The 72,089-nt window shown below is 43.5% G+C and overlaps 1 long non-coding RNA gene and 1 other non-coding gene across 2 annotated transcripts; both read right to left on the minus strand.

Moving 5' to 3' along the window:
• Positions 1-11,652: 11,652 nt before the first annotated feature.
• Positions 11,653-11,806, minus strand: LOC146801684 (5.8S ribosomal RNA). The gene has a single exon (XR_014968351.1). It is a non-coding gene; the product is annotated as a 5.8S ribosomal RNA (ribosomal RNA).
• Positions 11,807-25,562: 13,756 nt separating this feature from the next.
• Positions 25,563-50,003, minus strand: LOC146801685 (uncharacterized). Its single transcript, XR_014967643.1, has 5 exons — positions 49,863-50,003; positions 36,634-36,680; positions 36,010-36,045; positions 30,703-30,781; positions 25,563-25,657 (listed from the first exon to the last, which is right to left on the minus strand). It is a non-coding gene; the product is annotated as an uncharacterized LOC146801685 (long non-coding RNA).
• Positions 50,004-72,089: the final 22,086 nt, after the last annotated feature.

The raw sequence follows: 72,089 nt of genomic DNA on the forward strand, positions 1-72,089 counted from the left end.
TGTATCACCCAGGTAGTATTCACGCACTCATCCAATCACTACCCATGCACTCATCCAATCACCCTGGTACTACCCATATACTCATCCAATCACCCAGGCACTAGCCATGTACTTATCCAATCATCCAGGCACTACCCATGCAGTCATACACTCAATTACCCAGGCAGTACCCATACACTCATCCAATCACCCTGGTACTACCGGTACACTCTTCGAATTATCCTGGCCTTACCTATACCCTCATCCAATCACCCAGGCATCCTTTCATCCAGACACTGCCTATACAGTCATCAAATCAACCAGGCACTACTCATGCACTCACCTAATCACCCTGGCACTACCAACACACTCATCCAGTCTCCCAGACACTTCCCATGTACTTATCCAATCACCAAGGCACTACACATACAGACATACAATTACCCAGGCACTGCCCATGCACCCATCCAATCATCCAGGTACTATTCACGTTCTCATCCAATCACTCTATAAAACATATACACTCATCCAATCATGGAGGCACTATCCATACAGCCATGCAATCACTAGGCACTACTTATACACTCATCCAATCAACCAGGCAGTACCTACCACTCATACAATTAACCTGGCACTACCCATACACTTGTCCAATCACCCAAGCAATAGCCATGCAATCATGCAATCATCCAGGCACTAGTCATGCTCTCATACAATCAGCCAGGTACTACCGATGCTTTCTTCCAAACACGCAGGGACTACCCAGACACTCATCCAATCATCTAGGTACTACCCATCCCCTTACCCAATCACCCAGGCACTACCCATGCACTCATTCAATCATCTGAGTCCTGCACATACACTCATCTAGATACTGCCCAGTCATCCAATCAACCAGGGAGTACCCATGCTCTCATCCAGTCAACCAGGCACTACTTATGCACTCATTGAATCACCCTCACACTACCCATATACTCATCCAATCAAGGAGACACTACCCATGCAGTCATTCAATCATCCAGGCAGTACCCATGCACTCATCCAATCACTAGGGATTAGGATTTTGTCTTAATTTAGGATTTTGTCTTAAATTAAACTTAAGTTTGTCTTAAGTTTTGGTCTTAAGACAAAGCCCTAACTTGTGATAAAATCCTTTAACTTAAGACAAAATCCCAACTTTACTACTACGAAATGCCTTCTGTAAATACCAAAAGTAGTATGTTTAGGATTTTGTCTCAGATTAGTTCTGTGAATCAGCCCCAGTGTCATCTAATTACCCAAGCAGTACCAATGTGCTCATCCAATCAATCAAGTACAATCCATGCAGACATACATTAACCCATGCACTACCCATAGACTGACAGAATCACACAGACACTACTCTTGCACTCATTCTTTCCTCCAATCACCACTTATGCATTCATTCAATCATCCATGCATTACTCATGTACTCATTCTAACATCCATGCAGCACTCTGCACTCATCCATTCATTCATTCATTCAACTTATCTTTTTTTTTAACCAGTAAAGGCATTTCTGAAAAGAACCTTTTTTTCCTTTTTCAGGACTGCTTTTTTATTTTTTTGGATTTTTTCAAAAAAATGGCCACCAAAAGAACATAATTAAGACCTGTGATTAAAAAATTGTGATTGAAGTGCTGCAATGAAAAATTTAAAAAAATTAAAAGTATGGTTTTTCACATTTTGCAAAATTATATCTGGAGAGTGTCACTCCAGCTGCTACAATGGTTTTACAGTTCATGCAGAAGGTAGCAAAACAAAACAGCATCTCTTTTCCACTTCAGGTGGAACGTTGTCGCCAACAGCAAGGGCTTGAGGTCTGGAGGCTGATGATCCCTCTCCTACCCTCTCTCTCTCGCTCTCTCTCTCTCTCTCTCTCTCTCTCTCTGTGTCTCTCTCTCTCTCTCTCTCTGTGCAATTTTAAAGGGCCTCTTGTGAAATGTCTTGAAATGATACAACATGTTTGTTGTACCACATGAATATGTATTTGCTGTGCCTCCAGATAATATCTTGTCACACAAGCTGCACCTCTACAATTTAGCTATGGTCTTTGATTCAACTCATGGAATTGTGAAAAAATCCAAGCTATGCTTTGTTTTTTCATTGGTGGTTTTTCATCTGAAGATTCTTCTTGTGCAGCTTGGACCTTTGGCTCTTTAACAACTTAAACCACCTGAAGATCTTCGTTTAGTTTTTCAAATGCCATTTTATTTTTCTGAAAATTGCCAAAAACAGGAAAAAAACAGCACAATTAGTAATAACAATTTGAGGCAGCTCCTAAAATGAAACAGCCGGTACCTGGAAAATTCAAGAAGAGAAAATGGGTGTGTACTTCCTTTCATAAAGGAAACTCTGTATACCAATGAAATATATTTATTTCTAAATCATGTGCTATTTGCGAGTGTTGTCGCAACGTTAAGGTTCACAGCAAAAACAAAAAGTTATTTTTTTAAAGTGCTCTTTTTGAAAAACTGCCTAGACAAAATAAAGTTAAAACAATATATTACTGAACAGATACAGTCAAACTTTATATTAATATGCTTATATATGTGTTTCCCACTTTGTCGAACACACGTGGTAGTCGCGACTATCGAAGTCCCCACAACTTCCTGTGTCACCACGAATGACGATGATGTATTTAAAAACTACTTTTTATACATAAATATCTCACTAAACAGCTAGAGTCAAACTTAATAAAAACATGTCTATATATGTGTTTTGCACTTTGTCAAAAGTATGCAGTAGTCGCTACTAACGAAGTCATTGCAACTTACGGTGTCATTGCAAAGGAGAAAATTGCATTTCAAATCTACTTTTTTTGACAAATACATACAAAAGAGAAACTTTAATCAATAAGCTATTAAACAACTAGTAGTAAACTTATTAAAAACTGTGTCTATAAAAGTATTTTGCACTCTGTCAAAAACACGTGGTAGTTGTGACTAACAAAGTCACTGCGTCTTCCGGTATCAACATGAACAAGGGAGATGTATTTAAGGACTACTTTTTTGGACAAATACATACAAAACAGAATATTAAATAAATCTCTTACTAGACAGCTAGAGTCAAACTTAGTAAAATATATGTCTATATCTGTTTTTTGCACTGTGTCACGAGCACGCGGTAGTCGCGAATAACAACGTTATTGCGACTCCCAGTGTCATCCCAACTGAGGAAAATGCATTTCAAATCTACTTCTTTAGACAGATACATACAAATGACAAACTTAAAACAATATCTTACTACACAGCTAAAGTCAAACTTAATGTAAAATATGTCTATGTATGTGTTTTACACTCTGTCAAAAACATGCTGTAGTCGTGTCTACCAACGTCATTGCGATGTCCGGAGTAGCCGCGAACAAGAAAAATACATTTCAGATGTACTTTTTTCGAGAAATATATACAAAAGGGAAAGTTAAATCAATATCTCACTAAACAGCTAGACTCAAAGTTTATATAAAATATATTTATATATGTGTTCTACATTTTGTCAAAAACACGCGGTATATACACTATGTCCAAGATGATTGCAACATCATCGCAAACACCACTAATATCTTGAATAAATATGGTACTTTTTAAAAAACAGATGACAAATACAACAATACGTGGTGCACTCATACTGATGTTATACTTTATCTAATTATGGAGAAAAAATATGACGTTATATGTCAATGTCAATGTCAGATATTTTTATATAGCGCGCATATCACCAAACGGTCTCAGGGCGCTTTGCAGCCAAAGACAGAGGAAAGTATATCAACTGTAAGCTCCGCCTAAATTAAAGTGCAAAAAGCCAGGTCTTAAGCTTTCTACAGAAGAGTAGATGGTTAGTTATAGAAGTTAGTTCCACAGGGAGTTGATTCCACAGAAAAGGAGCAAGATAGGAAAAGGATCGACCTCCATTACGTACCGTACGGATACGTGGCTGGACAAGAGAAAATCTAGAACTAGATCGCAGAGAGTGTCCGGGGACATACCATCGGAGCTTCATAGCAAGATACAGTGGACCAGTTCCATACATTACCTTGTGGGCAAGACTAAGAATTTTAAAATGCCCTCTTTGGCGAACAGGTAACCAATGCAGAGTTTTGAGAGTAGGGGCAGAGGGGGACCGAGGAGGAAGATCAAGAACCAGTCTGGCGGCCGTGTTTTGAAGTATCTGAAGTTTACTAAGCAGATCATGGTTAAGCCCAGTGAATAGGGCATTGCCATAGTCCAAGCGGCTAATTATGAGACCCTGAACCAGAGGTTTCCTTGCTTCCGGGGGTAGCCACTTGAAAATCTTCAGCAGCATTCGCATAATCCCGAAGCAGGTCCCAAGCACCTGATTTATATGGGTCCTCAAGGACAAAGACTTGTCAATCATGATGCCGAGATTACGCACTGATTGCTTAGGTTGCGGACAGATGCCCAGCTCTTCCGGCCACCAATCACTGGACCAGAGCTGTTCTGCTTTTCCGAATAGAATAACCTCTGTCTTGCTACCATTTAGTTGAAGCTTATTCTCATTCATCCAGTCCTTAATATGGATCAGACAGTTATAGATATGAAATAGAATACAAATTAAACCTGAGAAATTCACTGAAAAAAGCAAAGGTTACAGTGACGTAATGGTTAGGAAATAGATTTTGAAAAACCAAAGAAATTCACTGGAAAAAAACAAAGGTTACAGGGATGTTATAGTTAGGGAATAGATTTTTTTAAACTAGTAATTCACTGAAAAAAACAAAGATTACAGGGACATTATAGTTAGGCTTACATTTCATTGTAAAAACCCAGAGCAATGCAGTTGATATAGTTAGCTAAGCTAACTATAACTCATGCCCGCCTGCAATGCACTGCTTATGACCCCACATTTTATATCACTCATGACATGGTCAGTGACATCACTAATGACATCACTGATGATATCTCAAATTACATCACTGGTGACAACATCCACAGATTCATGGCCACTCCCACTCACACACCCATAGAACCTTTTATGCACCCACTCACACGCTACTATTCACAAATCCATTCATACAGCTATACCAGTACTTATAAACCCACTCACTGATTCATAGACCAACACACACATCCTCTCACTCACCCAGACAGTTATGCATACGCACACTCAGTAACCACTACAGCCGCTGACATATCCACTCATACACCCATACAGGCACTCACAGTCTGAGCCAGACATGCATACAGTCAATCACAGAGCCACTTAATCACCCATAGAGCTGCACACTCACTTACTTACTAATACAAAAACTAACACATGCCACTCACCCATACAGCTCCTCCTACATTCACTTGCCCACACAGTCATTCGTTTACCACATCATTCGCCAATACTGCTTTTCACAAACCCAGGTACTCATCCATATACCACTGATGCATTCACTTACCCATACAGCAATACACACACTCACCCATACAGCTCCTCACACACACATTCACTAACCCAAACAGCCACTTACTCACCCACTCACTCAACCATACTGGCAGTCACAAATCATCTTACAAACCCACATGGACTCTCATACATCCATACAGGTATTCAGACAACCAATCACTTATCCATACAGCCATTCTAATACCTTCTCACACACCATACAGCCACTTAGACACAACTAACAGACTGATACAAACATTCACATAACCAGTCACATACCCCTACATTCACTGAGACAACTAATCACTCACTTATACAGTCAGCCATGCCCTCAGTGAATTATTCATACAGGCACTCATGCACACACTGATTCACCAATACACCTTGGTATAAATACTTTACACTCATAAACATTTTACAAACACTCACAGTCACTGGATGATGTCATCAGTGATGTTATCAGTGATGTCATCAATGATGTCACTGACCATGTCATGAGTGATGTAATATGTGAGGTCATAAACAGTGCTTTGAGGGGGCAGAAGTTATAGTTAGCTAAGCTAACTATAACTGCTGAATTTGCTGGTTTTGTATGTGTGAAATGTCAGCCTTGCTATAAAGCCCCTGCAACATTTTTTTCAGTCAATTTGTAAGGTTTTTTAAATGCAAATTCCCAATTATAACATCCCTGTAACCTTTGATTTTTTCAGTCTGGATTAAACGCTGCATAGCAGCCTAGCAACCAATGCCCAGCTGTTCTTGTGTCTGTCCTGACTGCGTCACTACGTTTCATTTGCTGTTTTTAACCTGGCAACCTCCAGCTGTAAGTCTGTGAGTCCGGTGCTAGTTTCTTCTCACTTTCCAGCCGTTCCACCAATGCTTTCTAAACATCTCCCTCTACTCCCAGGTTGCCACATTATGGTAATGACAACGTTCTACTCAAACTAGGTTTGCGCCTGTCTTTGTTTATTCGGCGTATCGGTGATACGCAAATCCTTTTTGTTGCATATTCACAACGAGGTGCACCTTCTTCACACAGTATGTACTGGTGATAAACACACCACAATGAATAGTTGGATAATAATTCCCGCACCTTGTGCAGGTCGGTGACGCGCACACCATGTTTACTCGTGTCACACGTTTTCTGGTAACTTTATCTTTTTCACTACAACTATGCCAGCATGTTGCGTGCAACTTCAGTGACACTCTCACTGTGTTGATCTTTTATTGAGATTTACAGCTGTTCACTCTCTGTATAAGTGTTACTACACACATTAATTCTGGTTTATATCGTTGTAGTCCTTTAATCCCGCCAATATGCAATAGTCAGTTTTATCCCCTTCTCCATTTCTATTGGCTCCCGGGAATCCCCCTCTAGAGTGGGAATTATGGTTAGAAGGATTGAGGCTTACCTTGAAGCCATTGAAGCAGAAGTTTTCATTCATAAGAAAACATTTGCTTTATTGAGCCATTCTTTGGGCACTGAAGGGAGGTAAGTTTTAAAGCACTTATCTCCAGCTGTAGTTATGGGTGAGGGCGATGCAGTGGATGAATATGCCTCTACCATAAAAATGATGGATGCCAGGTTTACAGAGAAGCTTAACATCTTTATGAAGAGTCACAGGTTCTACATGAGGAAGCACTTGCCGGGCGAACCAGTAGAAGCTTTCATGAGTGATCTTAGAGTCCTAGCAGTGACATGTGACTATAGAACTTTTGAGGATGAATTGTTAATGGACCAATTAGCTGAGAAAACTAATAGCAAAAAGTATTCAAGAAAAGCTTTTGTTGACTGAGAACTTAACCTTGGGCAAAGCATTAGAAATAGCTAAAAATGTAGAGACTACAGAAATGTACATGGACCAGATGGCCTTAGAAACTAAAGTGCACGCAGTTACGGTGAAGAATGTAGTGAAAAAAAGGGAAAGGAAAAGTGAGACACAGGGAACATTACAGTATTACAGATGTGGCAGCAGAAGTCATTTGGGAAATGCTTCTTTCTGTCCCAAATCTGATAAGCATTGCGAGAAATGCAAAAAGAGGGGTAATTTTGCTAAGGTGTGCAAATGTAAGCCAGTACAACCTACAACTAAAAAGGTTCTATCAGTTGATAGCATATCTGAGGTGGATTCTGATCCTGACAGTGAGGAAGGAAATCTGGTCATGATGGTGTTGAATGCTTGTGAATCGAGTTTTGTGGGGAAGTTGAATGATTTGAGTGATTCTCACAAAACCACTGATTTCATAAATAAGGCTGATAATCCAGAGGTCTTGAAGCTTGTTTGCACAAGTGTCAGGCGACCATTTTTTTCATATCGGTGCAGATGGTAAAATATTTCCATGATGGCCGACTCTAGTTCATTTTTCACTCTCTTTGGTACCAAAAAGTGGACTAGGTTAGTCAACATTCCCTTGAAAAAATCCCTGATTAAACCCGTAGCTTATGGGGGTAAACCCATTTAGGTATTCCAGAATTTGAATGTGTGTTAACGTTTAAGGGACATTCCACTCCTGCCACTGTGAATGTGGCAAACAATAGATCTTCTCTTCTGGGATGGTTGGAGCAGAAAATCTGGGCATCATTTTTGACCCAAACAGTTCAGAGCAGGTTCTGCTCAAAGAGGACAAAAAATCTGTCCAGAAGTCTTTAGGAAGAATCTTGGAAAAATTAAGGGATTTCCATATCTTATAATTTTTAAGCAAGAAGTTCAACCTGTGGTTTTAAAAGCCAGATGTGTTCCATTTGCCAAATGGAAGGAGTTGTCTCTGGAATTGGAATCTCGTTGTCAGCAGGGTATCATTGAGCCCATTGAGAGCTCTGAATGGTTGTCCCCTGTGGTTTTGGCCAGGAAGGAGAATGGTGCTCTTAGAATGTGCATTGACTTGAGGGATCTAATTGAGAGAATATGGGTCGACAGTCATCCCCTACCTAACATTACGGAGATGCTAGGTTGATTAAAGGGGCCAATCATTTTCACCACCTTAGATATATCCTCTGCATATCACCAGATCACTCTCAAGAAAATAAGTCAGCAGCTTACAGCCTTTGTGACTCCTTCCGCTGCTTATAGATTTATGAAAATGCCCATTGGTCTTGCATTGGCTTCTGCGGTATTTTAGAGGGTCATGGAGGCGATGTGTTTTGGTGTTCCCAATGTTAAGTGTTTTTAGGATGACATTTTGGTGTACGGTAAGAATGTGGAATGTTATGACAAGACTTTGGCCACTGTAGTATCTATCTTAACTGAAAGGGGCATTACATTAAAAGCAGAGAAGTGTAAGTTTGCAGTGGACCATGTGGATTACCTGGGATATAAGTTGTCTGCTCGGGGGTGGAACCTAAGGAGGATATATTAATGGCCATAAAGACTTCCCCACACCACAAAATAAGGACCAGCTCTTGTTGTTTTTCGGCATGTTGGAAGTTTGTGCCAACTGTAGTGATAAGACACAACATCGGATACTGATGAAGAAAACACAGCAGTTTGTGTGGTCTTCAGAGAAAGAGCTTGAATTCCAGCAAATAAAACTGGATTTACTTTGTGCCATTCCCCTGCAACTTTTGATACACATAATATTTCTATTGTCATCACAGATGCAAGTGAGCATAGGTTGGGTGCAGTGTTACTCCCAAAAAAAGAGGGAAAGGAAGAAGTGGTGGCTTTTGGTCTCACACGTTAAGAGGTGCGGAGTGCACTTACTCTGTGATAGAGCATGAAGCCCTGGCTTGTATGTGGGGTGTGGGTCATTTTAGGCAATACTTATGGGGTTCAGAGTTTATCTGCATGGGTCACAAGCCTTTGATTAACGTATTTACCACGAAGGGGACCAGAAATGCCACTCCCAATATTGATAAATGGCACTTCGGGTTAATGGAGTTCCAGCTTCAATTGGAATATATTCCTGGCATTAGGAATATTATTGCGGACTGTTTTTCCCAGGTGCCCCTCTCCAATGTGCAGGTAAGGGAGCCGGTGAATGATGCCTTCTGCGTCGTGGCCTCATTGGAGGAATCCAGTTTTGGTTGCACAATAGAGGAAGAGTGGAAAGTCGCTGTGCAAAAAAAGAAACTGTCTAAGTGGTGGTTGGTATGTTGAGTAAGAGTTGGGTCCCTAAAGATAGGGCAGCCAGTTCTTTCAAACATGTCTTTCCGTAGTTAAGTATCTATATGGGTGTCTTGAGAAGAATGGATTTGTTGGAGGTGCCTGTGGCATTGCAAAGCAAGATTTTGGCCTTAGCCAATGAGGGTCACGTGGGCATGAGAGCCAGGAAGAGGAGAATTATAGAAATATTTTGGTGGCCAGGCATGGATATGGGAGTTGAAAATTTTGTAAGAGACTGTGTAACTTGTGCAGTTAGTGACAAAATCCAAATCATGTTTCCTAGTCCAATTGAAGCAGTGCCTGTTCGGGGCAAACAATGGTTCAAGTTATGTTTAAACATCATTGGACCCACGGATGTTTTGGATGAGCGCAACAGACACTATTTAGTTGCTGTGGACTATGGCTCTAGGTGGCCTGAATGAAATTTTTGAAGTCCGACAGCACTGAGGAGGTGTTAGATTTTCTCTAGTCTTTATTTTTGAGAGGTGATCCAGTTGAACTGGTCACTGACAATGGGGTTCAATTTATGGCCAAAGAGTTCCAAGGGTTCATGCGTCATTGGGGCATCAACCACATTACCAGTTTGTTATAACATCACCGCAGTAAAGGTATGGTAGAACGCTGTAACAGGGTCATAAAGGACAGTATAAAATTGTAAGTGGCAAATGGATTGGATTGTAAGAAGGAACTTGTAGACTTGCTGTGTGCTCTGCTCACTACACCCAGTGCCATTACCAAGGAGTCCCCTTTTGCTTTATTGAAAGGTAGAATGGCTGCCACCAAATTAGTAGGACCTTTGAATGTACCCAATGTGAATTGTGAATTGGTGATAGAAAATTGTGAAAAGTCCCAGAGCAAGTATGTGACCAAGGAGCCAAACAAATGGCAAAGACAAGCTCTTTTCAAAGCAGGAGATTGGGTCAAAGTGACATTGCCTGGTCTGGTTGCCAAGGGGCATTCAAAATGTTCCAGTCCCATGCAGATCATTGCTCTCGGAGGCAGATCTGTCAAGCTTTGTGATGGGAAATGGTGGAATAAGGAGTGGTTGCCCAAGCAGAGTTCTGACAGTGAGCAGGGAATGCGCACTACCATGAAATGAGACCTCCTGTTTGGTTCAAGGATTACATGAGATATTAATGTGTGCATTGTTTGGTTTTTGTGTCTGCTTTCTTGCCATGCCTTAGTTGCCAAATGTTTATCGTGAACACCCTTCACCAGTGTTGTGTTGTAAGCTTTTATGTTATTTATTTTAATTTTTTCACTTATTTACCTTTTCTATGAGGGAAGGGATGTGTTTGTTTCTGCTGTATTATTGTGATGCACATGCTACCATGACAACAGGTTCTATGTTAGAATGGCGGCATGTGGAATGGTCAGGTGTTTTAGCAGTTGGTTTCTGCTGCCTGCTCTGACCTATCCTGTACCTGTGTACTAAATAAAACAAGGAGTTATCTTACCTGCATCGACCTCCACGTCCTCCTTTCAGCCAGACATAAGGAATTACTTGTGCTGAGGCCTCAAATGAGACACTGAATTATACATATTGCATTCTACATCCCTGTTTATGCAAGATAAACCATGAAGGCACTATTAAATCTTTTGATGATAATGTTAAACTGAAAATGTTTATTCAGAACATTATATCACTTTAAATGAAGACTAATGCTCAGAAGTCTTAAGCTGTTTTTTTGTGTTTTGATCTTTTCCTATGCTGAAGTTTTCTTCTTTTTTATCTTTATTTTATTTCTTCTTTCTCTGCTGTTAATCTTGCCATGCTGTTGGCATGTCTCATACTCCTCTTCATTAGTTGTCTTCTTTCCCCGGATCACGTCTGGAGGGGTTTCGCCCTCGCTGGGAAGCCGTCCGCGAAGGTGGGCGCCTGAGGCGTGTGCGAGCGGGCAGCCAGTGGGACACCACGGACAGCCACGTGCGGCACGCAGCCAGGTGCCCCGGGACGGGCGCGAGGGGGACCGGTCACCAGGCCCCCTTCTCGGGGGGCCAGGCGAGCAGGCGGCATAACTCCGCGGCAGGACCCGGCCAGGGACCCTGCCACGGGTGCTCGGGGGGTCTGACCTTGTGGGGGGGATGAAGGGGAAGCAGAGCTCACCCTGCGACGGTCCTAGCCGCGTCCCGGGGAAGCCCTGGGCAATTGACAATCGAGCGACCCTCAGACAGGCATAGCCCCGGGAAGAACCCGGGGCCGCAAGGTGTGTTCAAAGTGTCGATGAGCAATGTGTTCTGCAATTCACACTAATTCTCGCAGCTAGCTGTGTTCTTCCTCGACGCGCGAGCCGAGTGATCCACCGCCAAGAGTCACAGGGAACTTTTCGAAAACTTCTTTTTCTTCTGTTTTCCTATGCATTTCCTTATCTCACTTTCTCTCTTCTTTTCCTCTATGTTCTTTTTGACTACTTTTATAATATTTGCTTTCTTTTGTTCCCCTGTTTTTATATCTTTTTTTGTATAATCAATGATTTTATTTTTTCTCCTTTCCCTTTTTTGCAGCTTGTTACCCTTGTACCTATATTCTTATCCCCATGTATCAAACATGTTTATTGTTGTCTTGTCGAACGTTCGTGGACTTGGCCAGCCGGTCAAATGACAAAAGGTACTATCTCACTTATCTAAAGTTAATTCTCAAATTGCCTTGCTACAGGAATCACATTTTAATGTTTCTGAATCTGTTAAATTGAAGAGCCAGTGGGTTGGTCAGGTATTTTTCTCTGCAGCAGTTCATCATAAAGGGGCTTTTGCTATTCCCTGCCATAAAACATTGAGACTACAAGTTGTATCTACTAAATATGACACTACCAGAAGATTTAGTGTTCCTCAATGTTGTTTTAGACAACATGCATATTATCTTATTTAATGTTGATGGCCCTGTTAAATCTAACCCTTATTTAAATAAAATTAAAACTTGCTAATGTCTTTACCCCTAATAATATTAATGTTTGGTGACTTCAACCAATTTTTGGACTCTTTAGCAGATAGAAAGTCAAAACGTAAGCTCAAACCAGATAAATCGCATAAAACATTCGAATCAGCAATTACTTCTGGACCATTATTTAATGTTTGGAAGACCTGCAAACCTGATAAATTGAACTTCTCTTTATTCTTCAAATTTGCATAATACAATGTCCAGAATTGGCTATATTTTAGTTACTAAAGCACTACCTTCTAGCCTGCAATCTGCTGAAATTGGGTCTATTTTTATCTCTGATGATGCCCCGATACTGGCTTCATTAGATAGTTCTAATATTAACTCCAAAACTGGTAGATGGATATTCAAAGAGGCTATATTGTCAAATACTCAGTTTATTATAGCAGCTAATACTTTTATAAAATAATGTTTTCGTTTTAATAATTAAAAAGACATTTCTATTGCCACTAATAGGATGCATTTAAAGATTCTTTTCTGGCTGCACCATGTCTTATACTGCCAGGGAAAAATGTGTTTGTGCTCAAAATGTGCTCCTTTTGGAACACCTTAAGACACTTAAGCCTACTTATTTTACTTACAATTCCTCATCAATGCTTCATGACTTGATTAAGGCTATACCAGAACAAATCATACTCACTATTGTTGATACAGATAATATTCTGCTTAAAATCAAATTTCAATTCCAAGGGGACCAGAATAAAGCTGGTAAAATGCTTGCTAATTGTTTTAAAATAAAATCAGAATGGAAGGATATTCGATGAATCAATAATCAAGTAACTAAGTCTATCTGAATATCGAACACTAAAATTTCTGACTCTTTGCCATCCTTCTATTAAAAAAACAATAGTGATGACAATACCGCAACTTCATTCAAAGTTCAGAAATATTTTGATGTTATCCCTCAACCACCCTCTCCTATAGATACCTTTGGCAAGCTAGGAGTTAATATTACACTCTAGTTGGTTTCAGATGCAATTAAATCTTTGAAGAGGGCAAAAGCACCTGGTCCCAGTGGTTTCTCTATTGAAATCTTCTCATTCACGTTTCCTTTTTTTTTTCTAAATTATTAGAATTTTTTAACTCTTATATTTCTGATTCATAGATAGTGGCTCTTTTGGAAGCCTTAATAACCTTAATCTTAAAACAGATAAAGACCATAGATTTTATAAGAATAATATCCTATTTGAATTATCAAATACAACTGCAGGATCTTTGCCAAAATCTTAGCTTCATGTTTAGAGTCTGTTATTCCTCTTCCAGTAAAATCTGACCAATCTGGTATTATAAATGATCAGACTTGATGCTGACAATGGTAGAATGATCTCTAGTATTGAACGCCTAGCTTGAAATGTTAACTCCCAATTGGCAGCCCTCTCACTAAATGTTACAACAAACAAATGATGGACGGAATGCTGACAATGCAGACATTCATGAGAACAGTCCAGCCCGAACTGCCAAGCCATGTCTTTCCTGGAGCGGAATCAAGCATCCTGGGACCGGTTTCTGGCTATCAGCCATCATCAGCCAGGATAGCTTGACTCCAGTGGCGTAGTGAGCACGGGTCCCATGTCTGGGAATACCCATCCCACTTAGGGCGAAAAGCGTTACAACAAACAAATGATGGACGGAATGCTGACAATGCAGACATTCTCCCCCAGTCAAGAGATCTGGGTTAAATCCATCGTTCTTTTGCCCACTACACCACCCCAGTTTAGACATGGCCATATACAAATCAGTCTTGACCCTGTGCCTCATGGGAACAGTCCAGCCCGAACTGCCAAGCCATGTCTTTCCTGGACCAGAATCAAGCATCCTAGGACCGGTTTCTGGCTATCAGCCGTCATCAGCCAGGATAGCTTGACTCCAGTGGCGTAGTGAGCACAGGTCCCACGTCTGGGAATACCCATCCCACTTAGGGCGAAAAGCGTTACAACAAACAAATGATGGACGGAATGCTGACAATGCAGACATTCTCCCCCAGTCAAGAGATCTGGGTTAAATCCATCGTTCTTTTGCCCACTACACCACCCCAGTTTAGACATGGCCATATGCAAATCAGTCTTGACCCTGTGCCTCATGAGAACAGTCCAGCCCGAACTGCCAAGCCATGTCTTTCCTGGACCGGAATCAAGCATCCTAGGACCGGTTTCTGGCTATCAGCCGTCATCCGCCAGGATAGCTTGACTCCAGTGGCGTAGTGAGCACGGGTCCCACGTCTGGGAATACCCATCCCATTTAGGGCGAAAAGCGTTACAACAAACAAATGATGGACGGAATGCTGACAATGCAGACATTCTCCCCCAGTCAAGAGATCTGGGTTGAATCCATCGTTCTTTTGCCCACTACACCACCCCAGTTTAGACATGGCCATATGCAAATCAGTCTTGACCCTGTGCCTCATGGGAACAGTCCAGCCCGAACTGCCAAGCCATGTCTTTCCTGGACCGGAATCAAGCATCCTAGGACCGGTTTCTGGCTATCAGCCGTCATCCGCCAGGATAGCTTGACTCCAGTGGCGTAGTGAGCACGGGTCCCACGTCTGGGAATACCCATCCCACTTAGGGCGAAAAGCGTTACAACAAACAAATGATGGACGGAATGCTGACAATGCAGACATTCTCCCCCAGTCAAGAGATCTGGGTTAAATCCATCGTTCTTTTGCCCACTACACCACCCCAGTTTAGACATGGCCATATGCAAATCAGTCTTGACCCTGTGCCTCATGGGAACAGTCCAGCCCGAACTGCCAAGCCATGTCTTTCCTGGACCAGAATCAAGCATCCTAGGACCGGTTTCTGGCTATCAGCCGTCATCAGCCAGGATAGCTTGACTCCAGTGGCGTAGTGAGCACGGGTCCCACGTCTGGGAATACCCATCCCACTTAGGGCGAAAAGCGTTACAACAAACAAATGATGGACGGAATGCTGACAATGCAGACATTCTCCCCCAGTCAAGAGATCTGGGTTAAATCCATCGTTCTTTTGCCCACTACACCACCCCAGTTTAGACATGGCCATATGCAAATCAGTCTTGACCCTGTGCCTCATGGGAACAGACCAGCCCGAACTGCCAAGCCATGTCTTTCCTGGACCGGAATCAAGCATCCTAGGACCGGTTTCTGGCTATCAGCCGTCATCAGCCAGGATAGCTTGACTCCAGTGGCGTAGTGAGCACGGGTTCCACGTCTGGGAATACCCATCCCACTTAGGGCGAAAAGCGTTACAACAAACAAATGATGGACGGAATGCTGACAATGCAGACATTCTCCCCCAGTCAAGAGATCTGGGTTAAATCCATCGTTCTTTTGCCCACTACACCACCCCAGTTTAGACATGGCCATATGCAAATCAGTCTTGACCCTGTGCCTCATGGGAACAGTCCAGCCCGAACTGCCAAGCGATGTCTTTCCTGGACCGGAATCAAGCATCCTAGGACCGGTTTCTGGCTATCAGCCGTCATCAGCCAGGATAGCTTGACTCCAGTGGCGTAGTGAGCACAGGTCCCACGTCTGGGAATACCCATCCCACTTAGGGCGAAAAGCGTTACAACAAACAAATGATGGACGGAATGCTGACAATGCAGACATTCTCCCCCAGTCAAGAGATCTGGGTTAAATCCATCGTTCTTTTGCCCACTACACCACCCCAGTTTAGACATGGCCATATGCAAATCAGTCTTGACCCTGTGCCTCATGGGAACAGTCCAGCCCGAACTGCCAAGCCATGTCTTTCCTGGACCGGAATCAAGCATCCTAGGACCGGTTTCTGGCTATCAGCCGTCATCAGCCATGATAGCTTGACTCCAGTGGCGTAGTGAGCACGGGTCCCACGTCTGGGAATACCCATCCCACTTAGGGCGGAAAGCGTTACAACAAACAAATGATGGACAGAATGCTGACAATGCAGACATTCTCCCCCAGTCAAGAGATCTGGGTTAAATCCATCGTTCTTTTGCCCACTACACCACCCCAGTTTAGACATGGCCATATGCAAATCAGTCTTGACCCTGTGCCTCATGGGAACAGTCCAGCCCGAACTGCCAAGCCATGTCTTTCCTGGACCGGAATCAAGCATCCTAGGACCGGTTTCTGGCTATCAGCCGTCATCAGCCAGGATAGCTTGACTCCAGTGGCGTAGTGAGCACGGGTCCCACGTCTGGGAATACCCATCCCACTTAGGGCGAAAAGAGTTACAACAAACAAATGATGGACGGAATGCTGACAATGCAGACATTCTCCCCCAGTCAAGAGATCTGGGTTAAATCCATCGTTCTTTTGCCCACTACACCACCCCAGTTTAGACATGGCCATATGCAAATCAGTCTTGACCCTGTGCCTCATGGGAACAGTCCAGCCCAAACTGCCAAGCCATGTCTTTCCTGGACCGGAATCAAGCATCCTAGGAACGGTTTCTGGCTATCGGCCGTCATCAGCCAGGATAGCTTGACTCCAGTGGCGTAGTGAGCACGGGTCCCACGTCTGGGAATACCCATCCCACTTAGGGCGAAAAGCGTTACAACAAACAAATGATGGACGGAATGCTGACAATGCAGACATTCTCCCCCAGTCAAGAGATCTGGGTTAAATCCATCGTTCTTTTGCCCACTACACCACCCCAGTTTAGACATGGCCATATGCAAATCAGTCTTGACCATGTGCCTCATGGGAACAGTCCAGCCCGAACTGCCAAGCCATGTCTTTCCTGGACCGGAATCAAGCATCCTAGGACCGGTTTCTGGCTATCAGCCGTCATCAGCCAGGATAGCTTGACTCCAGTGGCGTAGTGAGCACGGGTCCCACGTCTGGGAATACCCATCCCACTTAGGGCGAAAAGCGTTACAACAAAAAAATGATGGACGGAATGCTGACAATGCAGACATTCTCCCCCAGTCAAGAGATCTGGGTTAAATCCATCGTTCTTTTGCCCACTACACCACCCCAGTTTAGACATGGCCATATGCAAATCAGTCTTGACCCTGTGCCTCATGGGAACAGTCCAGCCCGAACTGCCAAGCCATGTCTTTCCTGGACCGGAATCAAGCATCCTAGGACCGGTTTCTGGCTATCAGCCGTCATCAGCCAGGATAGCTTGACTCCAGTGGCGTAGTGAGCACGGGTCCCACGTCTGGGAATACACATCCCACTTAGGGTGAAAAGCGTTACAACAAACAAATGATGGACGGAATGCTGACAATGCAGACATTATCCCCCAGTCAAGAGATCTGGGTTAAATCCATCGTTCTTTTGCCCACTTACCATGGTTCATTGGTATGGCTTTGGCTTTGAATTCATTTCTTTCATTTAATTGCTATATTCTAAATCGTGTGCTAGTATTTTTCTGAATGGTTGCTTTACTCCTTACATTGACTTACTTAGAGGCAAAATGGAAGGATTCCCTCTCTCCTTTGTTATTTGTTCAATGTTGGAGCCTTTCTTGGAGTGAACTCGGGGAAAACAAACATATCATGTTTTAAACATTGTGCTCTAGTAGTTAAATTATCTGACTATTCGATGATACCCTAATATATGCCCAATCTGCTTACCTCTCTGAATCCATTTTAAGAAGAGGTTTCTCTATATTGCTGCATCTCAGGTTATACACTGTATTTTAATAAAACATAAATTTTATCTTTGAACTCTATTCCCTATAAAGACGTTTTTGCTTATACGAACTTTACATGATGTCCCTCAAACATTAAATATCTTGGTATCTGATTTTCTCCTACTATTTATGACAAACTTAGGGTCTGATTACAACCTTGGTGGTCCTGAAGTAGGCTGCCACACTGTCCCCCCTCTCCAGGACCACCAAAGATGTCCGCACACTGCCCCCCATTTTAACTTGTAATTATAGGGGAGCCTTAGAAAGGCAGTGCGGTGGGCCACACACAGCTTGTTCCAGTATAACATTGACTATAAAGTCCATGCTGTCCTGGAACTGGGGATGCGTACAGACAGGGTTACACACCATGTACCCCCCTGCATACACCCTAATGAACAGGGGCAAGAGGGGCCCCTGTATGGCCCCCTTTCTTTTTTCTGACTGCCAGCAGTAACATGGAGGATATCTCCTGGACACCGCTGGCAGTGAGGAAAGTTGTAATATGATTGGCAGTGCCTCAGGGCACCACCAAGCATATTACGACTCTTAGACCGCTGCAGGACCGCGGTTCCCCAGCAGATGCAGTGGTGCAATGGCTGTCATACTGCCGAAGTCATAATTGGGCGTCGGACCGCCGGTGTGGCGGTGGCTGGACTGCTACCACCATGCACTGGTGAGTCTGGGGGCCCTCCGACTGACAGACTAGTGAGTAGCCCCTAAGTCACAATTTTATTAGGTTCAAATACAAAATACAAACCTTACTCCGCACATCCTCTTCACCATGGGTGCTCACAAACTTTCTCTCGGGGCCACATTTGCAGTGTGTTTTGTGGCCAAGGGCTGCCCCGTGGGGGCGGGGTCATTGGGGGAGGGGGCGGGGGCGGGGCTAGAGCAACAAAAAAAAACTGTGACTATGAGGTGGAACACAGGCCCCTGCAGCGGATGCCTTCATCCACTGAGCCACCGGACCCGGTATACACATATCTCTCTCTCTCTCTCTCGCTCTCCTTCCATCTCGCTATCTCTCTCTCCCTCTCTCTATCTCCGTGCCTCTGTCTCCCTCCCTCTCTCCATCTCTCTCTGACTCTCTGTCTCCATCCCTCTCTCTGTCTCTCTCCCTCTCTCCACCTCCCTCTGTCTCCCTCTATCTGTCTCCTTCTATTTGTCTCCTTATACCTGTCTCCCTTTCTCTCTGTCTCCCTCACTCTCCGTCTACCTCTCTCTCTGTCTCCCTCTCTCTCTCTGTCCCCCTCTCTCTCTGTCTCCCTCTCTGTATCCCTCCCTCTGTCTGTCTCCCTCTGTCTCCTTCCTTCTGCCTCCCTCCCTCTGTCTGTCTCCCTCTCCTTCCCTCTGCCTCCCCTGACTCCCTCCATCTGTCTCCCTCCCCATGTCTCCCTCTGTCTGTCACCCTCCTCTCTCTGCCTGTCGCCCTCCTCCCTCTGTCTGTCTTCCTCTGTCTCTCTCTGTCTGTCTCCCTCCCTTTGTCTGTTGGCCACTGTCGCCTTCTCTGTCTCCTTCTGTCTCCCTCCCTCTGTCTCCCTCCCTGTCTCCCTCCCTCTGTCTCTCCCTCTGTCTCCCTCCCTCTGTCTCCCTCTTTCTGTCTCCTTCTGTCTGTCTCTCCCTGCCTCCCTCTGTCTGTATCACTGTCTCCCTTCCACTCCCTGTCTCCCTCTGTCTCCCTCTGTCTCCCTCTCTGTCTCCCTCTCCATCTCTCTGTCTCTCTGCCTCTCTGTCTCTGGCTGTCTCTGCCTCTATCTGTCTGTCCCTGTCTCTGCCTCTATCCGTCTCTGTCTGTCCCTGTCTCTGTTTGTCCCTGTCTCTGTCTCCCTCCCTCTGTCTCCCTTTCTGTCTCAGTCTGTCTCTGTCTCTGTCTGCCCCGTCACTGACTCTGCCTCTATCTGTCTCTGTCTGTCCCTGTCTCTGTCTGTCTCTATCTCTGTCTGTTTCTGCCGCTAACTGTCTCTGTCTGTCTCTGCCTCTATCTGTCTCTGCCTCTATATGTCCCTGCCTCTATATGTCCCTGCATCTATATGTGTTTCTTTCTCTGTCTCTCTATGTCTCTATCGCTGTCTGTCTCTGTCTGTCTCTGCCTCTATCCATCTCTGCCTCTGTCTCTGTCAGTCTGTCCCTGTCTCTGCCTCTATCTAGTTCTGTCTGCCCCTGTCTCTATCTGTCTCTGCCTCTATCTGGCTCTGGCTCTATCTGTCTCTGTCTGTATCTGCCTCTGCCTCTATCTGTTTCTGTCTCTATCTGTCAGTCTGTCCCTGTCTCTCTCTGTCTCTATCTGTCTCTATCTCTAGCTGTCTCTGTCTCTGTCTGTTTCTGTCTCTCCCTACTGCCCTCTGTCAGCCTCTGTCACCTCACCCGACTCTCACACCCTGCTGTCCTCTGTCTTTCTTTGTCACCTCACCCCCGCTTGTGTGGCAGCTGAGGCAACTTCCCTTTACGGGCACACACACAGCCCCACTCGAGTACTTCACAGGTCTTTAAGAGACCATTTGCATGATAAAAAGGCTTTGTTGTATTTCACCCCTTCTTAGCGCCCCTGCAGCTCCACTCGGACTATCATTTGAATCGCCCGGCCCCCACAGAGCAGAGTGTGTGTTTGCTGACACTGTAAAAAAAAAAAAAGAACACCGGAACGATGTCTGCAAGGTCCGCGGGCCGCCAAGAAAGACTTGCCGGGCCACTGGCGGCCCGCGGGCCATTCTATGAGTACCCGTGCACTACACTATTTTCATGTTAACTTTTAAAATCCCTGAATACTATTTTAAACAACTTGACAGCATTTTTATGGAATAATAAAAAAACACGTATTTCTACAACCAAAACTTGAAGGTGGTATTCGATTTCCATATTTTAAACGGTATCATTCCTCCTTTTTAATTAGACAGTGTTGTGCTATGGCTTATGGCTTCTAAGATCAACCTTTACCAATTTGAATTACTTTTGAACATTCTCTATTTAATTACTTTGCTTTTAACAACACTGTGCACATGTCAAACTTAAATTTTCCACACTTTTTATTAAATAGAATACACTTTGATAAATTTACATTCCAACAGTGTTTCTTGTGTTCCTCCATTTAGTATAATAAATATCTTAATATACTCAAACATCATTTTTTTAAACATTGGAAATATTTTAGACATTGGAACAACATTTTTATTTCTCCAAGTATCACATGACTCCTGGCCATTACCACCTGTACCAAAAGTATCTTGTTGGAAATGGCCCTTTTTGCAGGGTTAGCCCCAAACTTTTTGCTTCTTCCTCCCTTGTTTTTCCTGACCTGTGGTTGTTGGCTATGGAACTCTGGGCACTTTACCACTGCTGATCAGTGCTAAAGTGCATATGCTCTCCCTGTAAATTGTAATTTTGATTGGTTGTCTATGATTGGCATATTTGTTTTACCAGTAGGTCTCACTGAGTGTGCCAGGGCTGGTGATTCAAATGCTTCTAGTGGGCTTGCAGCACTGATTGTGCCACCCACAGGAGTAGCCCTAAAATGGTGTCTCAGGCCTGCCATCGCAGTGCCTGTGGGCTGTTGCCAACTGCCATGTTGTCCTGGCCAGTGTACACACTTGCCAGGCTTGACCCTTCCCTTTTCTTACACATTGGAAACCCATATGGTAGGCCCTAGGTCCCCCCTGGACAGGGTGCAGTGTATGTGAAAGGTAGGACATGTACTAGTGTAGGTGACATGGCCTGATAGTGAAATACTGCCAATTTCTTTTTTCACTATTGAGAGGCTATCTTGCCCATAGGTTAGAATGGGGAATGCTGTGTATCATATTTACCTGCATATCTTCCCATAGCGGCAAGATAGACATATGGAGTCTGGTATCCCTGAGCTCAGAATTTGATAAAAACATCTTTTTAGGAAAGATGGTTTTTAAATTCCGTGTTTGAAAATTGCACTTTTAGAAAGTGGCTATTTTCCTGTTCCACCTTTCTGTGTGCCTCTGCCAGTTTGTGTATTGACTGGCTGGTTTGTGAGTGACAGGGGCTAGGGGTGGCACCAGGAGGGAGGGTGAGTCAGCACTAGGCTGAATAGACCTATCTGCACCTAGACTGGTGGGAGGAGTTGCACCTGGGCCTGAATAGGGCTGTGCCTGCCTTCCACAATGCTGGCTCCACCTCCTGTGGTGTGTCTGATGGGCCTGGCCTCCCCTCACAAAGAAAGAAGACATGCCCTGGCAGAGGGCACATAGAACTGGTTTGGACTGGGTCCTGGCCCCCTCACACATGTAAGAACAAATACTTTTGGGGTATAAATATAAGACCTGAAACCCCAGTAAAATTAGACTCCTTCTGCAATCAAGTTGACTCTCCGCCAAAGAAGATCAACCGAAGAGACTGAGGAAAAGGACTACCCTTGCTTTGTGATCTGGGGCTGACTTGCAGTTTGCTGTGATTAGTAAGGAAGATGTGTGAGGAACTTTGCTGTATGCTGTGTTCCCCTCCTGCTTTCAGAAAGGACTTTGCTGTGTGCTGTGTCCTACCATGTCTCCAAGTGCCTGAGATGAGCTGGCCTCCTGTTATAACTCAGGAACATAAAAGTTAATCTAAGGACTTCCCTCAAACTCATCCTACATCGTGCTCTGCTGTCCCTGCTGACTCTGGGCTGACCTGGGTGACCCAAGAACGCTGCTGAGGTCCTTTGTGCCACCTGACTGACGTGCACGGTTATTATTGTGCCCAGTGTGAATTTCGGAGGACCGGCGCTTTGTTCTTGCCAGCCCCTGTCTTGCCTGGGGTGTCGTGACGAGGTTGCTGCCACCGTACCGGGAGCACTGAAGTGGCCCCGCCCTCTGGTATTGCTGCTTTGTGAGGGCTTTGTTCACGGCCACCGCCCAGTATTCACGAGATTGCTGTTTCAGGATTCACCGCTGCAGACCTGGGGTCCACCGACGCCATCATCCTGCCGCGCTGGGATTGGTCCCAGCCGGAACTGGTTGCCCAGCAACGTGAAGACGCTCTTGCAGGATACACCTCCGCAGGCCCGGGAAGCCCATGACATCATCCCCCTGCCGCGCTGGGATTGGCCCAGCGGGAGAGAGAACTGCCTGGCAAGTGGAGACACGGCTACACTGGAGACCGGGGAGCGGCAACAGGAGGAAGCTGCCCCACCGGTACCCAGACCACAGAGGACTGAATCAAGGTAAAGGAACCCGGATTCTCGACCAGGGCATAGGGCGGTAATTGTTGAAGCTCGTGGCCAGCCATAGTTACTCGCACAGTGATGAGGGGAAAATTGAGCTTGCAGTAGCAACGCACACTCACGCAGCGCCAAGGGGAGTAGTGAGATAATCAGCAGCGACGAGCACTCGTGCCACTGACACGGGGTGGATTTGTGGCATTTGAACTAGAGTTTGTAACAGAAGAGCATTACAAGAGTGAACTAGGTGGATAACAAGGAACATTACAAGAGTGAAGTGTGCTATTAACAAGGATAATTTCTACAGTGAACTTTGAACCCTACCAGTTTATTTTGGCTAAAGAAACCTATCAAGAGATATTTCTAAAGAAGGAGTAATTTATGTATGTGCATTTTTGAACATTTTGATCTGATCTAAGCTATATAAAGATAATATATTTGTATAATAACTAGTGTAGTGTCCATTTGGGGATAAGCCTGTCTGCTCGTGCCAAGCTACCAAGGGGGTGAGCAGGGGTAATCAACAGTGTGTACCTCCTTACCCTGATTAGAAGCGAGGGTCCCTATTTGAACAAAGGTGTTTACCTCTGCCAACTAGAGACTCCCAGTTCTAACATATCTCTAGATACACTTTTACATGGCTCTATTCCCAAGGCTGCTCTCATTTATAAACTTTCTTATAACCAAATTCCACTAGATCTAAAAGTACTTCGCAACTGTTATGGAAAGACAACTTAGCTATATCGTTCCCTCTATTATTTTAAGGTAATATATGGAATAAAATTTTCAAAACCTCTAGTGCTGCTAACATTGTGTAGTTATTCTTTTTTATATACATAAAAACTACTATTACCCCAGAACATATTGCAAAGTTTGACACATTCTCTTCTATGCTGCCCCTGTTCTAATTATAATGTCTCTATGTAATTGTTGCCATGTTAAAGCTTTCTGTATATTAGTTTGGTCTAAGTGCTTAAATACTTTTCAATGTACTATTCTGTTTGCATTGCAGAATGTTTTCTTAGGTTCTCTTATTGATAATTTACCTAGCATACCTCTATTGTTAGATCTTTTTATTGCACCTACTTTTAAAGTAATACTCTCTTGTTAAAAAGATTTCTGTAAGTTATCTGTATTTACTTGGTGGAATGTTATATTTGGTGAACATATAATACATATTTTATCATCTCCTGCTATACTCCAAAAGGTTAAATCTGTTCTATGCTGGTTACCTTTAACTCATTTTCTCTCTTTGTACTCATCACGATCTTAATTTTTCTTCCTCCTGCTTTTTCCCTCAACCTCCCCTTCCTTCTTCTCTCTACAATTTTCCTATTCTCTTCCTCTGTTCCTCTTTTTATACATAAACAAATCTTTTTCTGTACTACCAAAATGATTGCTTAATGAACTTGCAATAAAAATCACTACAAAATAGATATACACCAGAAATAGTGTTACCTAAGATAAGTAATTTGTTCTTTATTACTGGACAGTAGGGGTTTTCTGTGCTCTGTATAATAGCGAGCAATGTGTGTCTTTCTATTCATATTGATACATATGATGATGAAGAGTACAAAGGGGGAAGAAAATGTCAAATTGGTTATGGCAACCTGCATAAAATAAATTTTGTTTTGTCAGTTGTCATGAACTGGCTTATTTTCCATTGTTGTATGATTTTAAGTTTTTGTGAGTTGCTGTAATACTGAATAATGTAATATTGGTTGATAAGAAGATGGCCTAGTAATCTAAAATCTAGAGTTCAATCTTTCAAGAAACATTGGTAGTGCTGTAATTGAACATTATGAAACGGACCCACTATACACTCTATTAGCATATGTGCAAATAAATGTGGCTTTTCTGATATCCAAATGTAATTTTTTTGATCACCAAAAATAAATATGAGTTGATGGTTTTGCAAGCATGGGGTCTACATGACATTGACGTTTGTCTGCTATTGTCAGTGCTTTGGCTATTTCGCACAAGCTTTTGTGAAAACGAGCCATACACATGTACACTATCATTTAATAGGCATTAGAATTTTTTTGCTCACTAGATGCTTCATAGTGCACACCTAGAAGATTAATTCTGAACCATTTCCTTGTATATTTGATCTTGGGTCAACGGGATGCTTTGCATAGCGTACAGAGTACACTGCATATTGGTCTCATGTTGATGCATGCATGATGGCACCAACCTAAAATAAAAGAATGTGATTGAAACACAAAAGCATCAAATATGATTAAATAATTAGATACAAGGTAATAAACAAGGTGTATTTTGATGCGTCTTCTGAAACTTTGAGGTGACAACATGGATAAATCTTGTGATTCCAACTATCTAACACAAAAGAACACAAAACACATTCAGGATAGAGCTCAACATGATTTATTATTTAATTCGCAAGCCAATTAATTCAATAAAAGCTGTTAGAGACTGACAGCCTCATTGAGTTTCCATTTCAAATCTGTGGATAAAAAAAACAATATTAAGAATTAGTCGGTAATAACAGGCCATCATGTTCCTGAAACAAAACATATTAGGGGTAGCAGGAAAAGGTGTTTTGGTCTTTGCAAATCTTGTGGTAGGCACTATTTGAGGTGAGGGTGCAGTTTAACTGTTGAATTATGTACTTTTGGGTCAAATCTTTTAATTATCATTTTCAGAAAATTCAAACAGCCTGCACCGACTATCAGGAGCCACAAAATGTCCAGTATATTGCTTCAATACTTAGTGGTTGATGGAACTCGTGGATTTTCACTTAGTGTAATTCCACAGAGTTACACAAAAACTTTGCAAATTTCTGCGGAGTTCCACCAACGTGTGAAAAAAATGCATGTCGCGCTGCTTGCGATGCGAATTAACACCAATACCGCTTTCAATGCTGAAATATCTGTGACAATGCCAATGTGTGCTGTGCAAGAGCATGTGGCCAGTCGACTTGAGATTTCTGCCTCTTGATTTGCAAATCTACCTGAGAAGCAGCCATCTGACCCTTGCCACTCCCATGACCGCTCGTGTTAAAAATCACACTGGAAGGCTTGCTAGCGACAGGTAATTATGCTTGGGAATTCCAAATGTCGTTCATGCTTGTCACCTCGCTTGCTGGAGCCTCACATTGTTCCTGTTGTTATCGCATTGCTCGTAATAGGAAAAAATTATGCCATGTGGCGATTGGCAGAATTTGTCCAGAACTCTGTGGAGATGGCAAATTGCTCTAATTCTGCAAGTGTAAATACAAATTCTGGCCTGGCCTAGTATGAATATGGTTAACATCAACATATTCTGAATAACAATAATATCCACCCTTAAGTCATCCCCAAAGATGTCCCCATTCCATCGCCATCCCATTAAATGTCCTTGACTGCACTTATCCCATCTAGATCATAACTCTTCTTTTATGCATTTCTACTAACTTCCCAAATTTGGGCTTCACTCATCAATTCCATTGTTCTGATCCAGTGATTCTAAGCACCCTCACGTACCTTGGACAAGTGATCTCCTTCAATTTGGTTGCCAAAAGACATATTCACCTCATTTTTGCCTAGAATGGCTTGTGAGGCAGTAACAGTTATTTTTAATGTATATTGAATTATAACTAACTGCTGTTATGGTCATCTCTAAATTAGCCAGACAGTCCCTCCATTTGGCAGATTGTCACAAGGGCCAGTGTTGACAACTAAGTGCTGGTTCCGAGCAGCAGAAACCCCAGGCTCAAATTAGGCACTGGATATATTCCGGCTGGAATGTAGTTCCAAATTACTGCTATCTTTATGAGGTTTTCCTTCATTGCTTCTCTGGGTGCACTAGCTGCTAACCTGGTGAAAATGTCCTTCCATTCTCTGCCAGTCAGTTATTACCCCAATTCCTGTTCTCAGCACTTCTATCCTGCATTTCATGAATTGACTGAATCATATTTATACATCTTGTACAAACCTTGTTTTGCATCATCCTTAGCAAGTATCCATCTCTCAAATTGAATCAACCATTGCATTATAAATTTAGTTGTTAATTGCACTTGTAGGTATAGTGAATGATGTCTGGATTTATTTATGTACATTACTTAAACAGTGAATTGCAGAGTTGATGGTCTGTTGGGTGTCTGGACCATATGTGTTATACCAGGTAAAGTTAAGGCAAGTTACAAGGCAGAGTTCTGCCACTTTTGGATTCTATTCATGAACATTCTTGGTGGAGCATTTGTGGAATGAGTTGGGCTCAATCTCTCCTGGTGATGTCTGAAAAAATGTCAAAGGCTTCCTTGCATAGGGCAGATTTCAGGGGATTCTTGAATGCATGTATGTGAATTTACATAACACAAAACTAGCTCCAAACCCATAGAGAGAATTATGAGGAACGGGGTTCAGTAGATCAATTAGAGAGTGGGTTGATTGGATAGAGGCAGGCTAACAGGTGAACTCTGCGGGTAGGTGTCTAATTGTTGGTGATAGGAGAAATAGAGGATGTGGCAGGCGAAGCTACTTTGGCTACGGTTTAAAGAAACAGAGTTGTCAATAATATGGTAGGCAGTGTAGTAGATTCAGCTGGGTGCACATTGTAATTGAGAATAGTAGGTCCCTTAACAATTACAGTTTTTCCTCTGCATGTTTTGTTCTTGAATCTGAAATGAATGGTTAATTTAGAATTCCCAAACCATGGTCTTGGATGCAAACAGCCTGTCATCCTTTACAAGAGTCATGACATCTAATATGGATTTGACCATTCAGAGTTTAATGGATAGGGTACCCTGCCACAAAGGTGGTGGTGTACCCTGTCCATCGAACTGACTGTCTGTCCTCTCTATTTAGAGTTGGATCAACAGCCAAAATAAGGCCAATGAAGGTCTCCCTGGTGAAAAACCTTAGACCAATAATCCAACGGATTCCCGGCCATTGTTCTAAATATCTCAGACTATTCGTGCTATTGGGAGCAAGCAATCTTGCACATTCATTTCCGTGTTTGTGATCACCAGGAATTGCCTGGTGGCCCCAACAGAATTTTTTTTAAATTAACCCCATACCCTGGGAGAAAATTCCCAGAGTGTTTGGGCTATTAGTCTTTCGTTTTTCAAATACAAACTCCCTCTTTGGGAGTTAGTTTTAGAAAAAAGGGTAGCTGAGTGGCCAGCTGAAATATGGCGGCAGCTCAGCAGATTTATAATGTCTTCAAAGTGGCCATCATAGTGGCAGTGGCACCTCTGAGTGCACTGAGGTCTGCACCAGGCAAGGAGAGATCTCTAAATATGGCTGGCGGTATTCTGCAAGATTGGATCAATGTATGACCTCCACCCTGCTGGTAGATGGCAGGCAACCCACCACAACTCCTAATAAGCCCCAAAGAATGGGCCACTTAAAAAACAATACAAACCTCTAGAGGTTTTTGAACCAAGTAGCCAGACTCTGCTTGAACTAGAAGAAGTTAGATAATAACACTCTGCTTTAAATGCTCCCCAAATTTGCTGATATTTATTTCACTTTTTCATTGCCCCCCTCAAACACTATATTTTATCTTTTTCCATAAAGGCAATACCAGAGACTTAACGTTGTTGTTTATTTATATGCTAAGGAGCACCATTCTTGAAATATGATTTGAAAGTTGAAACTAATCAAGGCAACTACCATTTGTTTTTGAAAAGCAAAGGTGCTGATCATGTTAGACACTAATTTTTCCTTGTTTTTTGGGTGGGGGTGTATCTTCCAGCTCTTGTGATCCTGGGAAACAGCACATGTTGCCAATGGAACAGTTTGAACCATCGAGAGCATATTTGATCAGTGAGGTGGCTATGGTACTGGTGAATTGTTAACATGCTTCTGATAGTAAGAATTAAATCCATTTAAGGAGAATGTCTGACATTTATGACTTATAAGAAGCTCATTGCCCACTGTGTCATAGGCAGCCAAAAGGTCATGAAAGATTAAAAGGTCAGGTTGTCATCTAATAAGAGACACCAAGAGATCACCTCTAATGTCAGTTAAAGCAGAATCTGTGCTTGTAAAAGGTCACAATTTTGACTGACAATCTTGGAGTAAGCTCTTAATTTCATTAAATTAAAATTTTTATTTTCCACTTAGTCCCAGAACTGGTGGATGCCCTTGCCTTACAAGACTGCACTCAGGAATAGGATTTGGAATCTAAGATAATTTTCTAATCAACTGTTGGTTTCTTCAGCAACAGATGTGTTTGTTAGTATTGCACTATGTCCTGCTAGAGAGATGGAGTCATTGATCCCAATGTAGCTAAAGTGTTGTTGTGCTCTTTAATGAACCTGCTATGCACTGTGCGACAAGGGAGTAGAGGTTGTTATTTTTACAAAGCCTCAGTGGCACAAACTATTGGCTGTCTTAACAAGAACTATTACTTTCTTCTGATGGACTACTGTTTCAACTGTTCTAGTAATGTTGGTGTACGGAGTGTATAACAGCTGATTCACAGCTGATCCACATTTCTTTCTGGTGGAATCATGGATCAGAATTGTTTGAAGATCTTCCAGAGTTAAAGCTGTGATAGCTTCTTCAGCTTCTTTCATGGCATTGGGCCTAAGGGCCTCAGGGCTGAGGTGTTTGAGTGTTGAGTGGAGAGACTGATTGATTGTGTTTTATTTTATCAATACATTTTCTCACCAAGAGGTGGAGACCAGATGGTTGAGTCCTATATTTGCCCAATATCACTTGCCTGCAGTGAGGAAAATCCATAAAGAAGATTGTGTTGCTGTTCATTAGATCAGAGAATGGTTGAACAAACCTCAGCTAGTGATGCTGTTAGGGAAGGTTATGGTATGTGAGGAAATTCATCTCATATTGTAAAGTTATCCAACATTTGCCCTTTATGTACCTTGTCTTTGGAAATCCTTGGAGAACTTAAACTTGCACAGTTGACACTGTTCCCATTCTCTGTACCAAAGGTGTACCATTTAATTATGGTTTTACAGGTTTCTACACAGCCTATGACATCCTTGTGCTATTTTAAAGGATCAGAGTTGGAAATTGATTTTTCCTCCTGCACTTTTAATATTTGCTGCGTATGGCAGCATGAGTTACCACAGCAAAATCTACGGGTTCTTAGTTAATACATCTCTGATTCACTTCATAGAAGTATTCATTCTGGTCTTCATGGTGGTGGCAGCTCTCTCCCTAACAATTTAAAGAGTAGTTTTGGAAAAAAAGCTTAATTTAGTTTTGTGGGGTTTAACTGATCAATTATAATGTTCACTCATATATTGCTGTAATTCAATCAACTACACCATCCAAAACTATGTCCTGTTTCGAACAGCAGCAGCCATATGTGAATAGAACTTTTGGCCCTTCACAGGATGGTCTGCATATTTACCCCAGGTAGTGACCTCCTTGTAGTCAGTGAGATCAAATGATCCTGCTGCTCCAACCTCAAAATGAGGGGATCCCATTGCTCTGACCACAAAATGGGTTCATTTAGAAGGTAAAGTGGCATCATTAAGCATCTACGATATGATTACTTTTACCTACTTCAGGCTCTATTGTGCTACACCTTGCTTACCATGCTGGAATGAGTGATCCAATAATCGTCCCTTTTAGAGTTGCAGTGATCGAAGGAGTCCAAGCTCTTGTGTGTCTTGCTGTACACAGAAAAAGGAGATTTGAATATGTTAGCTCATGTTTTGTAGCAGTTGTACAAAGCTTATAAAGTGCAACTAAGTCATAGAATTATCAAATAGAGCTACCTACACAGACAAACTCTCTAAAAACAGCACCTGGCAATGTAATGTTATAGAAAAAGAGCCAAACATACAGTAATAGAAATGCATTTAAATTTTTCATGAAATGACAAAATTAAAATTCAACAATCTAAAATCATTGTAAATTATATTGAATATATGCTCGAAGTGTACCTTATGCGAGAGCAAACAACTCAGTGTGAAGCATCTAAACACACACAATAATTCAGAGCAAGATACACACTAATGTAAATAAAAAACAACAGGTGCAAATAGTGTTTGACTCGGAGTACATAAAAGCAGATTTGAAATGAGTACAAATTGCACTCACCCCTGTATTTGAGCACCCTATTACCATCAGTTCTTACCCAGGCCCTCATTATGAGTGGTCAATTAATGCTCCTTTGTTAGGATTTGGATGAGTGTGTGATCCATAAGGGATGGAGGGCCCATGAGACCAAGACAATTTTATGCCAATACTCAAGATGAATTTTAAAGGTCAATTTACGTTACTTAGCCAGTCATTGAGAGTAGGCAGAGTGTGTGGAAACTATATTAGATTTATGCTCATTTTCATTTCCACCCCTCCAAATTCGCAGTTAGGCAACCTTATTTAGAGCTGGAGGATTGTTTCTACTAGTAGAGCCTTAGGGGCATATTTATTAAAGCGTTGCTCAACCCTTCCACCACACTATGGGGCGCAAGAGCTACACAACTCAAATCAGATCTATCAATCTGTGCAAGGCCACCTTGCATGGCCCTGCATGGCATGATAAATCCAGAGTCTTACAACACATCGTTACGCTACCCTGCCTCAGGGTGCCAATCTATGGGTGGAGTGTGGATGTTCCCATGCTTCCACTCATAGATTTTGGTGCATTTCCATATTTACCGTTACTGGTAAACCTGGGAAGGCATTGAAATGTTACACATCCCCATTTGAAGTGTTATGATAAAAAATATCTTTATTCCTTCTTGTTTATTCCTCTTTCTCTGTGTGCTGCTTTCTGCAGCACACACAAAAACGGGGAAATGCCTCAGGGGACATCATGAATAGAACCACTCACGCACTCACTCATGCCCCAATAGAGCCTCTCTTATTACCACAGAAACACACATACAACCACTCACATACTCATTCACAGTCTCATACCAGTTTTGATATACCCACTCACTCCTCCATAGAGGTACTCACAACCACACACTCACTAGTACAGCCATTCACACAACCATTCACTCATCCATACTGCCACTCATATGAGTCACTCACACGAACAGTCACTCACATAGCCACTTGCTCACACATACAACTACTCACACACCCACTAATTTACACACACAGTCACTCACTCACACCCTCACTCATCCATACAGCCACTCACTCTTACAAGCACTCACACACCCACATAATCACTTACATACCCATTCACACATCCATACAAGCACTCACACATCAGTTCACTCACCCATACAGCCATTCACACACCCACTCACTCATCCATACAGCCATTTACACACCCAGTTGTGAATGCTGCGACAAGGATCATTAGGACCTCTTCTGTTGTAATCATGTACTTCTTTTCAGATTCTTGTATCTCTTTCGCCTAGAGAGTGTGAAGTTTTACACTCACGCAGAATTCTTATTATCTTTTCTATCTCTAGTATATAGAGTTGAATTATTATTGTTAATGATATCGTTGCTGTCATTACCTCTATGGGTGCTGGCAGTGAAAATTGATATGGTTTTATTTACCACGGTCTTGCTCAAAGTTTAATGTCTAAAATCAGCAATCAAATACTATAAAAATACAGGTATCTGATCGTTAATTCAAAGGGCTTCACGATGAGAACTATGAAGCTAGAAGCTGATCCGGTTTGCAGCATCAACTATCCTCAGTCGGAGCTGTTCGATGAGCCGAGAACTGCTGATCATTCTTATGCAAGAGGTGTGATTCAGAATGGCAGTGAAACCCATCTTAGGAAACTTGGGGGCATATTTACAATGAAGCGGCGGAGCACGGAGTTAGCCTCCTTGGCTTAACGCTGCGCTCCACCACTTCAGAAACAATATGGTGCAGCCCTGCATTTCCCCCTGAGCTGGTGCTAAATTTAGCAGCCTAGCGCCAACGCAAGCACCCATGCACCATAGTGCAAGGGTGTCTGCGTTGAGTGGGAGATTGTTAATGTGCATGAAGGCCTCCCTTCCTGCACATAAACAATCAATAAATGGTGTTTTATAAATTGTATGTGTGCTGCGTAATGCTGCACACATAGAAGTTGCAAAACGTCTTTTTTTTAAAATGTTTATGTGCAGAAAAGGTCATCTTCCTGCACATAAACAATCAATGGCGTTTTGCTGTTTCTATGTATGCAGCATAAAGCAGCACACATGAAAACAGCAAAAACTAGGATAAATAAAACATTTCTCCTCCTTTTGCCTGTTTAAGACCACGTTTTCCCTGGTCTTAATTTTGGTGCTGCCTCCTATTTACACACCCTTGTAAATAGGGGTCAGCGTCAAAATCAATGGGTATTGCAGTGGAATGCCCACCGCAACACACATTGCTATCCCCTTCCACGCCAAGTACAGCTTGAAAGGGTGCCTTATTGTACAAGGCCGCCTTAAGCCACATTAAGTGGCTTAACGCTGCCTTGTAAATAAGGCAAGGCCCCTATCGTCACCTCAGTGTCACTAAAAGTGACGTTGTAAATATGCCCCTTGATTTAAAGGCTATTTAATGCTAATGTTTAGCATAGCCCTTAGAAGCAGCGATAGGGTGTTAGGGTGCTAGGAACTTGCTAGCCATGTTAGGAATGTTCATATTTTTATTTGCTGGCTATGACATATACACCTGCATTCTTGTTCTCTCTCTGCTTGGTTACTGTTAATGCTTGATGCACTAGACTTGAGTTTTAGAACATTTTACATTTTCATCTTCTGTATGTTGGTGCTATTATTGAGGGTTTGTAATTGCACTGCGTCCCTGAACTCATCTAGTGGGACTGAACATGACCAGGAAACACCTCCTACACAGTACTGCTCAGTGAGTTGACTTGAATATAGACTGCAGTCCAGCTGGATTTCTAATTCATAATGCTGCATTGAACTGAGCCCTTGCACCAGGGGGGGGTAGAAATGTGACCTTTGCTGCTTTAATGTGACAACAGATCATGACACAGTCCAGTGCAAACTGCAAAGTCAGGTCCTCAAGCAGCCCAATGTTATGGTTTGTATACTTGTTAAGTTCTAAGTGGAACGTGGAAGGGCACACTGTTAGTGAGTGACATGGTTTGGTTTCAATGCCTGAGCCTTCTGTTGGAGGACAGTTTGCTGTGGTCGAGGAATTGGACAGACCTCTTTCCTGTGCATGTGGAGCTTACTCATCATTTAAGAAGCTGCTCTTACATTCCTGTTGGCTGTTTCATGCACTCAGGAGAGGCACACTGCACCAAGAGCGGTTTAGGCCTGATGAATATCATCAGTCGGTGCAGCTTGGATTCAATGGCAAGTGAGAAAGGGATATCTGAGCATATGGATTCTTAAGATCACTTGTCTGGTCTGCATGCTTTGTCATTCTGTACTGTGTAATCATGTGCAACCAGAGTACTCAAGGTCTCCGCGAGATGGTCAAAGCGGCCTGTGTAAACAGGATAGTGTCAGAATACTGGGAATATATAAAAGAATGAAAGGTAATAGTCTGCAATGACAGCAACCCTTGGACTGGAAGGAAAAGAAAGATTAAAGCCGAAAGTTAAAGAAGGAGGAATAGAACTGAAGGAAGGAAGAACTTTTCTATTACAGGACTGGGAGGATGGCAGAGAGATACTACAAGAGTGGGAGGAGACTGACAAGGGCGTGGAATAACGAGAGATAGAGAAGGTGATGTGAAGATGAGAAAGAACCGATCTAGCGGGAAGTGTGGAAACAAGTGACTCGGAAAGACAGTACCTGATTTCTTTGACCGGGATCCTGATGAGAAATCAAGAGATAAATTGGTGCGGGGTTCGTGTTAAGGAGTCCACAGATATAGCGGGATTGGAGCAGGGTTGGATTGGGATAAAAATTGGCCTGGGCACGCAACCAAAATGTGGCCCTCATTTTGTATATTGCCTTTCCTCAAAACACTGCTTCGAAGTTTTATAAAAAGAGGGTGTGCGGGGGAAGGGGAGTCTCTGACAGAGGCATTTTTTCTTAACTTTAATTGGCTAAAATAAATGCACATTTTGGTTCACACTAATCAGACACCTGGAAAGAAGTGAGGCCACTTCTGCTCAGGCCCCCTGCTCAATATACATACATAAATGGGCCGGCCCAGCAAGAGAAAGAAAGGGAGTGACATCTGCCCGTTGATAAAAGGGAGGTAAAGGACGCCCATCTGCCTCCAGAAAGGCCACTCAGGCACCCACTGGGCCGCTGGCGGCATCTGAACACAGACACCTCTCAACTCGCCTCCCACCCCCAGGCTGCCCAAACAAGCAGCGCACAGCTGGAATTCGGATAGTGGTCCCGGCTGCCTTACCAATTGAATCCTGGACTGGAGACCTCCAGGCTTAGAGAAGCTTACAGGGACGCGCATGCCAAACTTGCAGCAGGCAGGGAAACAGAACAGGGAGGAGCGGGAACTAGCGGGAGAAGCACTCGATTCCGCCGCGCTCCAGGAGGGGCGTGGCCAAGCCAGGAGCATGATCAACACTTCGTATGGATGGGGAAGAGGCGGCCAGACTGGGCAGTGGTGTGGGGAAGGCTGAGTAAGTAAAGTACAGACTGGCAGAATGATACGTCACAATGACAGAAGAGCGACAATTATTATATACTTTTTTGGTGCGCCAATATTTGTTTTTCTTCTTTCTTTCTTTTGATATTAGTTTGAGTTTCATGTTTAGTACGAGGCAAGGGGATAGATAGAATTATACTGGCCAAAGGATATATATAAATCAATTCATAGTAAGGAAAGACCTGGCAGGGAGGGCAGGACAAAGGAAACAATAAAGGACTAGAGAGTAAAGACCAGTCTTTCTGAAAGTGACAGAGGACTAGATAGTGCTTACTGAGGAATTGTTGGAGTGAAATACAAGATAGAATAAAGAGGGAGATGAACAATAGCTTTACCCCAGGATACAATACGTACCTCTGGCTCTCTCTCCTCGGCTGCCAGCAGGTTAGCCTGAAAAGAAGAAGAGCGAGAAGAAGACATAACAATGGTTTTGCGCTACGACAACTAAATCAATGACAATACCGATTGATAAACAAACTGCGATGTACTATAAACTACTTCCCCTATAACTATTAAATTGTAAAGATTAACCAAGCAGAATAAAAGAGAGTTCACTTATACTTACACAGTCCAGACTCTGACTAAAGACTGTACAACCTGACCGATGGATTGGATCCAATTACTGTGAATGTTCTCCTCAAATTATTTCCTGTGTAAAATATGATTTCAGTGCTGCCCCCCCTTACTGTCTGAAGAGCTGTGTACATTGCCAATGAACGTTGGCTCTCAAGATTCCATGGGTTCTGTCAATGCTTATTAGATGTGAGCGTGATGAAGATCTTACAAGAATTCTCAGGATCTTGACATGACCACCTGACGTGGCGGCCATCCTTGCACCCGTGTGGTACAATTGCAACCCCCCAGCCACAAGGCCTGGCCTGGCTTCATTGGTCAATGGGCGCAGTGTGGTTCACTCCTCTCTCTGCCCTCATTGGGACCCTCGTTGACAAGCAAGACTGCAAAACCTGCAATACATACCCGCAATTCTGAAGCACGACTCTCACCCAGCCTTGACTCCCGAGTTTCTGCAGGAGAAAAAGAAAAGACAGAGTTTGACCAATACACGCTCTCCTGGTACCGACAACGAAAGAATTACGTGAGTGTTCGTGCAGTAATCCAACAGAAGCACATACTTATGTTTAAAGGCTAGTCCCTGATTTTCTTGCTAAAGGTAAATTCGAAGGTACTTGGTTTAATGTCTCATTTTGTAACCGTGATGAAAATGGTTCACAGAAGGAGTAAACGCTCAAGGACGATACAAAAAACCAAAGGGGCAGATTTATGAGCCCCCTTGCGCCACTTTTGTGCCGCTGTTGCATAACTTCTGTGATGTAGAGGCGTCGGAAACCATGCTCCACATTGCACCCTATTTACAACGTGACGCATCTAGGGAGATGCATCATGCTGTAAAGCCCTGCGCTACATGAAACCTGCGTCAGGTTTCACGTGGGCGTTCTGGCGCGGGGTGAGGGTTTCTGGCGCAGTAAAGCCTCAGTAAAGTGCCTGAGTGAAATCTACAAAATTCCAATCAGTCACTTTCCTGACACCGCTGCATCAAAACATTGCGCCTGCTTGAAGCAGGCATAATGCGTGACGCACCACGTTATATATGGGCAGGCCACGAGAATTGCTGGAGTTGCGTCGAGCATGCGACACGACTCCAGCAATGCGCCACCCGTCTGACGGGAGATGCGCCACACATCTCTTTATCCTTGCGCCACGATGCACCGCATAGTAAATGCGGCGCATCTGTGGTGGCGCAAGGGTAAACTTGCGTGACGCATCTTACCTGGCGCATCCCTGCCGATTTGGAGGGATGCGAAAGTCGTCATAATTCTGCCCCTAAGTTCTTAGGATTTTCTTGTGATGGGATAAAGTCAACCTAACCTGGAACCCTGGAATATTAACATGGATAAGCTAAACGTATGCACTGATTGCCAATGGATAAGTCAAACTATTCCTAGAAGAACAGGGCTGTAAAGTTCATGTACCGATATTGTGTCACTATTTACAGCATTAGATTTTTGTGCAGCAACTGAGAGAAAGGCTGTCAAGAAGACACCAACCCACTAAGGCAAAGCATTAATAATGGTCGTCAGAAGGTAGACATTTATTCACCAGTCAATCTACCCCCATTCACACTTTTCTACTGGGTTTCACATGTACCCTACAGAAAAGTAAAGCCTCGTAAACCAAACGTGTCAGCATGCACAGTCAAGTTACTGGACTATTCAAAAGCACCGGACTATAGGAGCCTTCGAAAGTCCAATGTATGGCAAGTTAAAGTATCCTACCTTTTGGCTTCGTACTGATACAGGGTACATTTAATCATTTCCTATAAGAAGGGGGGAATCCAGGATGGGAAACGGGGACGTTTGGTGGTGAACAGTAAAAAAAAAAAATGCGGTGGAGGGGTGGGGGGGGGGGGGAGTGTGATAGTAGGGAACCTTCCTACCTTTCAGGTGTCCATTATCTTTTGTTCTGAGAAAGTCTTTTGGCTAATTGCAGACAAGTGTTCTTGAGCCTCAACACGGGTTCCCCCGATAAATCCCATGGGTAAGGCTGTATATCAGATTCCTCATAGTCCATTTGTACCAGGTTATATGGAGTAGTCCAGGGGCCTCTAATGAACACACTCCACAGCTCTAGAAATGTCTCCAGTCGATCATTCAGCCTGGCATCGGTGAGGTCACAGACTGCAGTTTTATACATTTCCTTGAGCCAGGAGTCATAGGATGGACAGATGTTAGTGCACCAGAATCTTAGGATACAGATTGTTGCTGTTGCCAGTGCCATAGTATGCCATCTGTATTGTTGATTGGGGATGTCCGGGCATTGGGTGGAGTCATGGGGTTTGTGCAATCATATTGGTCACAGATGTCCAATAGTGGGTTAATATAGGACATTCCCACTGGAAATTAACAATGTCTCAGTCCAGGGGCCCAAACCGCGTACATGTCACTTTTGGAAGCAGTAATGATTGCTGTAGTTGAAAGGGTATCCAATGCCATTGATGAAGTATTTTAAAATAGTTTAATTTTAGTCTGGCTTCCCTGATATGGCCATCATGTGTGGCCTATAGTTTTGCCAATCCTCATCTGAATATTTTATACATGGCCTGTTTGACCACCAGGATTTCAAGGAGGGATTCCTGGTGTGAAGTATTGATAGTCTGTCAGTATTTGATAGAGAACAGACACCACCCCTTTGTGTATAACCAGTTTTTTCAAATGGTCCAGGACAGAAGAGGCCTCCCAGTATTACTGAGATAGGAGGAGCTAATACTTTCCGTAAACAATGTTGTATTCTCTGGTAGTCCCAGAAATATTGTGAAGGTAGGTTAAATTGGGCCTGTCCTTCAGCAAAGGAATCGCATGTTTGGTCTATAAGCAAGCCGGCTATAGAACAGACACCATTAGTGCTTGGGGCATTCCATAACGGCTCTTTACCGTCTATCAGCATGAATGCCTTACACCAATAGAGGCCAGAAAATGAAGTGTGAGATGTATTTTCAGGAGTGTATGAGCTTTTCTCCAGGCATAGGTCATGGTGGCCAAGCCTGGATGGGAAGAGAGGAGGCAGTCAGGGACACCAGTGTAGAGCATTCTAGGTCCACTTATGCATCCATTCAGGGCCGTTTCCATTGCAACTCATTTCTGGGTGTCCAGGGAGGTGTGTAGGATGTAACAGAGGTGCATGAGTTCTGATGCCTGCCAGTAATGTGTGATGCTGGGGAATCTAATGCCACCTTTTACAGTTGATACAGTTTGGCAAGTTTGAACTTGGCTTTTGCCCAGATTCGCATAGTAAGGTTGTGAGTGAGTCTTCATTGCCCAACATCAGTAGGATAGGGACAAGGAGAAGGATCATTAAAAAGTGTTAGTTATGTCTAGGTGACACATTCATTTTGATCATTTGGGTCTTGGCCCATAGGGAGAGGCTTGCAGGGCCCAAAAGTGAAAGTTCGCTTTGATGTTCACGTGTAAGGATGTTGGTCAGTTCCGGGGAGATCAGAATACCCAAGTATTTCAGGGTGTCAGGGGTTTATGAAAATGTTATGCCTTCTAAGAACAGTGGTGGGCAGGTTTAGAGTCAAATGCATGCCTTCAAATTTATACCAGTTCACTTTGTATCTCGATATGCTTGAGAAGCTGGCGATCAATTCCATCATGGCATCCAGCAAGAAGGTCGGGTTGAGAAGAGTGACCTGGATGTCATCAGCATTTAATAATATTTTATTAATCCCTCCTGTGGTTGGTATGCTTTGTATTTCTTGCGAGTTTCAAATGGTGATCACCATGGGATCCAGGGCAAAGATAATCTACAGGGGAGAGAGGGGATAGCCTATTCTTGAACCCCTGTGAATAGTGAAGGGTGTAAAGATGTAGCCGTGAAAATCCACCCTTACCTTTTGGTGACTGTAAAGTTTATGGACCGAAGCTAAGAACGATGTGCCTATACCTACCTGTTGTAGTATGTGGAACATATAGTCCCAATCAACCTTTTGAATGCCATTTGAAGCATTAAGAGAGATTAGTCATTTTTCATCTTTATCACTGCACACCTGCAGGAAATGTGGGAGAGGGCTCAGAGATGCGACATGGAGGAGCAGTGGGGAACAAATACCACTTGATCTCATATTACTAAAGTGAGAGTAACTTGCTGTAGTCGTTTTTCCAGTAGTTAGTCCAAGATTTTGGTTTTGGCATTAAGAAGAAAAGTTGGTCTGTAGTTTGCACAGTGCAATGGGTCCTTGCCAGGTTTGGTGATAACAGTAATTATTGCAATGTTGACCTATGTTAACAGTCTGGGTGGGGTGTGTTTCCAAAAAGAACGTACAAAGCATGGGCACTAAAAGGTCCTTTTGCATCTTATAATATTCAGAGTCGTACCAGTTTGTGCCAGGGGACTTGTTGTATGGTAGGTCCCCAATAATCTCTGTGATTTTGCCCTCAGTAATGGCGGCCTCAATTTTTCAGTGTTGCAGTGGAGTAAATCTAGGGGGTGCGTTTTGCATCAGGAAAATGTCTATGTCAACGGGTGTTTTTGTGATGTTTGAGGTGCATCAGGGTGCATAGTATGCTCCAAAGGGCACCAGAATATCTAGTGGCTGTGTGCGGGGTGTGCCATCTGCATGGAGGTTGGCAGGTATAGTGTGGGATGCCTCTTGTTGGCAGGCCTATAGGGCTCGAATTTGCTTAGTTCTGTCCTCCCTCTCTTTGTGGCACTGCTTCCGATGGAAAAGGCCAGTTTCTGCTCTAGTAATGTAAAGTGAGCTAAGACTTTTTTTTATCCTGCACCAAGGCTTCCGATGTAGTCTCTGTGGGAGTGGAGGAGTATTGAGTCTTGAGAGTATGGCTGACTTGTTCCAGTTTGCGTTGCAACTGGAGTGCCTTGCATTTCCTTGGGCAGCAGCCTACATTGTGCCATGCCTGACTGTCACTTTCTTGGCTGCCCAATGGTCACTCAGGTAACCCATTGTCTCCTAATTGTGGTCCAGGCATGCCTGGAGGTGGCCATGGAAGCATCTTTAATCAATGGGCATTTTGTAGTGGGAGAACTTTAGCCTCCATTGCACTGGAGGAGGTTGCAGCACCCCCAGATTAAGCCATGCTTTTACTGCATCATGGTCAGGCACCCCTGAATTGATAATAGCAGCTTCTGTCAAGTGGGCTAACAGTGGTGGGAACAACAGGAAAGAGTCACCGAGTGGGCAAACCATTTTATATTTAGTTGCGGGCGGGCGAGCAAGCAGGTCAGAGGAGGAGTGGTTTTCCCACTGTTGAGTGCACAAAGACTGTTTGGACGGCCCAAACCAGTCACGCACACTCTGCCCTTCTCCATGTAGGCTGCAATTCTGCCTACATGGAGAACATGGCCTCCCCATAAGGACCTTGTTGGGCGGCGTCCCCACCAATCAGAACGCTGCTTGCAGCATTGTGATTGGCTTTAGGGAGGGTCCGGAGGGAGCTTGGCTGCCTGCTTCCTGGTACTGCCAGAGGCAGGAGAGTAGGAGAGCAGGAGCAGGAGCCGAGAAGAGAGCATGCCAAGGTCAAATAAGGAAAAATACAGACATATAGCTAAAATATTGTAGTCTGAATTGATGGCCATTCGCCTCACATGTCCATAACGAAATGTTTGGACGTACACCTTGATGCACATAATCTATGCCAGACATTCCTATACTTATGTCAGAAATTCTATTCCCTGATAGGATTTAGTATATAAGGACTGACACTCAACCACTTTGGAGAAGAGGTCCTTCACCCAGATTATCACATAAGATTCTGCCAGAGACAGTCCCACCTACAGGCAGCGCACTTTGAAGATGCTGCATCTCGCCTGATGCTGATAAGGCTGAGTCTCCAATGAAGGCAGCTTCTGAAGCACATGTTTGACTTTCACAGGGAACACAGCCTCTAATGGGCCACTTCCCCTTTGAACTCAGCTACATACCTAAACATGGCATTCTGGGAAATATCAAATGGCAAGTAACTGGAAGTCCCTTATTGCCAATTCTTGAAGGCGTTCTCTGCTTAAGTACCACAATTTTAAATTAAAAATAGTTCTCTAACAAATATGCAAACAAGAACTTTAAAGATGTTTCAAAAACTATACAATGAAGACCTTGGTCCTTGTTGTAAAGCACAACAGGGCCTGCTCTCAGTCTCCATTTTAGTTTCACTTTTTAGCTTGACACCCTTTTTTAACGGTAACTTTTTACATGTTTGACACTTACATGATAATGTACTGAGAAGTTACTATACATGCAGTTAATTTCTTAGTAAGTACACTCTGTATAAAGCTAGGCACATAGAAGCGATGCCACTGTATTTGGTTGTCCGGTTGGAGACAGTTCTAAGACTAAAGACTAACCATAGCATCAGCTCAGCACATTTGACACAATGACATTGGGGCAGTGCTTTAATTATGTAAATGGCCTCTGTGATACATTTGGCAGAGGAGCACTTTTGGTGGGATTTTCTTGGAACATGACGCCCTGTAGCTAAGATGCAGTCCTGATGATTCTGACCTCTATCCTGCAAAGGACGATAGCCTGTCCTATACAAGCTGGGCTCCTGATACATTATACTCAGGTATGGCGCATTGGGCTATCCCAGGGGATCTTGCAGAGGGTACTCCCACTTTCGTCTCAATAGTATAGATAGTGTTAAGTGCGAGTAAAAGCATAGTAATTATATAATGGTTGAACTGTTTACCTTTTTCACCATTCTTGTAATGCTAGTTACAATGCTTTGTTTATTCTGCCTAATAAATGCAGCACACTCTTTCTATACAAGGATAGTATTATTTCAAAAAAAGAAAAGTCAATTTGTATCTTTCTTGTGTTTACCTTGGGTATGTAAATGTAAACAATGAAATGGTAGATCAGTTTTCACGATTTGCTTGGGGAATAAAGAGTGGTTATGTTCGAGGTTGCTGATATCCTCTGGTACCCTGGTAGGGTTAGGGGTTCAGATGGGGCACTGTGGGCTAGCTGGGACCCAGGCCAATGTTTTCTGATGGTATGTGTGAACTGAACTCCCATATTCTGAAGCTTATGTTGTTCAGATACACAGTCCTACTTAATTGATAGGAACCGTATAACACCCTCATTTACCGAAGTTTGGGTAGTAAAACGTTTTGTACAATGTACAGTCAGCGGGTAAACTCACATTTCTAAAGACTTTGGAATTTGGTTTACAACTGTAGTAATACCAATGTATGGCATGGGACAGCTCTCCTCCTTAGGATTAGCACAATGCTAGTGGCGACTTCATATCATTACATGTGAAAAAACAGGCAAAACCAATATTGCCATAGGTTAATCCTATTTTGAACTTGATCCACTTCGATATCATGTTTACTGCGCGTGGTAACTAAATAACTGATTTGTGGATTTATCACAAATATTCCAAACTTCTTTCGATTTGGCCCCAGGCTAGTGTATATGTGACATTTAGAAAAGGCTAGCCTGTGAGAGAACTTGATGATCTAGGAGCCTCTCAGGAACTATAAAGAGAGTAGACATACTTCTTCATTCACTTAAGTCTATTTTATATTCACAGATCATCTTGATCCTGATGTTAAACTTCACATTACTACATACAGGCACAGGTGTGTCCTATGCTACACTCTTACCAGGGCACATTATGGACTCAGTCATCCACCTATAGCATGGAGCAAGCATGCTACTATAAGAAGTTGAGGGTTTCACGTCCTGTTACTGAATATATGACAGTCACAAGCTGGTAGAACCAGAGCATTAATATTAAACAGAGGAAACTGATTTATTTATAGTTCACTAGAGTCTCCAGTATCAATATGTGAGGGATGATTCATTGCAGTATCTTAAAGCTTATCCTCTTATTTCCATTCATGTAGTTCATTACAGTTTTGCAGAAATTGTCTGTAATAACCTTTTACTGAATCTAGGAGCTCTTTCTTGCTGTTATCATTTCTCAGGAAAATAAAGGTCTTGCTTTTATTTGTAGTTTGAGTTCTGGCAGGTTTTGAATAACATAACATAAGATATTAGAGATCAAGGTTTGGAAAAGGTGGTCTGTCTTCTATGTCTACAATGAGATCCCAACCTCTTCAGGGTCGTGTTCTAAACTCACAAGAAGTACAGGAAATATGTTGGTGTGCTCTCTTGGTACAACAGGACTTATAAAGTGAATATTTGCACCAATGAATCCAAAGGTCATAAGAAATTAGATTTTTCCATATTTGATTTGGAGTTTCACCTAAAATTCACTCCTAACTTGAAACCATTTGTTACCCATGAGCATAGCATTTGCATGGAAAATGCAGTACCAAACCGAATAAGGGTTCTGCTAATCGCACAAACGTTTGAAAAGGGAAGAAACACTAAATCATAGTCACATTCCCGTATGAGTACCATACCGAAAATCAACATGTGTGCGTTATCAGCTGTAGTCAACGCACGCAATAGCAAATAGTCAGTTATCCGGGACTCTAAGGTTTGAATACAAGCATATCAATGCTAGGTTGTGGACACACATTTTTCATATTGAGTACTTGTATTAACCATGTAGGGGGAATTGCAGGGGATTGGTGAGCATTTAGGTTGATCCAAATGTGAATAATCCTCATTGCCCCCCAAAGGATAACTATAAAAGCGGACACAGTGGGGTGCCACCGATGGAAAAGAAGGGTGGGGTTGAACTCACTGAGGCATTCAATAAAGCAGGTATAATGGACCCACCCCACATGCCAGAGCAGGTTGTATCATTGTATAATGTTAATTTTCAGATGAGGAGAGTGAGAGTGACAGTATCAAAGTCGCCTCATGCTCAAAGGTAGGACTGCAGGAGATAATCACACATGGGACATGACATGCACAATCACCAAATGAATGGAAGATAATTGACAGAGGGGTTTTAGGAGAAGACAGAATGAATGAGTTGGCGTATAGTTTCAGAGAACGGATAAAGAGAGAAAATGAAACTGACACACAAAAACATGAGGTTTGAGTTGTCGAAAAATTGAGAAGGAGGAGTAAATAACAAAACAAATTTAGAGTGAGATAGTCATGAAGGTAGATGCTGTTTTTCGTGCTGAGAAGTGCTGGCCCTGCCGGGTGCACAATCAGCATGCCACTGCTGCAGCGCTAGTATGATTCACTCCACTCTCCAAGTGAAGTTATTTTATCTAACGATATGAGACACCTTAAATGGGTAAAAATAATTGAGATGCCTGAACTGCTGGAAAGCACCAAAAATGGTATGGATGGAGCCATAAGCGAGCTAGAGGTCTGTGTAGTAAACTCTTTGGCCCTGGAGCAATCAACTCACATTCACAACAATTTTTTTACCCACTTGCGTACTCATTTCTTCAAGTAGGGTAGAAATAAAAATGCCACAAATTGGAAAGATGGGCATTAGTTTAATAAAGAGTGTCGAGAAGCACGAGTAGCTTTGGGGGCTGCCATTAAAGTAGGTGAGCCACTAGCTGTTCGAAGCGCCAGGTATATCTACAGGGCCACCCAAACAAAGGCAAAGAGAATATGGGATGATAAAAGATGGCAGGAACTGAGGGAGGCCTGTGCCATGAAAAATCCCAAACAGTTTTGGAATGTTTACAAATGGGATAGAGGAGGGCAGTCCGGTCAGTCCCAAAATCATGTTTTGCAGACGGACTGGGTGAACCACTTCAAACCCCAATATCCGCACGTGTAGTTGAAGTTGAGGGTGATATTACCAGGTTACTTTATCAGGATAAGGCCTTTAGTAGGGTGGAGGTTGAAGCGGCAATAATCTCCATAACTGCAGGAAAGGCGCCAGGCCCCGACGGTATCCCAGGGGACCTATTCCTCCATGATAAGGAAAGATGGTGCTGATATATCCTGTTGTTGACTAATGCCATCGCCCAGGGAGCTCCAGTCCCAGCATCCTGGAAAGGAGCAGAAATTAGTCTGGTTTTTAAAAAAGGGGACAAATCATGCCCAGGGAACTATAGCCCCATTAGTTTAATTGATTGTCTACAGAAGGTAATGGGGCGACTAGTGCTTAGTAAAATACAAGAGTGGATTGATGAGTTTAAGGTTTTATCGCTACTGCAAGCTGGGTTCAGGGCATTTATAAGCACCATTGATCAAGTGTTTAGGTTTACCTTGCTCTACTGGAAGAGGGTGACGCTGGGCAAGGGTAGTCTGTATGCCGCTTTCGTTGATCTCAAATCAGCGTGTGACCTCGTGCCTCGAGACAAATTATGGGGTACTTTACAAGAAATGGCGATGCCACTGGATCTACTTACACTCACTATGAGAGTGCACGAGGAGTAGGACAAAAATGCAAAAATTAGATGGGGCATTGAGGGCGAAGTCACCGAATCCTTCCCGGTAGAAAGAGGAGTGCGCCAGGGATGTGTGATGGCACTGATGCTATTTTCTCTATTCATCAATGGAATAGTATCATGTTTGAGATCAGTCCCTATGGATGCCCCAACTCTAGCAGAATAAAAAATCCCCATACTAATGTTTGCGGACGACACATTGATTATCTCCAAGACGCCAGGTGGTCTCCAAAGAGCTCTTACAATCTTTGAGGAGTTCTGCATGAAGCGAGGCTTGGAGGTCAATGTGTCGAAAACGAAAGTAATGGCTTTTAATCCGCATAGGGCCTATAAAGGGGGTATTTTAATGAATGATCGGCCACTAGAGCATGTCAAAGAGTTTACATCTTTGGGGGTTAATATCCAGGACGATCTGAAATTAAACCATCAGATTGATTTGGCATCTCTTAAGCACAGGCAATTGTTGGGGTGTTGCATAAGGAACATAATACCTCATACTCAAAGCCAATTAGCCAGGCACTTGAGATTTATAACTTGAAAGTTATGAGCTCAGCCCTCTATGGTTCAGAGCTATGGGGGTGCGAGAACCTTTCTATGCTTTCAATATCGGAAAATAGATTTTTGAGGAAAATCACCAGGCTACCACAGAGTACCCCAACTTGTCCGTTACTGTATGATCTTGGGAGGAAACCTATTGCAGATATAGCCAAATTATATCTCCTTTTGTATTGACAAAGGCCATGGACTACTCCCGAACTTGAAGTGTATGCACATGGGTTTCTTGATGTAATAAAGGCAGATACCTCTCATTGAATAAAATGGCTATGGGCGGTGAGAGAGCGTATAGCAAGTGTTGGTATGATTTCATTGTGGAAGGACCCGATAAATGCCAATTTTCCCACCAAAAATCCCTGAAGGCGAAATATTGGAAAAAGGTTCAGCTTAATATACACAGAACCAGCGATTCGTCCACGTTAACTGGCCATTTCCTGGTAAGTAAATCAACACCCAGTTTGGAGATTTATTGGGACCAAATTACAAAGCCGCTCGACCGGAAATAATATATCCAGTTCAGAGTGGGCACACTGCGTCTAAGAACATTTACTACCAAATGGGATAAACCTATTGATGAAATATGCCCGGTATGCCAGCTTAGTAATGATTCACTGGCCCATTTATTGTTTGTTTGCGCTGGTTATGATGCTCCACGCCGTGCTTGGCTGACACCAATTTGTATGCTCCTAGGCACAAGAAGAGCTAGTGAAGCTGGACGAATCCTTTGAATTGATACATCACCAACGTTGGCCATAACAATGGCAAAATTCTTGGGGTGGTCGTGGGCTAAAAGAGCAAACTCCCTACGTCTCGCTAAGGCTAAATAAGGTAGTGATTACCTGTACATAATCTAGTTACTATTAAAGAGCCAAAATAACTCAAGAGCCTGTCAATATTAAATACGCTCTGTAATTTGTAAAATAGGAATTTCTCTCCTTTTTAATCAAGTTTTATTATTTAAGATCTTAATGGTTTTTTAGAGCTAAATAGATAATTTTCTTCCATGGTGATGTTGTTTAGCCGCTCAGGCTTTATTCTACACTGTTGCATATGTTTTATTGTTATCACTTATGTTTTTATTTGTTTTTTTGTATGTGCTTTTATGACATAATCTTTCGAATAAAGCTTGTTTGGATATTGGATTCACTGTACCCCACATCTCCTTTCCTTGAAAGATGAAAAACTCTGTGGGGTTTCAGTCCTTATAAGGTAGATTGCCTGCACAATGAACACAACTGTGGACTACAACCCTCAAGAAAAAGCTGTGTCTTAAGTAACCGCTGCCTGTGAACCCTTGCTTGCTGTCCTGTTCTGACAAGTGCTGGTGGTATTAGAGCCTCTGTCTGTCAGCCCAACACACCCCAGCAGCAGCCTCACTGTACCTGCTTCAGCTGACAGAGCAGTAGCATTTTGACACTACTGCTCTATTATGGATTCACCACTGAGGTTCCACAATGAGCTAGAGAGCCAGCATCCTTTAAGATTGATGGAGCACACATGTTGCACCCATTCACGCCATGTTGAGAGAACTGGAGCTGTGGAATTTACTGCATTTCATATGGAGCAGATTACAGGAAATGAGCAAAACAATGGACCTAGTCACATTGTTTGGTACTGGGCAATGGTATCATTCTCTTTCCTCATCTGTTTCCCCAGCACTTCCATTCTCTTTACCACTTCATCCATTTGAAATAAGAATAATACAATTTTGAAGACTAGAGAGGGCATTCTCTGCCTTCAGCTATCATTTATTGGAGTATATTTTTAGGTAAAGGGGAATCTGTTTTCAGAGAAAGCTCATGTTTTAAGTTATATGTCTTGCACTCAAATTGGTGGGTAGGGCCTCCACCGGAGGTGGTTTTGTGAAGACCAGCCTTAACCGTCAGCATAGAGAGATTAAACATGAAGGAGTAAATAACAGCAATGCCTTTACACAACTCAGGGAGATAGCGTTCTGTACCTAGTTGCAGTCATGGGATGGAGTCAGACCCATTTATTATGGGGCACTAATAGTCCCCCTCCATACCAGCCCCTCTCCAATCACTTGGCTATTATATCTTTGCCTTTGACCTAGTAGAGCACTCTGCTGCTTTTTGACCACGTTCGAGCTCTGCGAGTACCATAAACACATACACTGATCATGACAGATCATCTCATAAGGTTTGAAAGAGTGAACCGCATAGTTTGTGTTGCCTCATTACCTCCACTTCTGCTATTCGGATGCCTATTCAAACCACAGTACACTGCGTCGTATTTCACCACACTTGAGGGCATGCATCTGCTGTGCACCTACAACTGCCTTTTCTGAATTTCACACTTTGAATTTTAACCCAACATTTCACAACTGTAGTTGCCATCTATAATTGCCCAATTTAAATCACTTTTAAGAATGAAAAACTGAGAGTTTTTAAAAAAGGTCATACAGTCAATGTCACAATAAGGTCATGATATAGATTTTATTTTTGGAACATGACAGAGCTATTAGCGTAAATCATTTATTAGAGTGTTTAAATGGTATTGTATTTTGCCAGAACATCCCCTGAACATAGATTTATTTTGCTGACTCTTTCAAAGACCCTCCAGATGTGAGCTACCTTGGAATAAACCCCTTTTGACTCTCAGCTAACAAGAAAGTACCCGTGAGCCACATGGACAAAATGAAGGAATACATTATGTGAGAATAAAACCAAAATCGTATTCTGTGATACTCCCTAATCACCTTAGTGTTCACTTTTCCCCCCAGAAGTTATGGGCCAGCCTACAGTTTTGCCTTGATAACACTTATTTTCAAGTTGGCTGAACTACACAATGTGGATAAATTGATTATACATTACCTTCGGCAGATTCAGCAGGCTGTACATTCAAAAGCATGACTCCAATAATAAGGACCAGAGCCAGGCCATAGAACACCTTCTGAGCCATGGTTTACTACAGTCTCCTCAATTCAGTCTGTTTGTCAGATTCTGGATGTGGATTGCTCTTCAATACTTTAATGCCACTTTTATATCCTCAGATCTGTTTGTTTAATGGTTTGATATTTTTGCATAAGCATATTCTCTGTCAATTAAGCCACATACTATGGTAGTAAAACTAGTCATCAGTTGTATGGTACATTGCCAAACAGGATGATGTATTTTACTATGGTTGCCGATGGACCCTTCTGGCACTCATTTTAGGGCACCAGGACTCTTGATCCTGATAAACTGCTTTTTGGCAGGTTATTTGTGCTGTGTAAACTGTGCAAGACAGTTGCAGCCCTCTTTAAACAACACTAATGGGATGTCTGGCTTGGCTGCCAGTGAGAGAGCGGGACAGAATATTGAAATTATATGATTGTGAATGTAGTGAGTCAAGGCTCTATATGCCGTGGGTGCGCAGCAAAAACGACTTTAAAATGGGCCCCAACCAGGCCGTATCTTTCGGATCTTTAACTTTAAAAGCAAACACAATGATTTCTTTCTTAACAATGAGTAAATCAAACCTTCAAGCAATCCACGTCAATGATTCCTTCACTGTTAATTTCACACATTTTACTTCACGTTGAACTGTGTACATGTCCCTATTTCCTAAGAGCGTTTTATTCACCTAAGTACTGTATTTCTGTATTTTTGTTCTTCATGGGATATGTCAAAAGCCCATACTGCAAACTGAGTTGCCTCTGGTAGTCGGGTGATTTCAGAACATGGGTGGGTGTCAATGATAGCGCGACAGAGAGTTGTGGATAAATGCAGTGTGAGGTTCTGAGAGTGCTAGTTTTTGGGCCATACATTTTTTGGTCTCTTCAAGACATTTTGTTTACTGTTAGTAGGCTTGGAGCCTTCCCATTAGTTAACATTGGTGGGCTTCAAAGCTACTCTCAAGTGCTTACTTCCTGCTGGTTAGTTCTGCAGTCCGCACTTCCCTCTTCTTGCAATGTGACCCTCCCCTAGAGCATGGCCCAAGTACTTGTGTCCTTGGACTGCTCACACTTTTGGGGCTGTTTTTTTCTTTTTGTTGAGCCACTCTAGAGAGTGTATCTTTCCTAACTGACTTTTTCATTTCCTTGTTGTGTTAGGCTTTCCAGCTTGTCTTTGTTTATCCCGTAGGTACTCATCTGTAAACAGGCCTTTAAATCTTGTTCTTATCTTGTCTCATTTGCTGTACATTCAAAGATAGAGGTCAAATAAGACAGAGGTCAAATGTCAGGCTTTGTACTCTGTGAGAACTTGTTGTTTACTTTTCTTCTGCTGACTTCAAAGCGAAAGAATGTATGTGACAATGTTCACACTTTTGGGGCTGTTTTTTTCTTTTTGTTGGGCCACTCTTGAGAGTGTATCTTTCCTAACTGACTTTTTCATTTCCTTGTTGTGTTAGGCTTTCCAGCTTGTCTTTGTTTATCCCGTAGGTACTCGTTATCTGTAAACAGGCCTTTAAATCTTGTTCTTATCTTGTCTCATTTGCTGTACATTCAAAGATAGAGGTCAAATAAGACAGAGGTCAAATGTCAGGCTTTGTACTCTGTGAGAACTTGTTGTTTACTTTTCTTCTGATGACTTCAAAGCGAAAGAATGTATGTGACAATGTTCCTATTGAGTTCCTATTCAAGAGGATAGGCTGTATGATGGTATCTTTTCCAGCGCACAATTAACATTAACTGTGCTGATATTTCAGAATACATCAGAATGAGAACAATAGAAATTATGTACTTTTTTGTAATTCTGAAGGGTGGTGGACAGAAATGTTTTCATACATTATCACTTGTGTGCAGCAAAATGGTATGTCTGTGCAAATGTAATGCCCATTTTCAATTTTCAATTGAAAATGTGTTGTTTGTAATGGAAGTGAACTATCACACCATGCATAGTCCAAACTACGTTACTCTACTTTACACTACTCTCTACCAACATCTACAGCACTTCACTATATAACACTCTGCTCCACTCTATGCCCTTCCACTCTGTGTCATGCCCCGCCACTCCATTCCATTCCATGACACTCCACTGAAAGACACTCTATGTCAGGGCTCGTTACTTCACTCTACACCACTCCACTCCACTCCACTCCACACCCCTCCACTCTTCCACTCTATTTTGTCCCACTCTGCTTCAATGTACCCCAACTCAATCTACCCCAGTCCACTTCACTACAGTCTACCCCACTCCACTGCAATCTACCATTCCTATCTACCATACTCTCATCCACCCAATCTACTCCAATCCACTCAATCTACTTCACTCCACTGTACCCCACTTCACCCTAATCTACCCCCCCACTCTTTTCCACTCCAGTCTACCCAACTCATCTCGACTCCAGTCTATCCCACTCTTTTCCAGTCCAGTCTACCACACTCTACTCCACTCTAATCTACCTAGTCTACACCACTTCAATCTACCCTACCCCACTCTACCCTACTCCAATCTAACCCAATCCACCTACTCCACTTTTTTCCAATGTACTCTATTCCAATCTATCCCTATATACCTCGTTCCACTCTACCCCAATGTACCCCGATCTACCAAACTGCTATCTAACACAATCTACCAAAACTACTCTTGTCTACCCCAATCCACCCACATTTACCCCACTTCACTCCAATCTACCCACCCCATTCCATCCCAATCTACCCCACTCTACTACAATCTACCCCACTCCACTACAATCTACCTGACCCCACTTCCATCTACCCCACTTCACTCAACCTACCTTTCTCTTCTCTACTCAATCTACCCCACTCTTCACCACTACAGTCTACCCCAATCTACTCCAGTCCAGTCTGCTTCACTCTATCCCAATGTACCCCACTACAATCTACTCCACTCTATCCCACTCCACGCTACCCTAATCTACCACACTTTACTGTAAACCATTCTACTCCACTCCATGCTACCTCAGTCTACTCCACTCCATCCGACTCTAAACCAACCTATACTGCACCACCTAACCCCAGTCTACCCCACTCCAGGCTCCTCCAGTATACCCCATTCCACTCTACCCCAATCTATCCTACTCCAGTCCACCCCACGCCACTCCACACCACAAATGTTTAGCCATGCAGCACAGCAGCCACACTGGTGTACAACATGGCTATAACACATTGCCAAAGCCAATAGCTCTTGTATAGGAGAGACCTATGGGGATTGCTATTGTGAAGTAAAGATGCTGAGACGATATATTAGACATAAAGAGTGTCTTTATTCCCAGGCATCTGCTCTCCACAACTGTCAACTGCCTCACAGAACATTCTACGGTAAGCTCTAATATAACTTTCAAAGGGAAAAGGAGGAGGGAGGAATATACCATTATATAGGTAAAATGTAGAGTGAGGAAAGGGGAAAGAAAAGACAGATTACAACACATCTCCCAATGGCGTAAGGAAAAAACTGTTACTTTTAGTTACCATCAACTTTAACAAGGTTATCACTGCTCCATATTTGACCATTGTCAATTTGAACAACATTTTTGTTAACTTTTGTCAACTTCAGTGTCGGGTAAAAATGACTGTGATCTATTTTCTCTCTAGTCGGTAGTTTGTCTAATAAAGAGTCACCAACTTCCCAATTACGGTCCTTGACACCATTTTTAGTGTCATATAAACTTTTGTACTTGAGTTGATGTTTTTGTACTCTTCTACTAATTCCCTGTGTATTGTTTGAAACTGGCTTCCCTCCACCCAACCATAGGGGATTCATTTTTGTGCTTGGCTCTCTCCCCCCGATGGAGACAAAAGGAGATATTCCAGTCACTAAGTTGGGCAAAGTGTGATATGACCAATTTCAGTCGTGTAAAGGTTTGTCCACGTCATGACCATTTACAATAGCTAGTTGAATGTGTTCCTTAATCTTACGATTTGCGATTTGTCCTTTCAACTAGGCCATTGGCCTTCGGGCAATATAGAGCAGTTTTGCTTGTTTGATGCACAACTCTTGAAGGAATTCTTTCATTTCCAACTAAGTGAATTGTACGTCATTGTCCGTAACTAATGTTTCAGGAATCCCTTCATTGCTGAACAACTCTCTCCAAAATGTGATGAGAACATTTGTAGTAGTGCATAAAACGAACTTATACATTATCCAATGGGAAGTGTGGTCAATAAGTACAATCATGAATCTCTTTTGAACTCCCATGTACTCCATAGGACCAATTATGTCCATGGCCAATTTGTGCCATGGTACACTCTGTAATTCCACTGGGGATGAAGGCACTTTAAGTAGTATCTTAGTTTTATCACCCCTAGCACAGCTCATGCAATTTTTTACTTTGTGCTCAACCATCGAATCCACATTTGGAAACAAAAAAACTTTTGTTCCTTTTTTTTTTGTGATACTCCTGCCAAGGTGTCCTGCGTGTGCTAAATCAATGATCTTGTCTCGAAGACCAACAGGTGGCACAACTTTTTCATTTCAACATATCTGGTCATTCAATCAGTCAATCAATCAGTTAATTTGTAAAGCGTAAGGGTTTCAAGGCGCTGGGGGAGGGGGGTGCTGCTGCTACTGGTCGAAAAGCCAGGTCTTGAGTTGTCTCCTGAAGGCCAGCCGGTCTTTGGTTTGTCATAGGTAGAGGGGGAAGGTGTTCCAGGTCTTGGCGGCGTGGTGGGAGACGGACCTACCTCCAGAAGTGGTTCTACGGATGCGTGGGACCGCGGCCAGGGCTTGGTCAGAGGAGCGGAGTATCCTGTTGGGTACGTAGAAGGAGAGTCGACTGTTGAGATAGGCTGGGCCGTTTTTGTGGAGTGCCTTGTGTGCGTGGATCAGGAGCTTGAAGGAGATCCTTCTGTCGACGGGGAGCCAGTGCAGGTTCCTCAGGTGGGGGGTGATGTGGTCGTGGCGCGGGACATCGAGGATCAGGCGTGCAGAGGCGTTCTGGATTCTTTGTAGTCTGTTGATGAGCTTGGACGAGGCTCCGGCGTAGAGGGCGTTTCCGTAGTCGAGTCTGCTACTGACTAGGGCCTGGGTAACTGTTTTCCTCATGTTTGTCGGGATCCATCCGTAGATCTTGCTGAGCATGCGGAGGTTGTTGAAGAAGGTGGAGGAGACTGCATTGACTTGTTTGTTCATGGTGAGTTTTGAGTTAAGGATGACTCCCAGGTTGCGTGCGTGGTCGCTAGGGGCCGGGGGGGTTCCCAGTGATGCAGGCCACCAGGAGTCATCCCATGCTGAGGGGTTGGACCCGAGGATGAGGATCTCCATCTTGTCTGAGTTCAGCTTAAGTCGGCTTCCCTTCATCCAGTCGGTGACGGCCTTCATTCCCTGGTGGAGGTTGGATTTGGCGGTGAGAGGGTCCTTTGTGAGGGAGAGGATCAGCTGAGTGTCATCGGCGTAGGAGATTATGTTGAGGTCGTGCTGTCGGGCGATGCGTGCTAGTGGTGCCATGTAGACGTTGAACAGTGTCGGGCTGAGGGAGGATCCCTGTGGGATACCGCAGATGATCTCGGAGGCCTCGGACCGGAACGGGGGAGGCGGACTGAGTTCTGCCGGAGAGGAAAGAGGTGGTCCAGTCATTAAGTATAGAAAGCTCATGCCTTACTTCCCAGAAACTTTACAATTCTTCGGCAATGTCTTTGCAATATTCTGGCCAACCATTGATAATGAGGTCTTTGACCATATTCAAATTATTATCACTGCACACACAATTATTCCATTCCTCTCAGTAATGGCTGGTAATTGTACTTCTAACATAGGAACATCCAGGGGTTCATACTAGGCCTGGGCGGTAAGTTCCGTTCCGTTCGCGGAATTTGCGAAATTTGGGTAATTTCGCGTTCCGCGGAGAACGCGAAATTGCCCAAAAATCTGCATTCCGCGACTTCGCGAAATTTTTTGCTTGTTCGCGTTCTCAATATGCGTGTTCGCGAGATATTTCACCCCGAGCACGCAAACAGCGATCGCGAACAGGAAAAAGTATCGCGAACAAGCAATTCCGCGTGTTCGCGGAATTTCTGCGTGTTCGCGGAGATTTTTTACCGTTTCGCGGAGATTTGCGAAACGCGATTACGCAAATTACGCCCACCCCTAGTTCATACTGAACATCCACTTCTAAAGGTGCTCTGGAAAGAATGTGCAATTATATTTTTCCCACCCGGTAGGTATACAATTTTGAAGCAATAACCTTCCAAACCTAATATCCATTTGGATATGTGGGGAAAACCACAGTGTGATTGTGAGGGGTTTATAGTCAGTACGAATTGTGAATTTTATGCCCCAAAGATAAAACTTGAAATGTTGAACAGCCCAGAAACAGGCGAGGGCCTCTCTTTCGACTACAGAATAGTTACGTTCTATAGTGGTTGAACAACGTGAAGCAAAAGAAATTATGGTTTCACCATTTTCCCCTTTTTGTGACAATGTGGCACTCAACCCTTTGTTAGAGGGATCTGTAGTAAGGATTGTCTTTTTTGCAGAGTCAAATGAATCTAATGCAGGTGACGGTATAATTTCATCTTTTAACTTGTTTACAATATCACTGTGCTTTGTCCGCCATGTAAAGTCATTGTCTTTTCTCAAGAGATCACGAAGACACTCACACTTTTCAGAGAAGTTTTTAAGATACTTAGGGCCATATGTGTGAAAGTTTTGTTTTGCGATTCTCAAATAGCGATTTTTTGCGAATCGCTATTTGAGAATTGCAAAACACTATGTATGTAGAATTTGCAAATAATTTTGCGAATCCTACATATTCCTTAATTGCGAATTGCAAATTGCGATTCGCAATTAAGGAATACTTTCCCATTCATTCCTATGGCCTAGAGGCCCATAGGAATGATTGGGAAGACATTCTCAATTCGCTCAAAATCGCAAATTGAGAATGCAATTTGAAGGGTGCCAGGGTGTCAAAAGGACACCCTGTTGCATCCCTGAAAGGTGTATATGTGCCCATGTGGCACACATACATGCAAAAAAGTGAATTTTTCTGAGAAATCGCAAATTGCCACCACTTGTAGTAGGTGGTAATTTGCGATTCCTTAAGCCCAAATTGCACTTTTTCTGTGCCTCTTACACTGCCTTTAAGGAATCGTAAAATTTGCGATTCCTTAAATGCGATCACAAAATAAGGAATGGCAAATCTTGCGATTCCTTATTTTGCGAGGCAGTTTTACCTTAATACATCCCACTTAGCTAATTGCGATCGCAAACGCCAACATCCTGCGAATTTCAGCATTTGCGATCGCAATTTTGATTGATACATATGGCCCCTAGCCATGTATTCAATTAAAACCCCAAAAATTTCAATTCCACTGTTTTTTGGGTATGGCGCATCCTTCACAGATTGAATTAAAGTATATTTATGCCTGAATCCTTCTTGTGATATGGTGTGACCAAGGTAATCTACAGAACTGACCTTAATCTTGCATTTGTTCTGTTTTACGGTAAAAGCAGAATCCATAAATCTTTTAAACACTGCTCTTAAAATGTGATCATGTTCCTCTATTGAAGACCCATAAACTAAGATATCATCTTGGAAGCAAAAGGTTTTTTCTATGTCATTTAAAATCCTGTGCATTATTTTCTGAAAAAGCTGCAGCAGCAGAAGCCAGGCCAAAAGGCATCCTCATGAACACGTATGCCCCAAACAGAGTGGTAAACACAGTAAGGGGTCTGGACTCCGGATGGAGCTCCACCTGATGATATGCCATGGATAAGCCAGTTCGTGTTGGAACCTCTTGTTTTAACCATTGACACTGTTTAAAGACCTGGCTGACTTTAAAGTTCCTTTTACCTTGTTCTGTCCTGGTCTGCTCACCGGGAGCACTTCTCCCGGCTCCACCTCCTCTGTTGCGCGGTGCCCGTCTGTGCGAGCGGGCCCACCCACCTATTTCCGGCGAGGTTAGCGCTCTAGTTTTCACGCCTCTACTGCCTACATAGCTCACGCTGGCGCGAGCGCGCAGCGTGTGTTGGTACAGCTGAGAGCTTATCGGAGTGTGGGGTTCGGGCTGCGAGTGGGCTCCTGATTTAGTGGATTGCTGTGTGACCACTTTTAACATTTTTTTAGCTAAAGTGACAGTTCGTGTTGGAACCTCTTGTTTTAACCATTGACACTGTTTAAAGACCTGGCTGACTTTAAAGTTCCTTTTCCCTTGTTTTGTCCTGGTCTGCTCACCAGGAGCACTTCTCCCGGCTCCACCTCCTCTGGTGCGCGGTGCTCGTCCGTGCGAGTGGGCCCGCCCACCTATTTCCGGCGAGGTTAGCGCTCTAGTTTTTGCGCCTCTACTGCCTACATAGCTCACGCTGGCGCGAGCGCGCAGCGTGTGTTGGTACAGCTGAGAGCTAATAGGAGTGTGGGGTTCGGGCTGCGAGTGGGCTCCTGATTTAGTGGATTGCTGTGTGACCACTTTTAAAATTTTTTTTGCTAAAGTGACAGTTCGTGTTGGAACCTCTTGTTTTAACCATTGACACTGTTTAAAGACCTGGCTGACTTTAAAGCTCCTTTTAACTTGTTTGCCCTGGTCTGCTCACCGGGAGCACTTCTCCCGGCTCCACCTCCTCTGGTGCGCGGTGCCCGTCCGTGCGAGCGGGCCCGCCCACCTATTTCCGGCGAGGTTAGCGCTCTAGTTTTCGCTCCTCTACTGCCTACATAGCTCACGCTGGCGCGCAGCATACACGCACAGCGGGCGCGCCGGCGGAGCGCCAAAGGCAAGCCCATCTGCGCCCGTCCGCGCCAGGATCGCGCCAGACGTCCTGCCCTTGGTCGCCAAGCACCCCCTGCATTATACTCGGGAGAGGTTGATGATGCTACAGGTGAGAAGCATCCCCCAATGTATTCCCCTATATGGGCATGAGGACATATGCAACTATCGGTGCCCGGGCTGTCACTACTCGGTGGTCAGAGAGGCCAGTATTGTTGGAGGGGAGCTACTCACCGTCCCATGTAGGACTGGGGATAGAATAAGGGTGGGGGTTGGATCGGAGACTGCTCCATACGACTCACAGGCCCGAGCATCTATCCCTACCTCACAGGCACACTTAGGTAATCACCTGCTAGGGATTCTCTTAAACACACGTTCCGTGACTAAACATCATGTAGAACTGGAGCTGCTGCTAACGGCTCTTTCCCCAGACCTGGCTTTTACCACAGAAACGTGGACCAATGTGGCCTCTTGCCCAGATTGGATCTTGGCTCTGCCCCCAGGCTATGCGCTATACTGCCTGGATAGAAAGGACGGCAGAGGGGGCGGTTTAGCTATCATCTATAGAGACCACCTGAAGTTACAGGTTGAGGTGGTTGAAAACTTGGACGCTGAAGCATTACAATTCAGTATTTTTTCTAAATATATAACTGTCTCCCATGGGCTTTTAGTCTACAGACCGCCTGGACCACGGGCCGTCTTTCTGGGGGCCCTCCAAAAACATCTGGAGTCCTGTACCATGTTCGAGCCTTATATCATTCTTGGGGACTTCAATTTTCATCTGGAGGTCAAGAATATCTCGGACACTGCCAGATTGTTGGACAGTATGGAGGGATATGGTCTCAGGCAGTTGGTCTCCGACCCGACCCATATTGGGGGACATACGTTGGATGGTCTTTTTTCTAGCCATCCTGACCTTTTATATCTTGGGACAGAAGCTCTTCCGTGGACTGACCATCGGGCTGTGCTTTTTAGTGTTGGAGTTAAGACTTGACTTGGAGGGGGTCCGCAGAGACCTGCCAGAATTATGTTTAGGAGATGGAGTAGAATCACACATTCTTCCCTTCTTGAGACGCTGGGTACTCCCCCCCTACCCTGGACACTGATAATGACACAGCCGCTGCGCAGTTTACGGACTGGATCACTAATGCTGTTAATCAGGTCGCTCCTCTCCAGGTAGCCACCCAGAACAGACGTTCGCCTGGTGCCCCTTGGTACGGCCCAGAGTTGAAACGTCTCAAGGTGGAATGTAGGCGGCAGTAACGGTTGTGGAGAGTAAGTTACGACAGGATCTGTAAGCAAGCTTATGGTCTGGCATTGTCTAACTATAAACTCGCCATTCAGAATGCTAATAGTGATTACTTCTCTCGGAAAATCTTGGAGGCTGGCAATTCGTCCAAGGAACTGTTTAAAACAGTATCTTTCTTGGCGAATTCCCAACAGACGAGCCAGTTCAGACCGGATCAGTTGTTCTGCGATCAGCTAGCCGATTTCTTTAAAAAAAAGGTTACTACTATCTATGCTGATCTACTAAACACTGTAGGTCTCCCGTCTCCCCCTCTTGAGATATCCAGCTGCAGCCTGTCAACTATCCCTCCCTTGTCCAGTGATCAGTTGGGATTCTTTTGGGCTCTATAAAATCGGGAGCGGCATCAGACCCCTGTCCGCCTTATATTTTACTGCAGGCCGTTGACAAGGTTATACCTACTCTTACGGCTTTGATCAACCAAGTACTAGCCGCGGGACATTATCCAAGTATGTGGAAAACTGCGAGCGTAAAACCCCTTTTGGGTTACCGCAGAATTTTCTAGTTACCGTCCTATTTCCGGCCTTCCTCTAGTGGCTAAAATCGCCGAGAAGGCCATAAACCAGAGTCTGATGGAGTACCTCGATAAGAACGATACACTGGATAGGTCCCAGCACGGCTTCCGACCCAGACACTCCACGGAATCGGCTCTCATAACCACAGCCGAGGGGATTAGAGATGCAGTGGATGGAGGGGGGCGAGCGAGACTTGTCCTTCTGGACCTGTCCGCTGCGTTCGATACCGTCAACCATGAGGTACTGCTCCAGCGTCTAAAGGGAGTTGGGATTTTGGACCGTGTGTGGGCACTATTGGCGTCCTTCTTAGATAATCGTACACAAAGCCTACAATGGTCCGGGTTACGTTCGGCCAATTTTTTCCTCCCGTGCGGAGTTCCGCAAGGGTCAGCGTTATCCCCGACCCTTTTTAATATCTATGTTAGACCTCTGGCTAGTCTGGTCAGACGTCATGGATTTACGCTGGTATCCTATGCGGATGATTCGCAATTAGTAATATCAACAGTGGACCACCCCGACCAAACAGCGGCCAAGTTTCATGCTTGCCTTATTGACGTGATGGATTGGATGCGCCTTAGCTTTTTAAAAATCAACACGGAGAAGACGGAAGTGATGGAGTTTGGGAAGGGTCCTTCAATCTGGAACTCCCTCTGGTGGCCGGCGGTGGCTGGGCAATGCCCCCTCCCGGTCACTAAGGTAAGGAACCTGGGTGTGATTCTGGATGATAAACTGGATATGTCTGCCCAAATCAATAGCTTAACGTCATCATGTTTTTTTCTCCTAAAAACTCTGCGGAAAATTCTCCCATATATCCCTCAGGCGCTCCAGAAGATTTTGATGGCCGCTCTGTTTATGTCCAGACTGGACTACTGCAATGCCATGTTTCTGGGGATGGATAAGTTTCAGGTGGGATAAATCCAGTCCCTACAGAATGCTGCAGTTCGAGTTATTCTGAACCTACCTAGGGGTTGCCCTACCTCTGAAGGGAGGAAATCCCTGCACTGGCTTCCGGTCCAGCAGAGGATCGAGTTTAAGGCTCTCTGTTTGGTTCACCGGGCCCGTTTTGGGGGCGGCGCCAATGATGGAAGAGATAGACTCAAACCCTATCTCCCGCCTCGCACTTTGCGGTCTGCTAAGGAAGGCCTTATCTGTACCTCCAGATTCAAATTGGCTAGATGGGGTGGTCGCTCTTTTGGCAGGCGTGCAGCAAGATTGTGGAACCTCCAGCCTTTGGAGCTGCGACTTCAACCCGATCATGCCCTCTTCAGGAAAATGCTGAAGCATCGCCTATTTCAGGCCCAACCATAATTTTGGTTTGCTCTCTTGCCTGACTACACACACCACAGCGCCAAGACACCTTCAGTATTAGAGCGCTTTACAAAATTCTTTATATGTATACTTATACTTATACTTTATACTTATACTTAATAACAGAGAAGACTTTGGCATCACCCATGGTATTTACCATCTGAATTATATAAAGAAGAGGAAATCTCTCCACCCATATATGGTCATTTAGACTGCGTATAACCAAGCACAAATGGATTCCGTCCCCATTGGCCTTAGCCGCTAAAACAATGGGGGCCAACCATTCAGAGGCCTCTACCGGTTGTAGGACACCCAAATCACATAGTTTATTTAGCCCCTTCTGCAATGGCTCTCTCAACATAAGTGGAGCTGGACGTGGTTTGTGTACAATAGGTTTAGCACCTTGTCTAACTTTTAATTTATGTTGGAAATCTTTCAACAAGCCAAGTTTTTCGGATAACAATTCCAGGTATTCTTTGCAGATATCATTTGTCCCATTAGCACGCTCAACAAGAAGTACTTGATCCTTATATTGGTATCTAGAATAATTCCTAACTCCTTCAGATGATGCCAACCTAAAAGATTGGACCCTTTTTTTACGACATACTCTCTACCACAAACGGATCTGCCCTTGAAGACAATAGGCATCCTCACCATCCTGACCAGAGGTATAGCTTCTCTGGTATATCCTTCTGGTGAGATGTCAGATTCTGACATGTTAAGGTTAGAAGGGTCAAATCTGTTATTAAAATCTTCTTGGTTAATTAAAGTGAAAGGGGAAATGAATCAGCAAGCATGACTACTGGCTTATTGTCCAGGTACATGGTACATTTAGGATATCTAGGACTAGTATCACAATCAGTATCCTTCACTTGAAACACATACTTAGGTAACAGGTCTCCATCACTGCAAATAACTTTTACCGGATTATTCTCTCCATCTCTGCAGACCTTAGCAAAGAGCCCTCTTCTATTGCACTTTTTATATGTTACATTGCAAGCAGTACAAATAATGTTGCTTGCTAGGTGATTAGCTGCTCCCACATCTGACTTTTTGGTCTTCACAGAAGGCATTTAGGAGTACTAAAATTAGTATTTTGTCTCTGTTAAATTAAGTTTTGGTATTAAGTTTAACACAGACCAAAACTTAAGTTTAACTGAAACAAAATCCTAACTGTAGTACTCCTAAATGCCTTCTGTGAATACCGAAAGTCGTAAATTTAGGATTTTGTCTCAGATTTCTTTTGTGAATTGGGCCCAGAATGATCATCGTGTGCACAATTGGGGTTCTGAATGTTTGTGACTACTTTATTAGGTGTTTTTATTTCCTTGATAAACTTACCTGTATGTTCTATGGATTGAGCTATGCTAATCACCTCCCTTAATGTAGGATATTTTGCCAATGGTTTCTCTTGGATGCAGCAATTATTTGTGCATCTAACTAATTGATCCCTGATCAAGGAATCATTAACTTCACCAAAATCACGTAACTTTGTTTGACCCCTTCGTGCTGCTACATAGCCAGTGACAGACTCCAGTTTTCCTTGGATACGACTAAAAAACGTATGCCGTTCTAAAACTACATTTAGTCTGTAACCACAATGCATTTATATTTTAAGAGAGTAACATTAAAAACATCTTGTTCTTCTTCTTCTAACTGTGGTTCTGGTAATGTCTCATAAATGTTCCTACCTTGAATACCTAGATTATGCAGTAATACATGTTGTTTACGAACAGCAGAAAATCTGTTGCCACGCATGGCAATTAGATACGACTCAAACAATTTTATCCAGTCTTTCCAATGGATTTTTGGTTCCCCAAACTCATTCAGAAACGAAGGTGGTTGACTCAAAGCCGGCACAGCAATTGTCAAGACTAATAAGAAGAGGAAGTAATACTATAATGAAACAATAGTGTATTGAACAACAACAACACCCTCCTAAACAATTAATACTTCACAGGTTTGAGAAATTATATGCAACATAGAACACTATAATGAAGACGGTGTGCTGTCACAGAGAATAAGGTAGTGGCACACAGAGATCAAGATGTCACCATGAAATGTCTATACTTTCGAAATATGTGGCAATGATATAGATTTCATAAAAGGTGTGCGTAACACTGTGAAAAACAATGATACACACAGGAAGGCGTGTGTGTAGCTGTTAGATTTCTACCCAATGATGAATATAATTATTGTCAACTTAAAAGGTGTGCGTTTCACCGTGTAGAGAGCGTGTGCACACACTGTACTGGAAAGCACTATATTGAAGGTGTGTACATCACCGTTACGGCACATTTAAAACCAAACAAATCTTACCTAACAACTAGTACGTATAAAACAATCATCCAGCAAACGGTTCAATTAAATTGATGGAGTGTATAAAATGAGAAATGTGCGCAGAACCAAGAACCATTGTGCCCGGTACTTTCAGTCACCTGACGATTTCCTCCATCAATATAACTCTGTGGAAGGATTGCTGGTTGTTGAAGGTTTACACACAATGTGAAAGCGAGCTAAATGAGCAGCAGGAATTACACATGGGCGTGACTAAAAGCGTTAATCTGCCTCAAATCTTTCTTTCTGAAGGAGGCGTAGAAGATACACCCACAACGTGAAAGTGTGTCAAATGATCTCCTGGGAAGAAATACGGAGCGTGACAGGACTCTGTTCTGCGTCAAGGCGTTCTTACTGGAGGAGGTTTTCCTTGCTAGGTGCACACTCCGGTCCGTAATCTTACGGGCTGAATACTTTAGGCGTGAAAACAACAGAATTCTGCCTCGGTTTGAATTTTATGAAGAGGCGTTTCGTCCCCGCAATGAAAATGATGGCTGTAAGACGCCGAGACGATATATTAGAACTAAAGAGCATCTTTATTCCCAGTCATCCGCTCTCCACAACTGTCAACTGTCTCACAGAACATTCTAAGGTACGCTCTAATATAACGTTCCAAGAGAAAAGGAGGAAGGAGGGATTTACCATTATTTAGGTAAAATGTGGAGTGAGGAAAGGGGAAAGAAAAGACAGATTACAACAATTGCCAATGCTTGTTGCTGTTCCTCCAGGGTCTTCAAATCTTTGGCATATCAGCAGACTGCACAGAGCAGTGGCCACATAAATGCCAATTGTAGCTACTGTTCTACAGAAATCACCCGAGTTTGCGAAGCGGACAGTGGAGAGCTATGATGAAATATTCAAACATTGTTGGGTGAAGTTCCGAAGGGGGTGCATCTCGACTTGATAATTGCTGTTAAACTTTGCTAGTTTTGTGATTTACAAAAAAAAAAAGAATCTGAAAGGGATCCTGCACTGTGGCATTACCTATTGTAAGTGGAGGGGTCCTAAGCCCACATACTAACTCACATAATGACACAGACACTAGTGTTGGTAGAACATAATTGGCATGGGGGAACATACTTTACCACCCAGGCATTGCATCGCAATGCCTTTACATCGCGGGTAATACAACACAAGTCGTTACAACGACATGCGCTGGATGGCGCTCTAACCTTAGGAATAGTATGATTTACTATTCCAACACCTTCCCTACTGTATGTAGACTGGTGTTGGAATAGTAAATCATAGTATTCCTAAGTCCATCCAGCGCCCTCCAGTGCAAGTCGTTGTAATGACTTGCATTGTAAAATCTGCGATGTAATGTTCCGCGATCATTTTGATCGTGTTGTAACATCACATATTCGGCATGGGGCATGTCAGCCCAGCCCCTTTTATTAGTAGGGTCTCTTGACTGTTAGAGCCTGTGTTGGATGGGTATAGGGTGGGTCTTAGCACTGCCCCAAGGGAAGGCTGCTGCATGACATGTTCAGCAGGACACTTCATCCCCCCGAAATCAAAAAGAAATGACACAGAGTCTAACCTTTGGGGAACAAAAACCAAACAAACCCGAATTCACATAGTCCATCAGTCTCTAGACTCACTCAGCAGGACAGCAGTAGACGCATGGACGGATGATACTGGCTGCAACAGGCCATCTCTTCTCATATTCATACTTTAACATGTCTGAGAAAGTATATTACACTGGTTCAAGGATATTGAAAATCTTCTGGCTACAGGCCAGCTGTAGTCATGTCCATTGTTTGGAGTTCGCTCCCTCTGCTGATGCTCCAGATGATTTGTGGTTGGTGTCGAGTGTTCAAAAGCAGGGTGCGTCAGGAGCGTTGTCAGCGTCCATCGCAAAGCTTTCATTGGTGGTGTTGCTTGTCTCCTTCATAACAGTGTTGTTTACTTTTCTTCTGATGACTTCAAAGCGAAAGAATGTATGTGACAATGTTCCTATTGAGTTCCTATTCAAGAGGATAGGCTGTATGATGGTATCTTTTCCAGCGCACAATTAACATTAACTGTGCTGATATTTCAGAATACATCAGAATGAGAACAATAGAAATTATGTACTTTTTTGTAATTCTGAAGGGTGGTGGACAGAAATGTTTTCATACATTATCACTTGTGTGCAGCAAAATGGTATGTCTGTGCAAATGTAATGCCCATTTTCAATTTTCAATTGAAAATGTGTTGTTTGTAATGGAAGTGAACTATCACACCATGCATAGTCCAAACTACGTTACTCTACTTTACACTACTCTCTACCAACATCTACAGCACTTCACTATATAACACTCTGCTCCACTCTATGCCCTTCCACTCTGTGTCATGCCCCGCCACTCCATTCCATTCCATGACACTCCACTGAAAGACACTCTATGTCAGGGCTCGTTACTTCACTCTACACCACTCCACTCCACTCCACTCCACACCCCTCCACTCTTCCACTCTATTTTGTCCCACTCTGCTTCAATGTACCCCAACTCAATCTACCCCAGTCCACTTCACTACAGTCTACCCCACTCCACTGCAATCTACCATTCCTATCTACCATACTCTCATCCACCCAATCTACTCCAATCCACTCAATCTACTTCACTCCACTGTACCCCACTTCACCCTAATCTACCCCCCCACTCTTTTCCACTCCAGTCTACCCAACTCATCTCGACTCCAGTCTATCCCACTCTTTTCCAGTCCAGTCTACCACACTCTACTCCACTCTAATCTACCTAGTCTACACCACTTCAATCTACCCTACCCCACTCTACCCTACTCCAATCTAACCCAATCCACCTACTCCACTTTTTTCCAATGTACTCTATTCCAATCTATCCCTATATACCTCGTTCCACTCTACCCCAATGTACCCCGATCTACCAAACTGCTATCTAACACAATCTACCAAAACTACTCTTGTCTACCCCAATCCACCCACATTTACCCCACTTCACTCCAATCTACCCACCCCATTCCATCCCAATCTACCCCACTCTACTACAATCTACCCCACTCCACTACAATCTACCTGACCCCACTTCCATCTACCCCACTTCACTCAACCTACCTTTCTCTTCTCTACTCAATCTACCCCACTCTTCACCACTACAGTCTACCCCAATCTACTCCAGTCCAGTCTGCTTCACTCTATCCCAATGTACCCCACTACAATCTACTCCACTCTATCCCACTCCACGCTACCCTAATCTACCACACTTTACTGTAAACCATTCTACTCCACTCCATGCTACCTCAGTCTACTCCACTCCATCCGACTCTAAACCAACCTATACTGCACCACCTAACCCCAGTCTACCCCACTCCAGGCTCCTCCAGTATACCCCATTCCACTCTACCCCAATCTATCCTACTCCAGTCCACCCCACGCCACTCCACACCACAAATGTTTAGCCATGCAGCACAGCAGCCACACTGGTGTACAACATGGCTATAACACATTGCCAAAGCCAATAGCTCTTGTATAGGAGAGACCTATGGGGATTGCTATTGTGAAGTAAAGATGCTGAGACGATATATTAGACATAAAGAGTGTCTTTATTCCCAGGCATCTGCTCTCCACAACTGTCAACTGCCTCACAGAACATTCTACGGTAAGCTCTAATATAACTTTCAAAGGGAAAAGGAGGAGGGAGGAATATACCATTATATAGGTAAAATGTAGAGTGAGGAAAGGGGAAAGAAAAGACAGATTACAACACATCTCCCAATGGCGTAAGGAAAAAACTGTTACTTTTAGTTACCATCAACTTTAACAAGGTTATCACTGCTCCATATTTGACCATTGTCAATTTGAACAACATTTTTGTTAACTTTTGTCAACTTCAGTGTCGGGTAAAAATGACTGTGATCTATTTTCTCTCTAGTCGGTAGTTTGTCTAATAAAGAGTCACCAACTTCCCAATTACGGTCCTTGACACCATTTTTAGTGTCATATAAACTTTTGTACTTGAGTTGATGTTTTTGTACTCTTCTACTAATTCCCTGTGTATTGTTTGAAACTGGCTTCCCTCCACCCAACCATAGGGGATTCATTTTTGTGCTTGGCTCTCTCCCCCCGATGGAGACAAAAGGAGATATTCCAGTCACTAAGTTGGGCAAAGTGTGATATGACCAATTTCAGTCGTGTAAAGGTTTGTCCACGTCATGACCATTTACAATAGCTAGTTGAATGTGTTCCTTAATCTTACGATTTGCGATTTGTCCTTTCAACTAGGCCATTGGCCTTCGGGCAATATAGAGCAGTTTTGCTTGTTTGATGCACAACTCTTGAAGGAATTCTTTCATTTCCAACTAAGTGAATTGTACGTCATTGTCCGTAACTAATGTTTCAGGAATCCCTTCATTGCTGAACAACTCTCTCCAAAATGTGATGAGAACATTTGTAGTAGTGCATAAAACGAACTTATACATTATCCAATGGGAAGTGTGGTCAATAAGTACAATCATGAATCTCTTTTGAACTCCCATGTACTCCATAGGACCAATTATGTCCATGGCCAATTTGTGCCATGGTACACTCTGTAATTCCACTGGGGATGAAGGCACTTTAAGTAGTATCTTAGTTTTATCACCCCTAGCACAGCTCATGCAATTTTTTACTTTGTGCTCAACCATCGAATCCACATTTGGAAACAAAAAAACTTTTGTTCCTTTTTTTTTTGTGATACTCCTGCCAAGGTGTCCTGCGTGTGCTAAATCAATGATCTTGTCTCGAAGACCAACAGGTGGCACAACTTTTTCATTTCAACATATCTGGTCATTCAATCAGTCAATCAATCAGTTAATTTGTAAAGCGTAAGGGTTTCAAGGCGCTGGGGGAGGGGGGTGCTGCTGCTACTGGTCGAAAAGCCAGGTCTTGAGTTGTCTCCTGAAGGCCAGCCGGTCTTTGGTTTGTCATAGGTAGAGGGGGAAGGTGTTCCAGGTCTTGGCGGCGTGGTGGGAGACGGACCTACCTCCAGAAGTGGTTCTACGGATGCGTGGGACCGCGGCCAGGGCTTGGTCAGAGGAGCGGAGTATCCTGTTGGGTACGTAGAAGGAGAGTCGACTGTTGAGATAGGCTGGGCCGTTTTTGTGGAGTGCCTTGTGTGCGTGGATCAGGAGCTTGAAGGAGATCCTTCTGTCGACGGGGAGCCAGTGCAGGTTCCTCAGGTGGGGGGTGATGTGGTCGTGGCGCGGGACATCGAGGATCAGGCGTGCAGAGGCGTTCTGGATTCTTTGTAGTCTGTTGATGAGCTTGGACGAGGCTCCGGCGTAGAGGGCGTTTCCGTAGTCGAGTCTGCTACTGACTAGGGCCTGGGTGACTGTTTTCCTCATGTTTGTCGGGTTCCATCCGTAGATCTTGCTGAGCATGCGGAGGTTGTTGAAGAAGGTGGAGGAGACTGCATTGACTTGTTTGTTCATGGTGAGTTTTGAGTTAAGGATGACTCCCAGGTTGCGTGCGTGGTCGCTAGGGGCCGGGGGGGTTCCCAGTGATGCAGGCCACCAGGAGTCATCCCATGCTGAGGGGTTGGACCCGAGGATGAGGATCTCCATCTTGTCTGAGTTCAGCTTAAGTCGGCTTCCCTTCATCCAGTCGGTGACGGCCTTCATTCCCTGGTGGAGGTTGGATTTGGCGGTGAGAGGGTCCTTTGTGAGGGAGAGGATCAGCTGAGTGTCATCGGCGTAGGAGATTATGTTGAGGTCGTGCTGTCGGGCGATGCGTGCTAGTGGTGCCATGTAGACGTTGAACAGTGTCGGGCTGAGGGAGGATCCCTGTGGGATACCGCAGATGATCTCGGAGGCCTCGGACCGGAACGGGGGAGGCGGACTGAGTTCTGCCGGAGAGGAAAGAGGTGGTCCAGTCATTAAGTATAGAAAGCTCATGCCTTACTTCCCAGAAACTTTACAATTCTTCGGCAATGTCTTTGCAATATTCTGGCCAACCATTGATAATGAGGTCTTTGACCATATTCAAATTATTATCACTGCACACACAATTATTCCATTCCTCTCAGTAATGGCTGGTAATTGTACTTCTAACATAGGAACATCCAGGGGTTCATACTGAACATCCACTTCTAAAGGTGCTCTGGAAAGAATGTGCAATTATATTTTTCCCACCCGGTAGGTATACAATTTTGAAGCAATAACCTTCCAAACCTAATATCCATTTGGATATGTGGGGAAAACCACAGTGTGATTGTGAGGGGTTTATAGTCAGTACGAATTGTGAATTTTATGCCCCAAAGATAAAACTTGAAATGTTGAACAGCCCAGAAACAGGCGAGGGCCTCTCTTTCGACTACAGAATAGTTACGTTCTATAGTGGTTGAACAACGTGAAGCAAAAGAAATTATGGTTTCACCATTTTCCCCTTTTTGTGACAATGTGGCACTCAACTCTTTGTTAGAGGGATCTGTAGTAAGGATTGTCTTTTTTGCAGAGTCAAATGAATCTAATGCAGGTGACGGTATAATTTCATCTTTTAACTTGTTTACAATATCACTGTGCTTTGTCCGCCATGTAAAGTCATTGTCTTTTCTCAAGAGATCACGAAGACACTCACACTTTTCAGAGAAGTTTTTAAGATACTTATATGTGTGAAAGTTTTGTTTTGCGATTCTCAAATAGCGATTTTTTGCGAATCGCTATTTGAGAATTGCAAAACACTATGTATGTAGAATTTGCAAATAATTTTGCGAATCCTACATATTCCTTAATTGCGAATTGCAAATTGCGATTCGCAATTAAGGAATACTTTCCCATTCATTCCTATGGCCTAGAGGCCCATAGGAATGATTGGGAAGACATTCTCAATTCGCTCAAAATCGCAAATTGAGAATGCAATTTGAAGGGTGCCAGGGTGTCAAAGGGACACCCTGTTGCATCCCTGAAAGGTGTATATGTGCCCATGTGGCACACATACATGCAAAAAAGTGAATTTTTCTGAGAAATCGCAAATTGCCACCACTTGTAGTAGGTGGTAATTTGCGATTCCTTAAGCCCAAATTGCACTTTTTCTGTGCCTCTTACACTGCCTTTAAGGAATCGTAAAATTTGCGATTCCTTAAATGCGATCACAAAATAAGGAATGGCAAATCTTGCGATTCCTTATTTTGCGAGGCAGTTTTACCTTAATACATCCCACTTAGCTAATTGCGATCGCAAACGCCAACATCCTGCGAATTTCAGCATTTGCGATCGCAATTTTGATTGATACATATGGCCCCTAGCCATGTATTCAATTAAAACCCCAAAAATTTCAATTCCACTGTTTTTTGGGTATGGCGCATCCTTCACAGATTGAATTAAAGTATATTTATGCCTGAATCCTTCTTGTGATATGGTGTGACCAAGGTAATCTACAGAACTGACCATAATCTTGCATTTGTTCTGTTTTACGGTAAAAGCAGAATCCATAAATCTTTTAAACACTGCTCTTAAAATGTGATCATGTTCCTCTATTGAAGACCCATAAACTAAGATATCATCTTGGAAGCAAAAGGTTTTTTCTATGTCATTTAAAATCCTGTGCATTATTTTCTGAAAAAGCTGCAGCAGCAGAAGCCAAGCCAAAAGGCATCCTCATGAACACGTATGCCCCAAACAGAGTGGTAAACACAGTAAGGGGTCTGGACTCCGGATGGAGCTCCACCTGATGATATGCCATGGATAAGCCAGTTCGTGTTGGAACCTCTTGTTTTAACCATTGACACTGTTTAAAGACCTGGCTGACTTTAAAGTTCCTTTTACCTTGTTCTGTCCTGGTCTGCTCACCGGGAGCACTTCTCCCGGCTCCACCTCCTCTGTTGCGCGGTGCCCGTCTGTGCGAGCGGGCCCACCCACCTATTTCCGGCGAGGTTAGCGCTCTAGTTTTCACGCCTCTACTGCCTACATAGCTCACGCTGGCGCGAGCGCGCAGCGTGTGTTGGTACAGCTGAGAGCTTATCGGAGTGTGGGGTTCGGGCTGCGAGTGGGCTCCTGATTT

The sequence above is a fragment of the Triturus cristatus genome, chromosome 8 (assembly GCF_964204655.1).
Source record: "Triturus cristatus chromosome 8, aTriCri1.1, whole genome shotgun sequence".
Classification (NCBI taxonomy): Eukaryota; Metazoa; Chordata; class Amphibia; order Caudata; family Salamandridae; genus Triturus; species Triturus cristatus.